Source organism: Natator depressus, chromosome 23 (assembly GCF_965152275.1).
Source record: "Natator depressus isolate rNatDep1 chromosome 23, rNatDep2.hap1, whole genome shotgun sequence".
Lineage (NCBI taxonomy): Eukaryota > Metazoa > Chordata > Testudines > Cheloniidae > Natator > Natator depressus.
In genome coordinates this window covers 22,915,398-22,982,047 of record NC_134256.1, presented here as the reverse complement: position 1 = coordinate 22,982,047, position 66,650 = coordinate 22,915,398, and the positions used below count along the sequence as shown (strand labels likewise).

Below are 66,650 nucleotides of genomic sequence, written 5' to 3'. Positions count from 1 at the left end.
AGGGACCACCCCACTGGGGGCTGCAGCCTGGAGGAATGGGGGGGCAGGAGAAGACACAGCAGAGGAGGGGGCTTCACCCCCCGAATGCTGCCCCCCCATTGGCCGAGGCAGGCTCCTGCCATAGGGGTGGTTCTTCCAGAAGCCCCGCCCCCTTTTCTGAAGCCATGCCCCCACCCAATGGGGTGCCCCCCCAGCGTCTGGGGGGGGGCAGAGGTAGGACAGTCCAATAAAGTCTCTTTGAAAGAAGTGAGGTCTGGGGTCTCTTGTGGGGGGATGTGGGGGGGGGCTCAGGCAGGGAGAAGCTGGGGGGGGCGTCGCAGGGAGACCCCCCCCCAGCACAGGATGTTTTGGTGGGGGATTCGCCTGTGGCTGCATCCACCCCAATGGGAGCCCCCCACCCCCAGGGAGAGAACCCAGGAGTCTGGGTTCCCCCCCGCCCCGCCCTATGGACCCAGCCAGCCCAGTAGCCACTCCCAGAACAGACCCCGGGCCGAGCTGCAGTGTCGTCCCCCCATTCCAGTGTGGGGGGGCGGGGGGGGCCGCCAATGCAGACAGATGGACAATTGGGTCAGACGGGTTATCTCGTCCCTGTGCTCTGGGGGGGGAGGATTAGAGGGGGGCTCTCCCTGGCCCTAGTTAACCCTCTGTAAATACCCACAATTCCTCTCTGATCCAACCCCCACCCCACATCAGCCAGGAATGGGGGGGGGGGTCCCGGAGCGACCCCGAGGGCCAGGAGTCCATCCAAACGCACACGCCCTGCAGGGTTCACACAGGGATCATAGAATCATAGAATATCAGGGTTGGAAGGGACCCCAGAAGGTCATCTAGTCCAACCCCCTGCTCGAAGCAGGACCAATTCCCAGTTAAATCATCCCAGCCAGGGCTTTGTCAAGCCTGACCTTAAAAACCTCTAAGGAAGGAGATTCCACCACCTCACTAGGTAACGCATTCCAGTGTTTCACCACCCTCTTAGTGAAAAAGTTTTTCCTAATATCCAACCTAAACCTCCCCCACTGCAACTTGAGACCATTACTCCTTGTCCTGTCATCTGCTATCGCTGAGAATAGTCCAGATCCATCCTCTTTGGATACACCTTTCAGGTAGTTAAAAGCAGCTATCGGATCCCCCCTCATTCTTCTCTTCCGTAGACTAAACAATCCCAGTTCCCTCAGCCTCTCCTCATAAGTCATGTGTTCCAGACCCCTAATCATTTTTGTTGCCCTTCGCTGGACTCTCTCCAATTTCTCCACATCCTTCTTGTAGTGTGGGGCCCAAAACTGGACACAGTACTCCAGATGAGGCCTCACCAGTGTCGAATAGAGGGGAACGATCACGTCCCTCGATCTGCTGGCAATGCCCCTACTTATACACCCCAAAATGCCATCGGCCTTCTTGGCAACAAGGGCACACTGCTGACTCATATCCAGCTTCTCGTCCACTGTCACCCCTAGGTCCTTTTCTGCAGAACTGCTGCCTAGCCATTCGGTCCCTAGTCTGTAGCGGTGCATTGGATTCTTCCATCCTAAGTGCAGGACCCTGCACTTATCCTTATTGAACCTCATCAGATTTCTTTTGGCCCAATCCTCCAATTTGTCCAGGTCCCTCTGTATCCTATCCCTCCCCTCCAGCGTATCTACCTCTCCTCCCAGTTTAGTATCATCTGCAAATTTGCTGAGAGTGCAATCCACACCATCCTCCAGATCATTTATGAAGATATTGAACAAAACCGGCCCCAGGACCGACCCCTGGGGCACTCCACTTGACACCGGCTGCCAACTAGACATGGAGCCATTGATCACTACCCGTTGAGCCCGACAATCTAGCCAGCTTTCTACCCACTTTATAGTGCATTCATCCAGCCCATACTTCTTTAACTTGCTGACAAGAATACTGTGGGAGACCGTGTCAAAAGCTTTGCTAAAGTCAAGAACCAATATATCCACTGCTTTCCCTTCATCCACAGAACCAGTAATCTCATCATAAAAGGCGATTAGATTAGTCAGGCATGACCTACCCTTGGTGAATCCATGCTGACTGTTCCTGATCACTTTCCTCTCATGTAAGTGCTTCAGGATTGATTCCTTGAGGACCTGCTCCATGATTTTTCCGGGGACTAAGGTGAGGCTGACCGGCCTGTAGTTCCCAGGATCCTCCTCCTTCCCTTTTTTAAAGATGGGCACTACATTAGCCTTTTTCCAGTCATCCGGGACCTCCCCCGTTCGCCACGAGTTTTCAAAGATAATGGCCAAGGGCTCTGCAATCTCAGCCGCCAATTCCTTCAGCACTCTCGGATGCAGCGCATCCGGCCCCATGGACTTGTGCACGTCCAGCTTTTCTAAATAGTCCCGAACCACCTCTTTCTCCACAGAGGGCTGGCCATCTCTTCCCCATTCTGTGATGCCCAGCGCAGCAGTCTGGGAGCTGACCTTGTTAGTGAAAACAGAGGCAAAAAAAGCATTGAGCACATTAGCTTTTTCCACATCCTCTGTCACTAGGTTGCCTCCCTCATTCAGTAAGGGGCCCACACTTTCCTTGACTTTCTTCTTGTTGCCAACATACCTGAAGAAACCCTTCTTGTTACTCTTGACATCTCTTGCTAGCTGCAGCTCCAGGTGTGATTTGGCCCTCCTGATATCTTTCCTACATGCCCGAGCAATATTTTTATACTCTTCCCTGGTCATATGTCCAACCTTCCACTTCTTGTAAGCCTTTTTTTTATGTTTAAGATCCGCTAGGATTTCACCATTAAGCCAAGCTGGTCGCCTGCCATGTTTACTATTCTTTCGACTCATCGGGATGGTTTGTCCCTGTAACCTCAACAGGGATTCCTTGAAATACAGCCAGCTCTCCTGGACTCCCTTCCCCTTCATGTTAGTCCCCCAGGGGATCCTGGCCATCCGCTCCCTGAGGGAGTCGAAGTCTGCTTTCCTGAAGTCCAGGGTCCGTATCCTGCTGCTTACCTTTCTTCCCTGCGTCAGGATCCTGAACTCGACCATCTCATGGTCACTGCCTCCCAGATTCCCATCCACTTTTGCTTCCCCCACTAATTCTACCCGGTTTGTGAGCAGCAGGTCAAGAAAAGCGCCCCCCCTAGTTGGCTCCCCTAGCACTTGCGCCAGGAAATTGTCCCCTACGCTTTCCAAAAACTTCCTGGATTGTCTATGCACCGCTGTATTGCTCTCCCAGCAGATATCAGGAAAATTAAAGTCACCCATGAGAACCAGGGCGTGCGATCTAGTAGCTTCCGTGAGTTGCCGGAAGAAAGCCTCATCCACCTCATCCCCCTGGTCCGGTGGTCTATAGCAGACTCCCACCACGACATCACTCTTGTTGCTCACACTTCTAAACCTAATCCATAGACACTCAGGTTTTTCTGCAGTTTCGTACCGGAGCTCTGAGCAGTCATACTGCTCCCTTACATACAGTGCTACTCCCCCACCTTTTCTGCCCTGCCTGTCCTTCCTGAACAGTTTATAACCATCCATGACTGTACTCCAGTCATGTGAGTTATCCCACCAAGTCTGTTATTCCAATCACGTCATAATTCCCTGACATCACCAGGACTTCCAGTTCTCCCTGCTTGTTTCCAAGGCTTTGTGCATTCGTATATAAGCACTTGAGATAACCTGTTGATCGCCCCTCATTCCCAGTATGAGGCAGGAGCCCTTCCCTCACAGACATTCCTGCCTGTGCTTCCTCCCGGTATCCCGCTTGCCCACTTACCTCAGGGCTTTGGTCTCCTTCCCCCGGTGAACCTAGTTTAAAGCCCTCCTCACTAGGTTAGCCAGCCTGCTGGCAAAGATGCTCTTCCCTCTCTTCGTAAGATGGAGCCCGTCTCTGCCCAGCACTCCTCCTTCATGGAACACCATCCCATGGTCAAAGAATCCAAAGCCTTCTCTCCGACACCACCTGCGTAGCCATTCATTGACTTCCACGATTCGACGGTCCCTACCCAGGCCTTTTCCTTCCACGGGGAGGATGGACGAGAACACCACTTGCGCCTCCAACTCCTTTATCCTTCTTCCCAGAGCCACGTAGTCCGCAGTGATCCGCTCAAGGTCATTCTTGGCAGTATCATTGGTACCCACGTGGAGAAGCAGGAAGGGGTAGCGATCCGAGGGCTTGATGAGTCTCGGCAGTCTCTCCGTCACATCGCGAATCTTAGCCCCTGGCAAGCAGCAGACTTCTCGGTTTTCCCGGTCAGGGCGGCAGATAGATGACTCAGTCCCCCGGAGGAGAGAGTCCCCGACCACCACCACCCGCCTTCTCCTCTTGGGAGTGGTGGTCGTGGAACCCCCAACCTCAGGACATCGCATCTCATGCCTTCCAACCAGCGGAGTCTCCTTCTGCTTTCTCCCCCCAGACATATCATCTGGTCCACTCTCCGCAATGGTACCTGTGGAGAGAACATGAAAGCGGTTAGTTACCTGTGTCTGTGTGTCACGGAGTGTGGGGGAGTCCAGGCCCTGCACCCCTCTTCCTGGGATTCACTGAGACTCTCAGCCAGCCAGTAAAACAGAAGGTTTATTGGACAACAGGAACACAGTCCAAAGCAGAGCTTGTGGGTACACCCAGGACCCCTCAGTGAAGTCCTTCTGGGGGAGCAGGGAGCTTAGACCCCAGCCCTGGGGTTCCCTGTGTTCCTCCACCCAGCCCCAAACTGAAACTCAGGTTTCAGTAACTGAAAAGCAGGTTCCCTGCTGCAGCCTCCGTCCACATTCCTGGGCAGAGGTGTCACCTCCCCCTCCCCCTCCTGGCTCAGGTGACAGGCTCTCAGGTCTCCCGTCCCCAGGGCACATTCCCAGGTCAACGCTCCCCCCTCCCTGCTGCGTCACATCGTCACATCTCTCCCCCCTTCGAGACTGAACTGAGCGGGGTCACTGTGACCAGTGACCTGGGGAAGTTCGGGGCCCCCTCTCCGGGACAGCGCATCCGCTATCAGGTTGGCACTTCCCTTCACGTGGACCACGTCCATGTCGTAATCCTGCAGGAGCAGGCTCCACCTCAGGAGCTTGGCGTTGGCTCCTTTCATCTGGTGCAGCCAGGTCAGGGGAGAGTGGTCGGTGTACACGGTGAAGTGTCGCCCGAAGAGATAGGGCTCTAGTTTCTTGAGGGCCCACACCATGGCCAGGCACTCCTTCTCGATGGCCGCGTAGTGTTGCTCCCGGGGTAGCAACTTCTTGCTCAGGTACACGATGGGGTGTCTCTCCCCCTTTTCATCCTCCTGCATTAACACCGCCCCCAGTCCCGTGTCGGAGGCGTCGGTGAACACCACAAAGGGCTTGTCAAAGTCTGGGTTTGCTAGAACTGGGCCACTGACCAGAGCCTCCTTCAGCGCCCGGAAAGCCTCCTGGCACTGCTCGGTCCAGACCACCTTGTCTGGCTTCCCCTTCTTGCATAGCTCAGTGATGGGGGTGGCTATGGCGCTAAAGTGGGGCACAAATCTTCGGTAGTATCCTGCCAACCCAATAAAGGCTTGGACCTGCTTTTTGGTGTGGGGAGCGGGCCAGTCTCTGATCACCTCCACCTTGGCCAGTTCCGGCTTTAGGCGGCCGCTCCCCACCCGATGGCCCAGGTAAGATACTTCAGCCATCCCCACCTTGCACTTCTCCGCTTTGACAGTCAGCCCAGCCCCCTGGAGTCGGTTCAGCACTTGTCTAACCTGGGACACGTGGTCCTCCCAGGTCTGGCTAAAGACACAGATGTCGTCAATATACGCCACGGCAAAACTCTCCATCCCCCTCAGGAGCTGGTCCACCAGGCGCTGGAAGGTGGCCGGCGCTCCCTTGAGGCCGAAAGGCAGGGTCAGAAACTCATAGAGCCCCAGAGGGGTGATAAAGGCCGATTTCAGCCGGGCATCTGCATCCAGCGGCACTTGCCAGTAGCCCTTTGTAAGGTCCATGGTGGTAAGGTACCGAGCTCCTCCCAGCTTGTCTAGGAGCTCGTCCGGCCTGGGCATGGGGTAGGCATCCGATACAGTGATGGCATTGAGCTTCCGATAGTCCACACAGAACCGGACTGACCCGCCCTTTTTGGGGACCAGCACCACCGGCGAGGCCCAAGGGCTGGCCGATGGCTGGATCACCCCCAAAGCCAGCATGTCCCGGACCTCTCTTTCCAGGTCCTGAGCAGTTTTCCCTGTGACTCGGAAGGGGGAGCATCTTATCGGCGGGTGCGACCCTGTCTGCACCCGGTGGACAGTCAGATTAGTGCGTCCAGGCTGGTTGGAAAACAGCTGTCGGTACGGATGCAGCACCCCCCTGACCTCAGCTTGCTGGGCAGGGGTGAGCTGATCCGAGAGGGGGATTGTTTCCAGGGGGGAACCAGCTCTGGTCCCAGGGAATAGATCTACTAAAGGGTCATCTCCCTGCTCCTCCCACTGTCCACACACGGCCAACACCACATTCCCCCTGGCATAATATGGCTTCATCATATTCACATGGTACACCCGGCGGTGGTGGGCCCGGTTCGACAGCTCCACCACATAGTTTACCTCATTGAGCTGCTTGACGACCTTGAACGGGCCCTCCCAGGCGGCCTGTAGTTTGTTCTTTCTCACGGGGATGAGAACCATCACCTGATCCCCGGTGGCGTAGGCACGGGCCCGAACCGTGCGGTCATACCAGACCTTCTGCTTCCTCTGGGCTCTGGCCAGATTCTCCCTGGCCAGGCCCATGAGTTCAGCCAGTCTCTCTCGGAAGGTCAGGACATACTCCACCACTGACTCTCCATCGGGAGTGGCCTTCCCCTCCCACTCGTCTCTCATCAGGTCCAGGGGGCCCCTCACCCTCCTTCCATATAACAGTTCGAAAGGCGAAAATCCGGTAGACTCCTGGGGCACCTCCCTGTACGCGAACAGCAGGTGAGGTAAGTACTTGTCCCAATCCTGCGGGTGCTGGTTCATAAAGGTTTTCAGCATCATCTTTAGCGTCCCGTTAAACCTCTCCACCAGCCCATTGGACTGGGGGTGATACGCTGAGGCCCAGTCATGCCGGACCCCACATTTCTCCCACAAGCACCGGAGCAGGGCCGACATGAAGTTGGAGCCTTGGTCTGTCAAGACTTCCCTGGGGAACCCCACTCGGCTGAAAATGGTCAGGAGCGCATCTGCCACGGTGTCTGCTTCAATGGAAGCTAAGGGCACTGCCTCGGGGTAGCGGGTGGCGAAATCTACCACCCCCAGAATGTATTTCTTCCCCGACCGGGTCGTCTTGCTGAGAGGCCCCACGATGTCCATGGCCACCTTCTGGAAAGGCTCCTCTATGATGGGCAAAGGTCTCAACGCCGCCTTCCCCTTGTCCCGGGCCTTCCCCACCCTCTGACAGGGGTCACAGGATCGGCAATACTGCCGGACGGTGGTGAAGACCCCGGGCCAGTAAAAGTTCTGTAGCAACCTCTGCCGGGTGCGCCGGATTCCCTGGTGCCCTGCGAGGGGGATGTCATGGGCCAGGGACAGGAGCTTGCGGCGGTACTTCTGGGGGACCACCAGCTGCCTCCTGATCCCACAGGACTCCCCTTCCCCTGGGGGAGCCCATTCTCGGTACAGGAACCCCTTCTCCCACAGGAACCTCTCCTGGCAGCCTCTCCTCATGGTCCGTCCCTCACTGAGGTTGGCCAGGTCCCTGAGCTTCTGCAAGGAGGGATCTTTCCTCAACTCGGCCTGGAACTCAGCGGCTGGGGAAGGGATGGGGCCCGGTTCCCCCTCCGTGGCCAGGTCTGAGGCCGCAGCCTTTCTGAGCCGTGCCCCTCGGCGCTCCCTCCCCACCCGAGTAGGGTCTCGCGCCTCCAGTGTGGTACCCTCCCCAGGGTCAGGTCGCAGTGCCCCTCGCCGGCTCTGGCTACGGGTCACAACCAGGGCGGTCTGGGGGTCGCTTGGCCAGTCCTCTAGGTCTCCCCCCATCAAAACTTCAGTGGGCAAATGGTGGTGTACCCCCACATCCTTGGGGCCCTCCTTGGTCCCCCATTTCAGGTGTACCCTTGCCACGGGCACCTTAAATGGGGTCCCGCCCACCCCCGTCAGGGTCAGGTAGGTGTTGGGCACCACCCGATCTGGGGCCACCACCTCGGGCCGGGCCAGCGTCACCTCCGCGCCCGTATCCCAGTATCCATTGACCTTCCTCCCATCCACCTCCAGGGGAACAAGGCACTCTCTCCGGAGGGACAGCCCCGCACCCACCCTGTAAACCGAGCACCCTGAGTCCAGAGCCTCCAGCCCTCTGGCGGGGCTGGCTGGGGGTACTCTTCCCTCCTGAGCAGGTGGCAAACTGGTAGCCCCCCTTTCCTGGGTCGCCTGCCCCTCGTCCAGCTGAGTCCCTACCCAGTTAACCCTGGGTAGGTTGGGTCTGCTCAGTTTGTCCCTGAGCCCGGGGCACTGGGCCCGTACGTGGCCTCTCTGGCCACAGTGATAGCAGCTCAGGTCACGTTGGTCCCCTCGAACGGGTCGGAGGGGCCCGACACCAGGCGTTCCCCTTTGGAGGGGGTTCTCCCTATTTCCCCGCTGGGAGGCCCCATGGTGACTCTCTCTCTGCATCGGGGGGGCCTGTTCTTTTGGGACTCCTCCTGGCTACCCCCTGACCGACTGTTCACAAACTCGTCGGCCAGCTGCCCTGCATGCTGGGGGTTCGCGAGTTTTTTGTCCACCAGCCACAGCCTCAGGTCGGAAGGGCACTGTTCATACAGGTGCTCCAGTACGAACAGGTCAAGCAGGTCTTCTTTAGTTTGGGCCCCCGCTGTCCACTTGCGGGCATATCCCTGCGTCCGGTTGACCAGTTGTAGGTAGGTGACCTCAGGCGTTTTACGCTGACTCCGGAACCTTCTCCGGTACATCTCGGGGGTCAGCCCAAACTCACGGAGCAGGGCCTGTTTGAACAGTTCATAGTCCCCTGCCTCTGCCCCTGTCATCCGGCTGTAGACCTCCACGGCTTTGGGGTCCAGTAAGGGGGTGAGGAACTGGAGCCTGTCGGCAGGGTCAACCCTGTGCAGCTCGCAGGCATTCTCAAAGGCCGTCAGGAAGCTATCTATGTCCTCCCCCTCCTTCCGCTGGGCCAGGAAGCACTTATCAAAGCTCCTTGCAGTCTTGGGTCCCCCCTCACTCACCGCAGCCGGGGCCCCACTGCTCCTCAGCCTGGCCAGCTCCAGTTCATGCTGTCTCTGTTTCTCCTTCTCCTGCTGCTCATGTTGACGTTCCCTCTCCTTCTCCTGACGCTCCCTCTCCTCCTCCTCCTGCTCATGTTGACGTTGTTTCTCCTCATGTTGACGTTGTTTTTCATGATCCTCCAGCTCCCTCATTTTCCTCTCCCTCTCCCATTCCAGCCGCATCCGCTCCAGGGATGGGGAGCTCCGCTGGGAGGATCCCCTGCTGGCTGCTGGGGTCAGGGGGCCCTCGGTATTCGCTGGGCTTCCCACAACCCCTCCCCCAGGCATAGGTAGGAAGGGTCTCGGGGTGTCCTGGGCAGCAGTCTGACCCCTCCCAGCCTGGTCAGGCCCCAGGGCCCACGCTGCGTCCGCCGGGCGGCTTCCCTCAGGGACAGGGATCGGGTCATCCAAGCGATCCCTCTCCTCCAGCTGGGCAATCAGCTGTTCCTTGGTGGACCTCCCGACGCGCAGCCCCCTCTGCCTGCACAGCTCCACCAGGTCGCTCTTAAGGCGTTTAGCGTACATCTCCCGGCTGGCCACTCGCAGGCCGGCAGCTGTCCACGGTTTCCAGGAAAAGCCCCTAGTGTGCCAGTCCTTCTTGAGGTCACCACCTCTTTGCCAGGGTCGAGCTGCAGACTCCTCCGCCCCTGGGACCGCTCGCTGCAATCCCCTGGAGGACCCTGTTACTGCAAAAGTCCTTCTCTCTGGTCACACACTCCCAGGGGTTAACCGCCCCCTGAAACCGTCTCTCTCTGAATCTTCAGCACACCTGGTCCCCGTCAATCCCCCTTCGTTTTACTGTTCCCCAGTCACTTACTGCAGGAAGCGCCGTTCACGGGGTGCAGTAGATCCCACTTCTGACACCAGTTGTCACGGAGTGTGGGGGAGTCCAGGCCCTGCACCCCTCTTCCTGGGATTCACTGAGACTCTCAGCCAGCCAGTAAAACAGAAGGTTTATTGGACAACAGGAACACAGTCCAAAACAGAGCTTGTGGGTACACCCAGGACCCCTCAGTGAAGTCCTTCTGGGGGAGCAGGGAGCTTAGACCCCAGCCCTGGGGTTCCCTGTGTTCCTCCACCCAGCCCCAAACTGAAACTCAGGTTTCAGTAACTGAAAAGCAGGTTCCCTGCTGCAGCCTCCATCCACATTCCTGGGCAGAGGTGTCACCTCCCCCTCCCCCTCCTGGCTCAGGTGACAGGCTCTCAGGTCTCCCGTCCCCAGGGCACATTCCCAGGTCAACACTCCCCCCTCCCTGCTGCGTCACATCGTCACATCGTGTTACTGGAACCCGGGCATTCTGCTTACCTCTTCTGGAGGTCACATGTTGCCAAGCTTCTTCACTGGCCTCTTGGCTCCTCTGTGCAACCTGCTCTATATCTTTAGAGCTTTGTGCCCCTAGAAGCCTATCCTGAGTTTTGTCCAGAAAATCCTCAGTTTCTCGTATACAACGCAGGGTTTGCCCAGTGCGGAGATGCAGCCAGCTCTGGGGCGGGGGGCTGGGAAACAGCCGTGTATAACGCCCCATGAGAATGGCTCCCCTGGCGCGGAGATGTGGCCAGCTCTGGGGCGGGGGGGCTGGGAAACAGCCGTGTATAACGCCCCATGAGAATGGCTCCCCTGGCGCGGAGATGCGGCCAGCTCTGGGGCGGGGGGGCTGGGAAACAGCCGTGTATAACGCCCCATGAGAATGGCTCCCCTGGCGCGGAGATGCAGCCAGCTCTGGGGCGGAGCAACCCAGGAACAGCCGCCCATAACGCCGCACGGCTGATTCGTCGTGGAAATCAGCGTTTCGCCGGCGCCCGGAGGCCGGGTTAAGCGGGGCGGAGGCTGGAGCCGTGCGGGAGGCTCGCGGGCACGTGGCCAGGGCCGAGCCCAAAGCCCCTCGGCCGGGAAGCCCACGGGCTGTTGAGGCCGCGGGCCAGGCCCGATTCCCCAGCTTCCAGCGGGGACCCCGTCGGCGGGGCAGCCCCAGCCCCCGGGGGCCCGGCCCCAGCGCCCCGGCCAGTCCGCCGGAGCCAGGAGGCCCCGCGAGGCCCGGGCCCCCGCAGAGGGGAACCGAGGCAAGGCCGGGCCTCGAACCCGCGTCCCCCGCGCCCGGCTCGTCCGTTGCCGCCAGGCTGGACGGGCAGCCCGGGCCGGCGGCTCCTCAGGGCCGCAGCCCCGGTCGTTAGCCTGGGGCTAATTGGGAGACGGGTCCGTAACTGGCCCTGGGCCTCGGCGGTGACCCCGGGGCTCGTTAACCGGGGTCACGGGCTAATTGGGGCTGGCTAATCAGCACGGGACCGAGGAATTGGGTGGGTGTAAAGGGGCAGCCCAGCAGCCACTAATTATTAGTTAATTAACCCTAATTAATGGTTGGCACGAACTGGGCTGGGGGAGGGGGCGCTGGAGGACCAAGGAGGGCAACGGTAACGTTCCCTGCCTGCGTCTCTATGGTCGCCAGGCTCAGCAGGGGACGCTCTGCCCACGGGTGGCGCCTTAATCTCTATCATAGCCCCTGCCGGTTTTTCAGCGAGCGACGCTCTGTCCCTCGCCACTCTATGGTCGCTACTTCCGGTTTCGCGCGCGCCGGCCATCTCTATGGTCCTCGCACCCTTTCGGTGGGCGGCGCTCTGTCATTCACGCCTCTATGATCTCTCCTTCCGGCTTGAGCTCTTAAGTCTCTATGGTCCCAACTTCTGGTTCCGGGGGCGAAGGGTGCGACTCTATGATCCTGCAGCCTCTGAGAGCGACTCTCTCTCTCCCCCCCCGTCCTGGCGGCGCCCGGCACCTCTCTATGGTCTCCACTTCCTGCTTCCGTGCGACGCTCTCGCCGGCCGCCCCCGGCAACTCTATGCTCCACCCTTAAAGTCACCCGCACCGTTGCAGCCACCTCTGGGGGGGGCGGGGGGTTTTTTGTCCTCCGACGGGCGGGGGCCGGAAGATGGCGCAGGCTCTGTCGGCGGAGGAGTTCCAGCGGCTGCAGGTGCCGGGGGGACCCAGGTGTCCGGGTCGTCCCACCCCCGCTCTGACCCCCTCCTCCTGGAGCTGGGGGGGAGAACCCAGGCGTCCGGGGCCCCCCTCTGACCCCCCCCTCCTCCCCGTGCTGGGGGGGGGGAGAACCCAGGCGTCCGGCCCCCCCCCAAGATCCTCCTCCTCCCCGAGCTGGGGGGGGAGAACCCAGGCGTCCGGCCCCCCCCCCCCAAGATCCTCCTCCTCCCCGAGCTGGGGGGAGAGAACCCAGGCGTCCGGCCCCCCCCCAAGATCCTCCTCCTCCCCGAGCTGGGGGGAGAGAACCCAGGCGTCCGGCCCCCCCCACCAAGATCCTCCTCCTCCCCGAGCTGGGGGGGGAGAACCCAGGCGTCCGGCCCCCCCCCAAGATCCTCCTCCTCCTCCTCCCCGAGCTGGGGGGGAGAACCCAGGCGTCCGGCCCCCCCCCCCAAGATCCTTCTCCTCCTCCCCGAGCTGGGGGGGGAGAACCCAGGCGTCCGCCCCCCCCCCCAAGATCCTCCTCCTCCCCGAGCTGGGGGGGAGAACCCAGGCGTCCGCCCCCCCCCCCAAGATCCTCCTCCTCCCCGAGCTGGGGGGGGAGAACCCAGGCGTCCGCCCCCCCCCCCAAGATCCTCCTCCTCCCCGAGCTGGGGGGGGAGAACCCAGGCGTCCGCCCCCCCCCCAAGATCCTCCTCCTCCCCGAGCTGGGGGGGGAGAACCCAGGCGTCCAGCCCGCCCCCCAAGATCCTCCTCCTCCCTGAGCGGGGGGGGAGAACCCAGGCGTCCGCCCCCCCGCTCTGACCCCCTCTCTTCCCCAAGCTGGGGGGGGAGAACCGAGGCGTCCAGCCCCCCCCAAGATCCCCCTCCTCCCCGAGCTGGGGGGGAGAACCCAGGCGTCCGGGCCCCCCTCTGACCCCCGTGTGTTTGTGCCCAGGCGCAGCTGCTGGAGCTCCGCACCCACAACTACCAGCTGTCGGACGAGCTGCGGAAAACCGGCGCCGGTAACGGGGGGCTGGGCTGGGGGGTGTCACTGAGTCTGACTCTCACCCTTGGGGGGGGGGGGCCTTGGCCTCTGCCCCAGCGTCTCCCATTCCCACCCCTGAGTCGGCCAGACCCTGCCCTGGGGCCGGATGGGGCTGCCAAGCCCCAGAGGGACACACCCCCTTGCCGTGGCGTTTGACCTGGTCTCTCTCCCCACAGAGCTCACCGGGCTCCGGCAGCGTGTCACTTTTCTGGATAAGGAGCTCGCCAAGGCTCAGAAGGTACCTGCCCTCCCCGACCTGGGGGGCATTCGGGCGTGTGACGGAGCGTCCCCACAGGGAGAGGGCTCGCCTGGCACTGAGATGCAGCCACCTCTGGGGCAGGGCAGCTGGGGAACAGCCGCACATAACGCTGCCTGGGGAAGACTCGCCTGGCGCTGTGATGCAGCTGCCTCTGGGGTGGGTGGGAGGGTAGCTGTGGGTCCCCAGTGTTTTTAGTTACAGACTTTTCCCTTCTCTCTCTCCAGGCTTTGGGGAAAAGCAAGAAGGCTCAGGTGAGGCCGTCCCATCGGTGGGGCGGGAAAGCTTCGGGTGGGCAGGGTGGTTGTCTGTCACCGGGACCAGCCTGAGGCCTGTCACTGTGGCATCTGGGCGTCTTGGCTCCCCCCACCCCAACCACCAGCCCCCACTCCCCTCCAGGAGCCAGGGAGAGAACCCAGGAGTCCTGAGCCCCAGGCTGGCACCCTACCCACTCAGCCGCTCGACCGCTGTTGGGGTGCCCAGCTCTGGGACTCTGTGGGAGGAGGGAATGGAATGAGTGGGGGGGTGGAATTGGGGGCTGTTGGGCGGGGTGGGGGTGGCCTGGGGATCCAGGTGGGGGTGGGGCTGAGCGCCCTGGGGGGCGTCAGAGCCGGGGGCTGGGCTGGGGGTGGGGCTCTGTGGCCTGGAGAGGGTCAGAGCTCGGGGTGGGGGGGCTCGGTGCCCCGGAGGGGGGGCAGAGCTGGCGTTCTGGGCCCTACCCCTGTCGCCCCCCAGGAGGTGGAGGCCCTGCTGAGCGAGAACGAGATGCTCCAGAGCAAACTGCACAGCCAGGAGGAGGATTTCCGGCTGCAGAACAGCGCGCTGGTGCGGGAGCTGTCCAAGGTACCGCGCCGGGGGGCTGGGCTCTCTGAGCCGGGGGGCTCATGGGGGAGACGGCGAGGTTAGTTAACCTTTGACCCCTGCCTCTGCCGCCCTCGCTCCAGCTGTGCTCCCAGATCGAGCAGCTGGAGACCGACAATAAGAGGATGCAGGGGGGGGGCCCAGTGCCGGACGAGCCTCCGCCCCCTGGGCCCCCGCCCGGCGAGTTCCTGCGGCTCCAGGCCGAGAACAAGGCGCTGCAAAAGAATGTGGCAGGTAACCTGGGGGCGGGGGGGCGCTGTCCCCTGGCAGGAAGGGCCGGGCGCCGTGGGGCGCTGTGGGTGGGGAGAGGGGCGGGGGAGCGCTGTCCCCTGGCAGGAAGGGCCGGGCGCTGTGGGTGGGGAGAGAGGCGGGGGAGCGCTGTCCCCTGGCAGGAAGGGCCGGGCGCTGTGGGTGGGGAGAGAGGCGGGGGGGCGCTGTCCCCTGGCAGGAAGGGCCGGGCGCTGTGGGTGGGGAGAGGGGCGGGGGGCGCTCTCCCCTGGCAGGAAGGGCCGGGCGCCGTGGGGCGCTGTGGGTGGGCAGAGGGGCGGGGGTGCGCTGTCCCCTGGCAGGAAGGGCCGGGTGCCATGGGGCACTGTGGGTGGGGAGAAGGGCGGGGGGCGCTGTTCCCTGGCAGGAAGGGCCGGGTGCCATGGGGCACTGTGGGTGGGCAGAGGGGCGGGGGTGCGCTGTCCCCTGGCAGGAAGGGCTGGGCGCTGTGGGTGGGGAGAGGGGCGGGGGGGCGCTGTCCCCTGGCAGGAAGGGCCGGGCGCGGTGGGGCGCGGTGGGTGGGGAGAAGGGCGGGGGGCGCTGTCCCCAGCAGGCGGGGCTGGGTGGGGGGCGCTCTCCCCGGCAATGGGGGGCGGCGGCCGGGCACCGTGGGGCGGGAGCGGGGCAGTAACCGGGTCCCCACAGCCCTGCAGGAGCGCTTCGAGAAGGAGGTGGCCCGGCAGGCCGAGGGGCAGGGGGACGCCCCCCAAGCTCAGGGCCCCGCCGGAGAGGCCATGGCCGGGCCCACGCCGGGCGCCAGCCCCTGCCCCCCCTGCCCTCGGAGCTGGCGCTGAAGTGGGAGACGGCGCGGGAGGAGAAGAGGCTGCTGCGGGAGCAGCTGCAGAGCCTGGAGGTCAGCGGGGGGCGCGGCCCCAGGGGCGGGGGGGGTCCCGGGCTAGGGGCTCCCCTGGGTCTGACCCCCCCTGCTCTCTCCCCAGGTGGCCAAGCAGGTGGAGATCTCCCGGCTTCAGGAGGAGCTCAATAAGGTGAGTGGGACCCCGGATCCCTGGGCAGGGGGGGCTGGGCTGTGGGGTGGGGGGTCCGTGGTGACCCCTTCCTGACGGCGTCCCCCTTCTCTCTGCCTCGCTGCAGCTCGCTGAGAAACTGAAGAAAAAGCAAGAGAGGTAGGGGCCAGGACGCCTGGGTTCTCTCCCTGGCTCTGGGGGTCTGGTGGTTAGAGCGGGGGAGCCGGGGCCCCCTAGAGGGGACAGGCCCCGCACCCCATACCTAACCCGGCCCCCCGCTGCGTGGTGGGTGACTGTCGGCGTTTGTCTCCTAGTTTCCGGCGGCTGCAGGCGGAGAAGGAAGCCCTGTACAATGACAGCAGGTGAGACGCGGCTGCACCGGCCGGGCAAACCCCGTCCGCGCCCCCGAGCCGCGGGCAAGACGCCCCCGCGCCCGCCGGGGCCTGGGGCCGGGCACCCGCGTGGTCCCTGGCTGCCTCCGGCCGGCCCCCTGCGGGTGCGCAGAGCCCAGCCCCCCAGCGGGGAGGGACACGGCGCAGGGCCCGGCTCCTCCAGCAGGGGGCGCAGGGGGACACGGACCCCCCCCCCCCCGGGAGCGCAGGGCCCACCACCTCCAGCAGGGGGCGCAGGGACCGGGACACACGGACCCGCCCCCCCCCAGGAGCGCAGGGCCCACCACCTCCAGCAGGGGGCGCAGGGGGACACGGGACCCCCGCCCCCCAGGGGCACAGGGCCCACCACCTCCTCCAGCAGGGGGCGCAGGGACGGGGACACACGGAGTTCTTATTCTCTCTGCTCCAAACTGTCTCTGGCCCCGCAGGGCGTCAAGTAAATGGTTAAAAGTTCATCGTCTTCTCCCACCCTGTTGTGCTGGACTCGGGACTCCTGGGTTCTCTCCCCAGCTCTGGGAGGGGAGTGGGATCTAGTGGTTAGAGCAGGGGGCTGGGAGCCCGGACTCCTGGGTCCTGGTGAGGCCTCACTCGGTTTGCGGTTGGCACAGCCTGGCACCGTATTGTAATGGCCCGAGATCCCAGCGGGGGGTAGGAGGGTCAATAGGGTGGAATAAGCCACATCTCACGCATGGGTGGGCGGCAGCAGCTGGTGTCCGCAGGGGCCTGTGTCGGCAGCCACCCGCCCGGGGCCTGCGGCTGGGGGGCAGGCTGTGCCCAGCCCTGACTGGCCATGGGATCAGCCAGGGCGGTGCAGACTGGGCGCCTGGACTCCTGGGTTCTCCCCCGCGGCTCTGGCAGGGGAGTGGGGTCTAGTGGTTAGAGCAGGGGGCTGGGAGCCAGGGCTCCTGGGTTCTCTCCCTGGCTCCGGGAGGGGAGCTGGGTCTGGTGGTTGCGGGGGGGCTGGGAGCCCGGTCTCCTGGGTTCTCTCCCCTTCCCTGAGCGTGAGGGGCTCCTCCCCCAGGACCAAGCTGGCGGAGGTCCAGCAGAGGAGAGACGAGGAGCTGAAATCGCTGCAGCTTCGCAACCAGAAACTGCACCAGGAGCTGCAGGTAGCCGCGCAGGTGAGCCCCCGGCCGGCCGGCTCTGGGTTCGGGGAGGAGCTGGGCTGGGTGGGGAGGGGCTCCGTTCGTGGGGGTTCAGGGGTGTGCAGGAGGCGGGGGCTGGTTTGTGGGAGGGATCCTGGGGGGCTCTGTCCCACCCCCTCCCCCTCTCCCCGGCAGAGCGCTGCCGAGGTGCAGGAGCAGCTGCAGAGCCGGCAGAGGGAGCATGCGGACGCCCTTCACGCGCTGCAGGACCAGGTGAGCCCCCGGGGCGCTCCTCCCGCCCGGGGCCACTCGGTCCCCAGGGTGGAGGCAGTGGAATTAGCTGGATGGAGAGGGGGCTGGGAGCCCGGACTCCTGGGTTCTCTGGGTGGGGGCTGGGATCTGGTCCCTTCCAGGGCTGTGTCGAGGATAGCAGCCGTTCTCGCTTCCCTGCAGCCTCTGTGGGAGCAACATGTGGGGAACCAGCCCCCTCGCCCCCACATTTATCTAACCTCCCCAGGGCCGGGGGGCAGGACCCAGCCCAGCTTTGGTTCTTCCCCTCTCCTCCCTCTGCTTCGCCTGCTGGGTTCCTGTTTCCTCGCAAATGAGCAGCCCCTTCCCGTGGGTTCCCGCGGGCGGCCGCTTCGCCCCCCGGGGGCTTTCCCTCGTTGTCTGTGTTTCGTTAACCCCGTTTCACGGCCACGGTCCGGCGCCCCCTTTCCCTGCTGGTCTGGGTGTCACGGGGGGCCTGGCCTTTCGGCCCTTTGTTTCCCCGTGGGGCTGGGGTGTGTTCTGCGTTTCACGTCGGGGTTTGGGCTCTTCGTTTCTTGGGGGTTTGAAGTTGATCTTGTTTCACGCCGACCCCAGGTCCCATGTTGAATTTTGCAGTTCACGGATATTTTCTTAGTGGTTTTTTGTTAACCCTGATTGCTGCATCTTTACTTGAACGTACAAATAGCGCCATCTCCCGGCTGCGGTGGCCCTGTCCTGCCCTGGCCGTAGCAGAGCAGTGGTGTTACACGTGAGGTACAGCTGGGGAAACTGAGGACCAGATGGGGAATTGGCAGGGATGCGTTGCCGCCGTTCATCTCCTCCTCCTCCTCCTCCTCGGCTGTTCTCTGTGTTAACCTGCGTCTCTTCTCTTTCTACCTCTGTCTCTGGGGCGTCTCCCCCTCCCCGCTCCGTGCCCCCTGGGGCAGGTGGCCTGCCAGAGCGCAGAGAGCCAGGAGCAAGTAGAGACGATTCTCTCTGAGAACGATGCCCTGAGAACCAATCTAGCCGCACTAGAGCAGGTACCCGCTGGGGCAGGGGGCTCTCTCCCCTGGCAGTCAGGGCCGGGCGCTGGGAGGGGGTGCCGTGGGGCGGGGAGCGGGGTGGGGGGCTCGGCAGGGGGCTCTCTCCCCTGGCAGTCAGGGCCGGGCGCTGGGGGGGTGCCGGGGGCGGGGAGCAGGGTGGGGGGCTCGGCAGGGGGCTCTCTCCCCTGGCAGTCAGGGCCGGGCGTCGGGGGGAGTCATTAATTCCCCCAGGCAGTAGTTCTAAGTCCTTCGGGGGCGCGAGCTCGGGGTCTTGGTCCAAATCCCAGTTTGCGGGACTTGCAGCTGGGGCGCCTCTGACCCTGTCCCGCACCCAGCTGGGGTTTGATTTGTGGCCGGGATTCTCCTTCGCTGCCTGCCCGAAACCCCAGCGGCGGCTGCGTCTCCGCGCCAGGGAGCTGTCCCCACGCAGCGTTCTAGGCGGCTGTTCCCTACCCCAGAGGCGGCTGCGTCTCCGCGCCAGGGAGCTGTCCCCACGCAGCGTTCTAGGCGGCTGTTCCCTGCCCCAGAGGCGGCTGCGTCTCCGTGCCAGGGAGCTGTCCCCACGCAGCGTTCTAGGCGGCTGTTCCCTGCCCCAGAGGCGGCTGCGTCTCCGCGCCAGGGAGCTGTCCCCACGCAGCGTTCTAGGCGGCTGTTCCCTGCCCCAGAGGCGGCTGCGTCTCCGTGCCAGGGAGCTGTCCCCACGCAGCGTTCTAGGCGGCTGTTCCCTGCCCCAGAGGCGGCTGCGTCTCCGTGCCAGGGAGCTGTCCCCACGCAGCGTTCTAGGCGGCTGTTCCCTACCCCAGAGGCGGCTGCGTCTCCGCGCCAGGGAGCTGTCCCCACGCAGCGTTCTAGGCGGCTGTTCCCAACCCCAGAGGCGGCTGCGTCTCCGTGCCAGGGAGCTGTCCCCACGCAGCGTTCTAGGCGGCTGTTCCCTGCCCCAGAGGCGGCTGCGTCTCCGTGCCAGGGAGCTGTCCCCACGCAGCGTTCTAGGCGGCTGTTCCCTGCCCCAGAGGCGGCTGCGTCTCCGCGCCAGGGAGCTGTCCCCACGCAGCGTTCTAGGCGGCTGTTCCCTGCCCCAGAGGCGGCTGCGTCTCCGTGCCAGGGAGCTGTCCCCACGCAGCGTTCTAGGCGGCTGTTCCCTGCCCCAGAGGCGGCTGCGTCTCCGTGCCAGGGAGCTGTCCCCACGCAGCGTTCTAGGCGGCTGTTCCCTACCCCAGAGGCGGCTGCGTCTCCGCGCCAGGGAGCTGTCCCCACGCAGCGTTCTAGGCGGCTGTTCCCAACCCCAGAGGCGGCTGCGTCTCCGTGCCAGGGAGCTGTCCCCACGCAGCGTTCTAGGCGGCTGTTCCCAACCCCAGAGGCGGCTGCGTCTCCGTGCCAGGGAGCTGTCCCCACGCAGCGTTCTAGGCGGCTGTTCCCTACCCCAGAGGCGGCTGCGTCTCCGTGCCAGGGAGCTGTCCCCACGCAGCGTTCTAGGCGGCTGTTCCCTGCCCCAGAGGCGGCTGCGTCTCCGTGCCAGGGAGCTGTCCCCACGCAGCGTTCTAGGCGGCTGTTCCCTGCCCCAGAGGCGGCTGCGTCTCCGCGCCAGGGAGCTGTCCCCACGCAGCGTTCTAGGCGGCTGTTCCCTGCCCCAGAGGCGGCTGCGTCTCCGTGCCAGGGAGCTGTCCCCACGCAGTGTTCTAGGCGGCTGTTCCCAACCCCAGAGGCGGCTGCGTCTCCGCGCCAGGGAGCTGTCCCCACGCAGTGTTCTAGGCGGCTGTTCCCTACCCCAGAGGCGGCTGCGTCTCCGTGCCAGGGAGCTGTCCCCATGCAGCGTTCTAGGCGGCTGTTCCCAACCCCAGGGGCGGCTGCGTCTCCGTGGCAGGGAGCTGTCCCCATGCAGCGTTCTAGGCGGCTGTTCCCTACCCCAGAGGCGGCTGCGTCTCCGCGCCAGGGAGCTGTCCCCACGCAGCGTTCTAGGCGGCTGTTCCCTGCCCCAGAGGCGGCTGCGTCTCCGTGCCAGGGAGCTGTCCCCACGCAGCGTTCTAGGCGGCTGTTCCCTGCCCCAGAGGCGGCTGCGTCTCCGTGCCAGGGAGCTGTCCCCACGCAGCGTTCTAGGCGGCTGTTCCCTGCCCCAGAGGCGGCTGCGTCTCCGTGCCAGGGAGCTGTCCCCACGCAGCGTTCTAGGCGGCTGTTCCCTGCCCCAGAGGCGGCTGCGTCTCCGCGCCAGGGAGCTGTCCCCACGCAGCGTTCTAGGCGGCTGTTCCCTGCCCCAGAGGCGGCTGCGTCTCCGTGCCAGGGAGCTGTCCCCATGCAGCGTTCTAGGCGGCTGTTCCCTACCCCAGAGGCGGCTGCGTCTCCGTGCCAGGGAGCTGTCCCCACGCAGCGTTCTAGGCGGCTGTTCCCAACCCCAGGGGCGGCTGCGTCTCCGTGCCAGGGAGCTGTCCCCACGCAGCGTTCTAGGCGGCTGTTCCCTGCCCCAGAGGCGGCTGCGTCTCCGTGCCAGGGAGCTGTCCCCACGCAGCGTTCTAGGCGGCTGTTCCCTGCCCCAGAGGCGGCTGCGTCTCCGTGCCAGGGAGCTGTCCCCACGCAGCGTTCTAGGCGGCTGTTCCCTGCCCCAGAGGCGGCTGCGTCTCCGCGCCAGGGAGCTGTCCCCACGCAGCGTTCTAGGCGGCTGTTCCCTGCCCCAGAGGCGGCTGCGTCTCCGTGCCAGGGAGCTGTCCCCACGCAGCGTTCTAGGCGGCTGTTCCCTACCCCAGAGGCGGCTGCGTCTCCGTGCCAGGGAGCTGTCCCCACGCAGTGTTCTAGGCGGCTGTTCCCAACCCCAGAGGCGGCTGCGTCTCCGCGCCAGGGAGCTGTCCCCACGCAGTGTTCTAGGCGGCTGTTCCCTACCCCAGAGGCGGCTGCGTCTCCGTGCCAGGGAGCTGTCCCCATGCAGCGTTCTAGGCGGCTGTTCCCTACCCCAGAGGCGGCTGCGTCTCCGTGCCAGGGAGCTGTCCCCACGCAGCGTTCTAGGCGGCTGTTCCCTACCCCAGAGGCGGCTGCGTCTCCGTGCCAGGGAGCTGTCCCCATGCAGCGTTCTAGGCGGCTGTTCCCAACCCCAGGGGCGGCTGCGTCTCCGTGGCAGGGAGCTGTCCCCATGCAGCGTTCTAGGCGGCTGTTCCCTACCCCAGAGGCGGCTGCGTCTCCACGCCGGGCAAGCCCTCCCGTGTCGGCCGCGCTCCGAGGAAAGGCGTGTGATGCTCTTGTGCTGAATGCCCCGGTTCTCCTGCTTGCTGGATTCTTTCCTCTGTCAGCGCCTGGCCTGGGAAATCCGCGTTTCTCCCTGCGTCTGGAGTCCGAGTCCCCTCTGGTCTATTCTCTGCCCTTATCCCCGGGGTGGAGGGGGGGCAATCTCCCCCCGCCACCCCCGGTCTGTGTCCCCCGGGCTCTGGCATGCTCAGCCCTCCCCTTATCCCAGCCACTGGGGACTCCCCCGTTAGCTGGCGCCCGCACCCCTCACTTGCTGTCTGGGCGTTCCCGACCCTTTCCAGTGCTGTTGGTTGCGCCGTAGCTGAGGGCGGGTTCCCAGTGTCAGTGCGACTTGCGTTCCTTCCCTGTCCTCGGAGATGCCGGAGTTAACTAGCCCCGGCCAAGTGCAGCAGGGTGGGGGCTGGTCCGCGGTCCGGTGGTGGGTAGTTCCCCAGACCGAGCGTCTTTCCTCTCCCGCTGTTCAGATCCAGACGTCGAAGACCCAGGAGCTGAATCTGCTGCGGGAGCAGAGCGCGGCGCTCGGCCTGGAGCTGCAGGAGAGGGAGAGAGAGAAGGAGGTGCTGGCTGGGCAGCGGGACGACCTAAACACCCAGCTACAGGTGGGGGGAGACGGGACGCCTGGGGAGGGCTCATCCCGCCCGTGGGGCCTGCAGGGCCCTGCTCTGCCCCCGGAGGGCGCCAGTTTGAGTTATCAATGGGGGGTGGGCGCCAGGTTCCCGATCAAGGAGCAGCCCACTCCGCCCTTTGCCAGGATCCCCAAACCAGGGGGTCACCCCATGGAAGGGTCAGGCCGCCAGTTTAATGCCCCGGGGAAGCCACGCTCTTGCGTTCACCTGCGGAACTCCTCGTCCCAGGGCGTCAGACAGGCCAGAGAAGCAGCTGGAGGTCAGGCCCAGCGATTAGCACGAGTGGCTCAGGGCAACCCAGAAACCTCTGTCAGCCGGGGTTTCCCCAGACTCGCCCTGCTCCGTTCCTTGGCCCTGAACTGTTCCTTGGCTGCTCTGGGAGACAGGGCCCCGGGCTAGCCGGAGTGTTGCTGTCCCCGGGCCCGGCCGCTCGTGGCCCTGTCTGAGCTGTGGGGGGCAGCAGATTTATCGGGGCCTGGTTTGTGTCGTTCCCCCCCCCTCCCCACACACACACTCCAGGAATCCGTCAGAGCCAACAGCCGCCTCCTAGAGCAACTGCAGGAGCTGGGCCAGGAGAAGGAGAAGCTGCTGCTGGAGCTAGAAGAGGCCAGGAAGGTGAGAGGTGGGGCGGGGGGCTCAGCGGGGGGCGCTCTCCACTGGCTGCGGGGGGCCTCAGTGGGGCCAGTCCCTTGGGTGGGCCAGTCCCTGGGGGGCTGGCCGTGGGGGCGCTCTCCCCTGGCCGCCGGGGGGGCTCTCTCCCCTGGCCGCGAGAGGGGGCTCAGCGGGGTCTCTCCCCACAGAGCGCAGACAAGCGGAAGTCCATGTTGGACGCGATGGCGGTGGAGACGCAGCAGGAGAAGGGGCGGCACCAGGAGGCGCTGGGGGCGCTGCGGGTGCAGCAGGAGAAGGAGGTGCTGGGCGTCCGGGCGCGCTACGAGCGGGAGCTGCGCGAGCTGCACGAGGAGAAGAAACGCCACGAGGAGGAGCTGCGGGGGCAGCTCAAGGAGGAGAAGGTGCTGCGGGGGGAGCCCTGTGGGGACCAGAGTTTTTATGCACAGCTGTTCCAGCTGCTCCACCCCAGAGCTGGCTGCATCTCAGCCCCATGGGCTCCACCCCAGCTGGGTGGGGTCACATGAGCCCTGCTCCTTTGAAGCCCCCTTTGTTGTACTTGAAGTACCCCGCAGGATCTTTTCAGGGGGAATAAGGCCAAACGCCACGTTTATTCGTAATACAGGTATCAATTAACACTGTATCGCACGCGTATGATAGATATTATACCCCTCGCACACGCACGCACACACCCCGTCTTGTTGTTGTTACCACCTAGTTGCTCCCCTTATGAGACCCAGGGTCCCCTGCAAGACACCCCACGTTTCTCACCGCGTCCCTCTCATGCGAATCTGTCCCAGAGTCAAAGTCTGGGTCCCTTGGCCCCCTGTGGCGCCTCCTTCTGGGGGTCGTCCCAATGCTGCAAAGAGGGCGTCCCCAGAGAAGGGGCCGGCTCTTCGCCCCCAAGGCCGCCCGTGTGTCCGCTCTTCTTCAGTGAGCCCACTTGACACGGCTCATTGCCCGGGGTCCCGCTCCCAGGGCCGGAGCTGCTGCCTTCCAGCCGCAGTCATTCAACAGGGCCATTGATTAAAGGGGCGGGGGGGGGATCTTATTCTACTCCCAGAGAAAAGACATTAGACCAGGGCTCAATTCAACGTTTTCTGCATAAGGATCTGATACAAAGGTGTGTGAAAATAGAGACATAACACAAAGTCATGAAAGTTACGGGAAGCTGCTTAATGCAGAGATTATCTCCACCTTGCCCCTCCGCCTGCGGGCGGGCGGTGATGGTGCCTCTCTCCGCAGGCCCGGAGCCGGGAGCTGGAGAGCTCGCGGCAGACGGTGGAGGAGCTGCGCCTGCAAATCCAGTCCATGGATGGGGCCAAAGGCTGGTTCGAGCGGCGGCTCAAGGAAGCGGAGGTGGGAGAGGCCCTGGGTCCCATTCCTGTCGCCTGCCCTGGGGCCGGGTGGGAGCCAGCGCCCCTGGAGGGGACCGGCCCCAGGTCCGTCCCCGCCCCCCCCATCCCTGGCCGTTCTCACTCCCGGTGTCTCTATCTTGCATTGCAGGAGCTGATTGAAAAGCACCAGCGGGACCACGAAGAGGCGCTTCGAGTGTGCAAGGAGCAGCACGGAGCCGAGTTGAAGGTACGACTGGCAGCTGCCCTGCCCCAAAGGTGGCCGCATCTCCGAGCCAAGGAGCTCGCCCTGTGTGGTGGTAGACACAGCTGTTCCGCCCCAGAGGCGGCTGCATCGTCTGTGGGAGAGGCAGCCCTTTGTTAACCCCTGGCTGCTTCTCCCTCCCCTCAGCTGAAGGCCCAAGAGGTGGAAGCTGCCAGGGAGCAGCTGCGGGTGGCCGAGAGCTCCCGGGACGAGCACATGGCCACGATCAGCCAGCTCAGACAGGTGAGGGGCTGCCCCGGTTCCCTTCCGACCCCGGAGCCCCCCGGGGCTGGGCTGGGCTGGGGCTGACACTGACGCTGCCCCGTCTCTGGCAGGAGGTGAAGGACACGGTGGACGGACAGCGCATCCTGGAGAAGAAAGGCAGCGCCACTGTGAGTGGGCCCCCTCCGGCCCCGCCCATGGAACCCAGGAGTCCTGATCCCCACGCCCTCCGAGCCGGGACAGAGCCTGGGCACTCCTCTGATGCACTGCTATCGGGGGGGGGACTGGCAGGTCATGGAGCCCCCCAGGCCCCCTCCAGCTGCTGCCATGCAGAGGGGAGATGGGGTTAAACAGCAGTGCGCTCCCCTATTAATGTCCCTGCTTCCTGCCCCATCCCCCCGCCCCCCTCAGCACAGGGCTGCGCCCCCTGGCCACCGGGACCGCCAGCCCTTTCAATTCGGTGCCCCCCTTCTCCGTAGCTCAAAGACTTGAAGCGGCAGCTGCAGCTGGAGAGGAAGCGGGCGGATAAGCTGCAGGAGCGGCTGCAGGAGATCCTGACCAACAGCAAGACCCGGACGGGTGAGCGCGGAAGGACACTGGCCCCAGGGCTGGGGACTGGCTGGCCCTGGGGGGCAGGGAACGGGACACGGGACCTTCCCCTCAACCTCCTGCTTCTGAAGGATTCCAAGTCCCTTCCCACGCTCCTTTGCATGAACGTGGTTCATCTGGCCCTGAGATGCAGCCACTTCTGGGGCGGGGCAGCTGGGGAACAGCCACACACAACGTCCAACGGGGATGGCTGCTCTGGTGCTGAGATGCAGCCACCTCTGGGGCGAGGCAGCTGGAGGGGACAGGCGCACGGCGAATCTGCGGGGGTCTTGGGCTGTAGGGGGCGGTGGGAGCGCAGCCTGTGCACGGTTCCCTCTTCCACCACTGGGAGCAGCCCCGCCATTCTCCAGTCTGCCAAGGCTTCGCAGAAGGGGGCAGTTTCAAAGGTGGAGCCTGCAGAACTGCTCGCCACATGATGTCCCTGAAGGCCAAGAGCTCAGCAGGCTCTAGAGCAGGGAGGGACGTGGGGATCACCCCAGAGGAGGGTGTGTTTGACTCAGTGGCTTTTAGGGCGGGGTCCATCGCTTGTGGGGCTGTTCCTTGAATCCGTGGAGCTCCCCCCCGCCACGGTCAAGTGAAAAGCGGAAAACGGGAGATCAAGTATTGGACGCGGCCTGGCTGCCGGCTGGGCCTGACCCGTTCATTCCTCTTTCCCCGGAGCTCAGAGCCTTCATCGCGTCCCCCTGTCACCTGGCCGAACGAGCCCCGGGTGCGGCCGCTTAGAGCCCGGACTCCTGGGTTCTCTCCCTGGTTCTGGGGGGGGGGGGGGGGAGCCCGGACTCCTGGGTTCCACGCCCTGTCTCTGCAGGGATCGAGGAGCTGGTTCTGGCCGAGATGAGCTCCCCCAGCCGGGTGCAGACGGGCGACAGCAGCAGCATCTCGTCCTTCAGCTACCGGGAGATCATGAAGGAGGGGTCGGGGCCCGGCAGCACCAAGGTGAGGGGCGGGGCTTCCTGCTTGGGGGTGGGGCCTCTATTGTACCAAGCCCCGCCCCCATGCTCTGCTCCCCCTCCCTCCTAAAAGGGTGGGGCTTCTTGTGCGGGCTCCCAACAGCCCTCTGCTCCTTCCTCCCCTCCCTCCCTGCTTGGGGGGCGTGGCCTCTGCTGCTAGCCCCGCCCCTGATGCTAGGGCTCCTCCCCTCCCCACTCCCTATCCCCCACTTCCCTCAGACTATGCCCAGGCCCCACCCCCTTTGCAAACCCCGCCCCTCACACCCTGTTACCCCCCTCCCTGGGGGTCCCATCAGCACTCAGGGCAGCCCCTCCCCCCTCTCTCTGCCCCCCAGTCCAACACGGGGAGCCCCCAGTCCCAGCGCCCCGCGGACCTGTCGGACGAGGAGATCTCGGAGCTCTTCCAGCGCCTGGCGGAGATGCAGCAGGAGAAGTGGATGCTGGAGGAAAAGGTACCGGCCCCACCCCACGGGGGCGCTGAGGAGTGGGGGGGGCCAGGGCTGGGGGCTGCGGGTCGGGAGTGAGGGGTGATGTCTCCGGCTCTGACCTGCCCCACAGGTGAAGCACCTGGAGGTGAGCAGCGCCTCGATGGCAGAGGATCTGTGCCGGAAAAGCGCCATTATTGAGACCTACGTCATGGACAGTCGCATCGGTGAGGACCCCGGTGTCCGGGAGGGGGCGGAGTCTGGTGGTTAGAGCCGGGGGGGGCGGGGGCTGGGTTCCCTCTGGCTCTGGGAGGGGAGTGGGGTCCAGTGGATTAGAGTGGGGGCTGGGGGTTTCTCCCTGTCCCAGTGGGTTGGATTCATCGCCAGCCGTCCCAGACTTTGCGAGGCCGGGAGCCGTGGGGGTGTCCCATCTCAGCCAGGCCAGGGGGGAGGCCTTCTGCTGCACAGCATGCTGGGAAACCCCTGCCCCACTCTCCTCTTCCCCCCCCCCCACCCCACCCCCCGGTGAGTTCGGGTGCAGTGGGGGCGGCTGGTCGGGGCATGGCCAGCGGGATTGTGCTGGTGTCGGCTGCCCTGGATGTCTGCTGGGGGCCTCCGTGGGGCTCTGGGGAAGGCTGGTCACCCCCTCCAGCCCTGAGGCCGGAGGGATGGGCCCTGCATACCCCCAACCCTTCCTGAGTGAGCCACCCCCGTGCGGCATTGTGTGTGGCTGTTCCCCAGCTGCCCTGCCCCAGAGGTGGCTGCATTTTGGCACTGAATGAGCCATCCTTATGTGGTGTTTATATGTGGCCATTCCTAGGGCCCCACCCCAGAGGTGGCTGCGGCCCGATCAGGTTTTCTTCAAGTCACTTCTGTTGATATGGAAGGAAAGCAAAGCGCTCTGATGCCCTGTGTCCTGTTCCCTGGCCCCCTGCGCCAGCTGCCACCCCCGCTGGGGGGCAGTTCGGAGTCGGCGCCCCCTACAGGGGAAAGGCTCCGTGTCCCGTTCCCCACCCTTGGGCCGGGTCCCTGCGCCCTGGAGTTCTCCCCGGCTCCTCAAGGGCTGCTGGGCGAGTCCCCTTCCGCTCCCTCCAGCCTGGGTCACCTTGGGCCAGAGGCGGCTCCGGGAATCGATCCCACCTGGCTCAGGCCTGGCGCTGCGTCCCCCGGCCCCCGCGGCTGGGTGCCTCCCGCACTGAGCGGGGTGGGAGCCGCTCCCCGGGACACAGGGCAGCCCAGGGGGTGCTGCAGGGGGCCCTCTCTCGCAGGGCAGGGCTGGGTGCTGTGCTGCGGGGAGGGCGGCTTGGCTGGCCCAGCGTTTGCCCAGGGCCCCCCATTAGATCACCTCTGTCTGCCCTCCCGGGCTGGAAGTGGGCAGGGCTGCACCCTCCGGTCTGTTGCCCCAGGGGGAGATGCAGCCCCCTCTAGGGCGGGGCAGTGAGCCGGGAGCGGTAGCTTGGCGGGCGGCTCTGGCCCGCAGCCCCGGGTATAAATAGCTGCAGTGGGGTCGTGTTCCCCTCGGCTTGGCAGCGGGCGGCTCCGGCCCTGAATGTTTAATGACGGCTAAAAATACCTTCCCTGCTCCTTCCCTTCCTCTGTCATTGTCCTGCCCTGCGTGGGGGGGACCCAGGCGTCCTGGCTCCCAGCCCCCGCAAGCCACTAAACATCACTGTGCAAGAACGGTTAGAGCCGGGGGCTGGGAGCCAGGACTCCTGGGTTCTCTGCCCGGCTCTGGGAGGGGAGGGGGGGCTGGTGGTCAGAGGGGGGGCGCCAGGACACCTGGGTCCTATCTTTCTGGCTCCCCCCCGATCCCAGCTGGTTGTCCGGCGCCGGGAGAGCCCCCGCTGCGGTGTTGTGGGGCTCGGTGGGGGGCTGGCTCACCCCTCCCCCGTCTGCCCCCCAGACGTGTCGGCGGCCCACGGGCCCCTGGACCGCAGCACCCTGGGCAGCGTCCTGCGGGACCTGGTGAAGCCGGGCGACGAGAACCTGCGGGAGATGAACAAGAAGCTGCAGAACCTCCTGGAGGAGCAGCTCACCAAGAACATGCACCTGCAGAAGGTGAGGGGGCGGAGTCCCGGGGAGGGGCGGAGCCTGTGGGGGTGGAGGGGCATGGGGCAAGCACCCTCTTGTGCCTGTCCCTACCTGCTGGGGGAGAGGCCCCCCACCCCCACCCCCCCAAGACCTTCTCCCCCTGGGGCGCTCTCCCCTGGGGGGCAGGGGCTCTCGGACTCCTGGGTTCTTTGCCCCTCACCCCCCCTCCCCCCTCTCATCTCTTCCAGCACCTGGAGGTCCTGTCCCAGGAGATCGTGCGGCTCAGCAAGGAGTGCGTCCCCCTCCCCCCGCCCGCCCCCAACGGTGCTGACCCTGGCGGGGCTTGCTGACCCCCCACTGCACCAGGGGGTGGGGCCAGGGGCACCCCCTGCCCTTGCTTCAAGTGCTGCCCCCTACCTGGCCAGCAGCTTCCTGCCCCCCCCCCGTACATTATGTGGGGGCAGGACCTTTAACCCTTCGCCTCCTCCCTCGCCCTCCCAGCTCCATTGATGGTTCATTATCCTCTGCCCCATCTGCCTCTAGCCCCTCCCAGCCGGCGGGGGGGCCCTGCCCCCACCTGAGCTCCCTCCCCCCCATCTCACAGCCCATCTTCCCCTCCCCTCCGTGCTCTGGGTACCGGAACCCCTTCTCCCCCAGCCCAGATCCTGCCCCTTCGAGCTGCACGCCGCCCCCCCACCGCCACCCCCAGACTTTATCCCTGGACTGGGGGGCTTGGGGTGGGTGGGTCACCAGCCCTCTAAGAAGCAGGGGAAAGAGGCGAGGTTTCGTGGTGCAACCTCCGCTGGCAGGAGGGGGAACCGCGGCCTCGTTCCCCCGGACCCCCAGCAGGGGAAAGCAGGGGGCACCGGCGGGGCTGGGGGGTGGGGCTGAGCTAGCAGGGGCTCTGGGTCGGGAGTGAGGGGCACCGGCGGGGCGGGCGCTGGGCTCGGGGGGGCTGCGAGGCGGGAGTGAGGGGCACCGGTGGGGTGGGGGCTGGGCTCGGGGGGCTGCGGGGTGGGAGTGAGGGGCCCCTATTCATCTTTTGGCGGTTCCCCCTTCTCCCCGTGGGGTAGCGGCTCCTTTACCCACCTGCTCTGCCCCAGACTTGCTCTAACCCCCATTTCCTGCCCCTCAGCCCTTCCCACGTGCATGTGTCCCAATGCAAGTCCCCCCCCAGCCCGCTCACCTCGGGGCGACGGGGGAGGTGCTGTGTATATTTGGCTCGTGTGGGGGGCCTGGCCGATCCTCTGACTGCACTTTCCCTGCCCCCCGGCCCGGGGGGGTTAACGTGTCGGTGACGTGAGCCGTGACTCGCTACGGCGACAATAAAGACGTGGACTCGGCCGCTTGGCTCCCGGTGTCAGTGGTGGGGGCCGGGGAGGGGCTGCTGTCCTCTGGCAGTGCTGGGGGGCGCCTTGGGCCAGGGGCCTGGGTGGGGGGATCAGCGGGGGCCCGGTGGGGCAGGCGCTCTCGTGGGGTGGGAAATGCCCTAATCTTGTTCGTCCTTAAATTCCTCCACCCTGTGCCCCGAAGCCCCAGTCAGGGCAGGAACCCAGGCGTCCGGGGTTAATTCCCCCTGGGGCGATTCTAGGTAACTTCACCATCCAGAAGGGCCCGGGCGGCTGTTCCCGGCCCCCGCCCCAGAGCAGCCCACGTCTCAGTGCCAGGCAGGCCCTCCCCACATGGTGTTATAGGGGGCTGGCCCCAATCCCACCCCCACCCCAGAGCTGGCCGCATCTCTGCGTTGGCAGCCTGGGGGACGGACTCAGGCTGGCATCAACGTGCTGCCCGGAAAGGATCCTGCCCCCGCCCGTCTCGCCAACGCTCCTGGGGGCTTCGATTCGGGGGAAGGAAAACAATGAAACATTAATGTCTGGGCTGGTGATGTCACCAATGCCCCCCGCCCCAGCTGTGTGGGGTAGGGCCCTGCCTTCCCCCGCCCCAAACTGGGCCGGTGCCCCTCACTCCCGACCCGCAGCCCCTGCCAGCCCAGCCCTGCCCCCCAGCTCTGCCAGTGCCCCTCACTCCCGACCCGCAGCCCCTGCCAGCCCAGACCTGGCCCCCCCCCCAGCCCTGCCGGTGCCCCTCACTCCCGACCCGCAGCCCCTGCCAGCCCAGCCCTGGCCCCCCCCCCGCTCTACCGCGCCCCCCCCCCCGTCTTATTTATAGACTATTTTTCCTCGGCACAATCCAATGGCCTGGGGGGAAGGGGGCGGGACAGAGAACCCTCCTGACCAATGGGAGGCCAGCTTTTCATCAGCCAGTCACGTGGCAGCTTAAATTCTGTCCAAAAAGTTACAAAGCGCAATAAAGAGGCGAGTTCTGGCAACAAGTGAATGTCTGTTATTTGGAAGGGGGAGGGGTGGGAGACAGGACTGGGGGGGGGGTGGGCACAGGGCGGGGACCCCCGCCTGGGTCCTCAGCCCCGATAGAGCTCTACCACTCTGCCAGCAGGGGGCGCTGGAAGGAGACCAAACAGCTGATAAGTTTGGAAACTCCCTGGGGGGGGGGGGCCTGCGGAACTACCGGCCGCTGGATTTCATCCCAGAGCCGGGCTGGTATCGAACTTGGATCCCACTGCAGCAGGGTGAGCAGGAGGCAGGATATTTGGTGTCTGGCTGGGGGTGCAGCGCCCGGGGGAAAATCAACCTTAGCCAGGACACCAGGGTAAATGGGATCAACACGGTACAGACACTTTTACCTCTTTCCCTGAGCAAAGTCGACCATCAATGAGCCCCCAGGCCTTTGTACCCAGGGCCGGCAGACCTTGTGCGAGGATGCAGCCACCTCTGGGGTGGGGCAGCTGCCGGACACTTGGGACATCCGGCACTGAAGATGCAGGTGTGAGGATGGAGGGCGGGGTGGGAATCAGGGCAGCTGAGATTTCACCCGCCTGGGGTCATGGCAGAATGAACAGCAAGTCACAGGCTCAGAACATCTTGCCCTGCAGTGGGGTCTGGTGGTTAGAGCAGGGGCGGGAAGGCTGGGAGCCCGGATGCCTGGGTTCTCTCCCTGGCTCGGGGAGGGGGCTGTTGGCTGGAGTGGGGGCTGGATTCTCTGGCAGCAGGTTGTTTTTCTGGGGCGCGTCTCGCTGGGGTGACGTATTGGGGGCACCACCACCCGCCTGTCACCCAGGAGCCTTTGAAGGGCCCTGACGCTGGAGCTGTCGTGAGATTCCTGCTTCACGCTCGTGGCTGGCACCGGGCTCAGCCGCAAGCGGGGAAAGGGGGAGGGGTGGCTGCTTTGGGGGAGCAGAGAAGGGCACATGGGGCCTGTCCCCTCTAAGGGGCACCCGCCCTGATCCTACCCCAGGGCAGGGGGCTGGTCCAACGGCCCTGAGCTCCCAACCCCCAATCTCTGCCGGCGCCCCTCACTCCCGACCCGCAGCCCCTGCCAGCCTGGCCCTGCACCCCCCAGCCCTGCCGGTGCCCCTCACTCCCGACCCACAGCCCCTGCCAGCCCGGCCCTGCGCCCCACAGCCCCGCCGGTGCTCCTCACTCCCGACCCGCAGCCCCTGCCAGCCCGGCCCTGCGCCCCACAGCCCCGCCGGTGCTCCTCACTCCCGACCCGCAGCCCCTGCCAGCCCGGCCCTGCGCCCCACAGCCCCGCCGGTGCTCCTCACTCCCGACCCGCAGCCCCTGCCAGCCTGGCCCTGCACCCCCCAGCCCTGCCGGTGCCCCTCACTCCCGACCCACAGCCCCTGCCAGCCCGGCCCTGCGCCCCCCAGCCCCACCGGTGCCCCTCACTCCTGACCCGCAGCCCCCTGCCAGCCCGGCCCTGCGCCCCCCAGCTCTGCCGGTGCCCCTCACTCCCAACCTGCAGCCCCTGCTAGCCCGGCCCTGCCCCCCCAGCCCCGCCGGTGCCCCCACACCCAGGCCGCAAACCTGGCTCTGAGCCCATTTACTGAGCAGCTCTCAGCCGCTCTGGGTATCGATTTGCTCTAAGTGCTGCGTGTTTCCCATGTGCTGATTAAGGGTTTGTTCTGACACTGGCAACTCGGGGCACGCGGGGGTGGGGAGTCTGGTAAGTCGCAGAGAGCTGGGGGAGCCCAGGGCCGGGCTAGCGGGGGCTGCGGGTCGGGAGTGAGGGGCACCGGCAGGGCTGGGGGGCGCAGGGCTGGGCTGGCAGGGGGCTGCGGGTCAGGAGTGAGGGGCACCGGCAGGGCTGGGGGGGGCAGGGCCGGGCTGGCAGGGGCTGCGGGTCGGGAGTGAGGGGCACCGGCAGGGCTGGGGGGGGGCAGGGCTGGGCTGGCAGGGGGCTGCGGGTCGGGAGTGAGGGGCACCGGCAGGGCTGGGGGAGCCCCGGGCTGGGCTGGCAGGGGGCTGCAGGTCGGGAGTGAGGGGCACTAACCCCATGTGCTGATCCTGCTGGGACCCCCAGCTATGTCAGGTGTGGACGGGGGCTGGGAGCCAGAACTCCTGGGTTCTCTCCCTGTCCCTGAGTCTGTGGACCCCTCCTCAGCTGCCTGGAGTTGTTGTGGGGGAGGGGTCCAGTGACTCCACCCCCCTCCGGGCTCAGTCCCCCAAATGCTCCCTCTGCTCTGGGTCATCTGGGCCCCCCTGTCCCCGCCCTGGTGGTGCCCCTCCTCCAACCTCATCTCTGCCCCTTCAATCCCCCGGCTCCCCCCTTCCCCTTCTGCCCCCCACAATCCCCCACCCTGATAGATCCCTCCCTCCCCCACCCCCATAGATCCATCCCCACCCCTACAGATCCCTCCCTCCCCCACCCCATAGAACCATCCCACCCCTATAGATCCCTCCTCCCCACCGACTATAGATCCTTCCCCACCCCCATAGAACCATCCCTCCCCCACCCCATGATCCAACTCTCCCCCACATAGATCCATCTCTTTTCCCCATCCCCTATGGATCTATCTCCCCCCCACAGATCCCTCCCTCCCCCTCCCTCTCCTCCCCCCACCCGGCAGCCGCCGCTGCGCTATAAAAGCCGGTACATCCCCCCCCCCCCCCGCCTGATGCAGGCGGGACCCGCTTCACCCACACCCGGCCGGAGCCCGCGGAGCGATGCGCCTGGGGGGGGGCGGGGCAGGGACCCCCCCAGCCCCGAGCCCGGATCGCCGCCCCCGGCCGCCGGGGAGAGGTGAGAGCTGCCGGGCCGGGCAGGTCTGTCCGCCCCCCCCCGATCCGCCCCTCCCGAGCCCCCAGATCTGCCCCCTTAGCGGATCCGCCCCCCCGAGCCCCCGGACCTGCCCCCCACCCCCTGCATGTGCCCCCCGCCCTGGCCCCATACCTACCCCAGGGCTGGGGTGTCCCTGAGTCAGGTGGCCCCTCCTGACACCCCCCCTAATCCCACATGGAGCAGTTACTGTCCCCTGCAATGGAGGGGAGGGGGCTGGGCCCGGGAAAAGGGGTTTGAGTAAGAATCAAAAACACCCCTCCCCCGCTGCTGGGCTAGGACTGACCCCCTCCCTCCCCCGGGGGTCCTCCGCTCCAACCCACCAGCCCCCACAGCTGGGGAGAGAACCCAGGCATCCTGGCTCCCAGCCCCCCATCCCCGCTCTACCCACCAGCCCCCACTCCCCTCCCACAGCCGGGGAGAGAACACAGGAGTCCTGGCTCCAAGCCCCCCCACCCCATCCTCTAACCACTAGACCCCCCTCCCCTCCCAGAGCCGGGGAGAGAACCCAGGCGTCCGGGCTGAGGTGTCCAATCTGCAGTTCTTGATTTTCTTTCTCACGTCTCTTCTCTCCTGCCCGCAGCGCCCTGAGACGCCCCCCCGCTGGGCTGCCGAGCCTTCGGCCCCCTTTGCCAAGAGCCAGCAGCGCGGAGGGGCCCGAACCCCCCCCCCCCGATGCCTCGAGAGACCAGGCCTCACCTGGGACAGCAGCACCCCCTCCGGGGCAGCCGAGACCGGGGGGGTACCTGAGACCGTGACCAGGAGCGACTCGTCTCTCCCTCTAGACCCTGGCTCTGTGCCCCACAGCAACACGCCGGCTGGGGGCTCGTGTTTCGGAGACAGCTGAGCCCCAGGCAGGCGGGGTGGGGAGGTTCCCACGGGGGACCCACAGCTAGCGGAGCCCTGGGTCCTGAGACCTGTCCTGAGACTTTCTTCCCCCACCTCCTGGGTCCTGAGGACTGCCCCGATTTCCCTTGGACACATCCAAGTTTGGAGACGGCCCCCCCTCCTGCCGGCGCCCCAATCTCCTGGGTCCCAAGGCCGCTCCCCGGGCACCTCCAGCTTTGGCGCCCTCCCCGTTCCGAGCTGACGCCTCTGCCCTGCCCCGGCGACCCCCGCGCCTGGCCACCATGGCGGCCGGCGTGGCCACCTGGCTGCCCTTCGCCCGCGCGGCCGCCGTGGGCTGGCTGCCCTTGGCCAAGAAGCCGATACCCAAACCACCCAGCGTCAAGCGACCCCGGGGGGACGAGATCCTGGTGGTGAACGTGAGCGGCCGGCGGTTCCAGACCTGGCAGAACACGCTGGACCGGTACCCGGACACGCTGCTCGGCAGCTCGGAGAAGGAGTTCTTCTACAACGAGGACAGCCAGGAGTATTTCTTCGACCGCGACCCCGAGATCTTCCGCCACGTCCTGAACTTCTACCGCACCGGCCACCTGCACTACCCCCGGCACGAGTGCATCCAGGCCTTCGACGAGGAGCTGAGCTTCTACGGCATCATCCCGGAGCTGATCGGCGACTGCTGCCTGGAGGAATACCGCGACCGCAAGAAGGAGAACGCCGAGCGGCTGGCCGAGGACGAAGAAGCGGAGAGCGCCACCGACCTCTCCTTGCCGCCGGACAGCACCGTCCGGCAGCGGCTCTGGCGGGCCTTCGAGAACCCCCACACCAGCACGGTGGCCTTGGTCTTCTACTACGTCACCGGCTTCTTCATCGCCGTCTCGGTGATCGCCAACGTGGTGGAGACCATCCCCTGCCAGCCGCCGCCCGGCCGGAAGCGCCCGCAGCCCTGCGGCGACCGCTTCCCCTTGGCCTTCTCCTGCATGGACACGGCCTGCGTCCTCATCTTCACCGGCGAGTACCTGCTCCGGCTCTTCGCCGCCCCCAGCCGCTGCCAGTTTCTACGCAGCGTCATGAGCATCATCGACGTGGTGGCCATCCTGCCCTACTACATCGGGCTGGTGATGCCGGAGAACGAGGACGTGAGCGGGGCCTTTGTCACCCTGCGGGTCTTCCGGGTCTTCCGCATCTTCAAGTTCTCCCGGCACTCGCAGGGCCTGCGGATCCTGGGCTACACCCTCAAGAGCTGCGCCTCCGAGCTGGGCTTCCTCCTCTTCTCCCTGACCATGGCCATCATCATCTTCGCCACCGTCATGTTCTACGCCGAGAAAGGGACCCGCAGCACCAACTTCACCAGCATCCCGGCCGCCTTCTGGTACACCATCGTCACCATGACCACGCTGGGGTGAGTCTCGCCCTGCGACCCCACCGCTCAGCCCTGGGCCCCCGGCTCCGCTTTCTTACTGTAGGGTCTCCCGGGATCCCGTCTGGGCCCTGTCAGGCGGGGGGATCCGAGAGCCGGACGCTTCGGAACCGACCCCGCCATCCATTGAGGGCTTTATTCTCGGGTTTTTGAGTTACTGTCCCTGGAGTCCGGGCCCGGACTCTACCGTGGCCAGGAAATTTGGGCAAATGACTGGGGCACCAGCAGGGCTGTTCTTGGGGCTCCTGGCAGCAGAGTGGGAATCCAACCCGGGGAATTCCCACATGCATCCGATTCAGAACAGGCTGGGAAAGGGCGGAAGAGCATGAGGTGCGGGGGCGGGGCTGGGACCCCGGACGCCTGGGTTCTCTACCCGGCTCTTGGAGGGGAGTGGGGGCTGGTGGTTAGAGCAGGGGGGCTGGGAGCCCGGACGCCTGGGTTCTCTCCTGGCTCGGGAAGGACAGTGGAGGGCAAAGCGCTGGAGCGGGGGAACTTGTGGGCAGGAGGCCGGGCCTGGCGCGGCTGGTGCCATCTGCAGTGGGCTGGATAGCCCAGAATGCAAACATTTGTTCAGGTCGTAATTCTTCCTAAGAGCCCGCGGGGCAGCAGCACGGGGAGGGGAGAGCGAAAGAGAGGAGCTGGGGGCTGCAGGTCGGGGGTGAGGGGCACCGGCAGAGCTTGGGGCCCAGGGCTGGGCTGGCAGGGGGCTGCGGGTCGGGAGTGAGGGGCACCGGCAGGGCTGGGGGGGCCCAGGGCCGGGCTGGCAGGGGCTGCGGGTCGGGAGTGAGGGGCACCGGCAGGGCGGGCGGGGGCAGGGCTGGGCTAGTGGGGGGCTGCGGGTCGGGAGTGAGGGGTCCTGCATGTCTCTTTAACAGCCCCCAGGATTCCTGGGCACTGCTGCTTCTTACTGCATCATTGCTGGGGCAAACCACAGAGCCGGGGAGGGAACCCAGGAGTCCTGGCTCCCAGCTCCCACCACCCAGTGCTCATTACTAGAGGTGTAATTAGCGGCTGTGTTTTGAGCTCCTAAATGAATCTTGACCACCCCCGGTGCCTGAGCCGGAGCAGTGGATCGGGGGCGGGCGGGGGTGGTGTGCGGGGGTTTGGGTGTGGAGAGGACGGGGCGAGGGGCCCATGCCAGGATCCTCTCCCCTGTCCTCTGGCAGGAGCGGAGTTGCCCGGATAATCTACCCACACTGGGCCTTCAGCGGGGCCTCCCAGTGGGCTGCACGGGGACAGATCGCCCGGCGCTGAGATGCAGCCACCTCTGGGGTGGGGCAGCAGGGAACAGCCTCACATAACACCACAAAGGGTTGGCTGGCCCCGCGCTGAGATGCAGCCACCTCTGGGGCAGAGCGGCTGGGACCAGCCGTTTGGGACAGGCCCTGAGGGGGGACCATCCAGTCTCTTCCTCTGCAGAGGCTGCTCGGGAGGCAGGAGAGACTCATGGGAGATGGGGCTTGGCCCGGACGCTGGGATTCACACCCTGCTCTGGGGGGGGCTGTAATACCCTAGCAGGAGTCTGTGTCCCCCCCCCATGCACAGCACAGGGCTCAGCCCCCCAGCAGGGGGCAGCAGGGACACACGCACAATCCCCAGGTCACCACACAAACTGTCCTTCCCTTACTTCCCAGCAGGGGGCACCATGGGGTTTTCGCGCTCCGCAGGGGGTCGCTATTACACCAGGGCGTGCGGAAGAGATGCACTGTGGGTAAGGCGGAGGGCAGGAGCAGGAGGGGGTTGGGCTCTGGGGTAGGCAGGATGGCTGGAGGTTCACGCTGCAATGATGAGGGGAGGAAAGCGTCACTCTCCCCAGTCACTAGGTTCAAGTGTTAACAGCCCGGATTGAGTGACGGGTCCCATCACGTTGAATGGGGGCTTGGAGGAGATGTGCCTTCATGGTGAAGGGAATAGAGAGGCGCCAGAACTCCTGGGTCCTCTCCCCAGCTCTGGGAGGGGAGGGGGGTCTGGTGGGTTAGAGCAGGGGGATTGGGAGCCCGGACGCCTGGGTTCCATTCACGGCTCTGTAATGGTAAAGCCCACACAGGTTGAGTCCGTTCTGCTCCATGACTGTTCCCGGCAGTTCCCAAACCATCCTGCGGCGTTCTGTGCGGCTGTTCCCCGGCTGCTCCGCCCCAGAGGCAGCTGCATCTCAGCGCCAGGCGCGTCAGCCCCGTGCGGCGTTAAGTGCAGCTGTTCCCCGGCTGCCCCACCCCAGAAGTGGCTGCATCAAACGCCCATCTGTGTGTGGGGACACGAAAGCGCCGAGCTTTCTCCCTCCACCCCCACCCCCCCGCCGTGCCCCACGGGTGTTTTGCTCTGCACCAGCCTGTAACCGAGGCAGGGGCCTGCTGCAGCTCCACGGGGGAGGAATTATTTATCCACAGAGTGCGGGAGGCAGAGACAGCCGCTTTCCGCAGCTCGCCTGTGCTGGGGGGCGCGGGGGGCTGGCAGGGGCTGTGGGTCGGGAGTGAGGGGCATCGGCAGAGCCCGGGGCTGGGATCAGATCCAGGTGACCTGCCTTTGGCTCGTCCTCAGGCCGGGGCAGATTCTGCTGAATCGCCAACTTGCGCGGTGATCGCTGAGCTGGCAGGTGGGCAGCCGGGGACGGGGGGCTGAGTCGGGGGGCTGGGAGCCAGGACTCCTGGGTTTTTTGGCTCTTTGTGCGTGTCTGCCATGGGGTCGTGATCTCATCTGCTCCAGGGCGAATTGGGGCCTAACCCAGCCCCCCAACTTTGTTTCATGGCAGGTTCCCCCCCACCCCAGGCACCTTCCAGGCCCCGCTGCTGCCCCCTAGGTGAAGCAGGGTGGGGCCCCCTTCCTGCTCTCCCATTTCGGTGCATCTCCGGCCCTGGGCAGCTCACATCCCCCCCCACCCCCCCAGTGGAGTTACAGGGAGGTCGGGGCTGTCAGATCCCCCCCAACCTTCCCCTCCCCCCAGGTTCAAGGAGCATCCTTCAGTACCCTGGTCAGCCCCATGCCCCCCCACCCTGGTATCCTGCCCCCCCACCCCCAGATGAGCCCCAGGTACCCCCCCAGACCCTGCTATTCTGCCCTCCCTGGATCAGCCCCAGGTCCCCCCCCAGACTGGTATCCTGCCCCCCCCTCAGATCAGTTCCAAGGCCCCCGCAGTGTGGTATCTCCCCCCCACCCCCGGTTCAGCCCCAGGGCCCCCGCACACGCCGCAGTGCAAGGTTACAGCAACCTCTCGCCAGCCAAGCGGACCCGCTCCGCGCTGGGACGTGTGAATATTTCATGTTCTCTGGAGCCAGCCCAGAGCCACACGAGGGGGGAGGGGGGCTCCTGATTCCTCCCCCACTTTAGAATCCCTCCCCCGCACAGAACACAGAATCCCCTTCCTGCCCCCCATACATTGCCCTTGTCTGGGGGTCTGCGCTGAGCCACTAGGGGGTGCCGTGCTGCGGGGAGTGGGCGGGGGCTGGGCAGGGGGCGCTCTCCCCTGGCAGTGGGGCCGGGCGCTGGGGGGTGCCATGCTGCGGGGCAGGGATCTCAGCAGGGGGATCCCAGTGTCCTGGCCAGTTATAACAAGCCACCTCCCAGCTAAAATTCCCTGGAATTCCCACTGACTATCAAATTCTTCTTTAGCTGCCCCGCCCCAGAGGTGGCCGCATCTCCACGCTGGGCGAGCCGTCCCTGTGACGATGTGACGCAGCAGGGAGGGGGGAGTGTTGACCTGGGAATGTGCCCTGGGGAGGGGAGACCTGAGAGCCTGTCACCTGAGCCAGGAGGGGGAGGGGGAGGTGACACCTCTGCCCAGGAATGTGGATGGAGGCGGCAGCAGGGAACCTGCTCGGTGGGTTTAGTTTCGGTTTGGGGCTGGGGGGAGGAACACAGGGAACCCCAGGGCTGGGGTCTAAGCTCCCTGCTCCCCCAGAAGGACTTCACTGAGGGGTCCTGGGTGTACCCACAAGCTCTGCTTTGGACTGTGTTCCTGTTGTCCAATAAACCTTCTGTTTTACTGGCTGGCTGAGAGTCTCAGTGAATCCCAGGAAGAGGGGTGCAGGGCCTGGACTCCCCCACACTCCGTGACAGTCCCCTTGCGGCATTGTGTGCGGCTGGTCCCCAGCTGCCCCGCCCCAGAGGTGGCCGCATCTCCGCGCCGGGCGAGCCGTCCCCTTGCGGCATTGTGTGCGGCTGGTCCCCAGCTGCCCCGCCCCAGAGGTGGCCGCATCTCCGCGCCCTGTGTTGCCCGTAACGGGGACGCTGTCGCCGGTCTCTGGGGTGTGCTGGGTGCTCGGAGCCGCACGCCGAGCCGTTGATTGATTCTCAGCCCGTTAAATAAGTCATGGTGTTGTGGCCTGTGTTTTATTATATAATCGCCGCTCGCTTGACGTGGATTAACAGCGTTTCTCCAGAAGCAATTTCGCTTTCCCAACCGGTCCATTACGAGTTGGAAGACTTCTGCCGCCTGTTATCCTCATGCGGCGTTACGGGTGGCTGGTCCCCAACCGCCCTGCCCCAGAGGCAGCTGCATCTCAGTGTGGGGCGAGCCATCCCGGCGTGGTGTTATACGTGGCTGTCCCCGTGCTGCCCCCCCCCCCGAGGTGGCTGCATCTCGGCATCTTCCCCACCCTGCCGGGGAGGGGCCCGAGAGCAGCGGGGCCGTGAGATGCACGGGGCAGTTCACACCTCTTCGAGTGACCGGCTCAGGCTCTCGGCAGACTCCAGCAGGGCCACATTTTGGGGGTTTTCTCCCTGACCGCAGGGGCTGGGAACGTACTTTTTTCACCCCCCCGAAAGCTGAGCGTCTGCCCCATTCCTGCTTCCCCCGCCCTTTCCCCCGGCAGGTACGGGGACATGGTTCCCAGCACGATCGCCGGAAAGATCTTCGGCTCCATCTGCTCGCTGAGCGGGGTGCTGGTCATCGCGCTACCGGTGCCCGTCATCGTCTCCAACTTCAGCCGCATCTACCACCAGAATCAGCGGGCGGACAAACGCCGGGCGCAGCAGGTCCGGGGGGGCCGCGGGGGGGCACGGGGGCAGGGGGAGAGGGGGCGGGCCTGTGCAAAGGAGGGGGATGCGGGGAGGGGAGAGTGAGCCAGGGTGGAGGGGGGTGTGGGGCTGAGGTGCGGAGCGGGGCTGGGGGGCCAGAAGGGGGGCTGGGGGGGAGGTTTGTGTCTGTGTGTCTGACCCTGTCCCCCCCCTGCAGAAGGTTCGCCTGGCCCGGATCCGGCTGGCTAAGAGCACCACGACCAACGCCTTCCTGCAGTACAAGCGGGATGGGGGCCTCGAGGTACCTGCTCCCGGCCCCTGCACGCTCGCCCCTCGCACGCTCGCCCTGTTGCACTCGCTAACGCCCGTGCACAGTGACAGCACACGCTTGCTGAGTGGCAGGAAAGCACTCGCCGCCCCCTCGCCCTGCACACTCGCCCCCCGGTGCAGACACCCTCGTGCACACTCGCGTGGCACACTCACCATGACATCAGCATGCACACACCCCAGTGCCTCACTTGCACGGACGGGACCGCGCACACTCAGCAGGCCCCCGCGGCATGTTCACCGCTCGCACTGTTGCACTAGCTCACTCACGCACAAACCCAGTGCACGCTGGCTGCACATTCACCCCTCACACACTCACAATTGCAGTAACACTCCCATGCACAACCACAGTGCACACTCACCCTTCACACATGCACACCATTGCACTAACACACATGCACAATCCCAAAGCACACTGGCTACACGTTTGCACTAACACAGTCACAACTCACACTCACCCCTCACCTGCTTGCACAAAACCCATCATTGTGCAAGTGCAATGCACACTCACCTCACACTTTGCACACATGCAATTGCATTAATGCCGGCACACACCCCCACCGTTCCCTGGGCACCCCCCCACATCTCCACACACTGCCCCAGTTGCACTGACACACCCATGCACAACCAGCCCCAACACACACCCATGCACTGACACACCCATGCACAATCCCAGTGCACAATCATCACTCCCACATGCCCAGCATTGCACTAGCACCACTGTGCACAATCCCAGTGCCCACTCACCACAACTTGCACGCTTCCCCAGTTGCACTGACACACCCATGCCCAGTCGCACGCCCTCCTGGCCTTACCCTCGCACAGGACTGCAGAACTGAGCTGTGTTCACTCTTTGCACGCTCCCCCCCGCCAACCCTCCTTCTTCTACCCCTCCCACTCACCCCCGCTCCCAGCGCCCCCAGGGTACCCCCCCCTGGAAAGGGGGGGGTACCCTGTCTAGCTCTGATCTCCCCCCCCGCAAAACAGGACCCGGGCAGCGCCGCTCACGCCCTGGCTGTGAGGAATCGTTCGACCTTCGAGCAGCAACATCACCACCTGCTGCGCTGCCTGGAGAAGACCACGGTGAGTGGGGGGCGGCTGGGGGGCGGGGTGGGGGGCGGCGGGTGCCATGGGCCAGGCTGAATCTCCCCCCCGCCCCCCCCGCAGAGCCACGACTTCATGGACGAACGCTCGTGCAGCGAGGCCGGCCTGGGGGGCTCGGTGGGCGGCCGGACCAGCCGCAGCACCTCCGTCTCCTCCCAGCAGGGCGGCGCCAGCTCCTGCTGCCCCCGCCGGGGCCCCCCGCGCCGAGCCCTGCGCCCCGCCCCCTCCACCGCCTCCGTCAGCCGCGCCAGCGCCCAGGAGCTCCGCATGCTGCACGGTCAGACGGGGCCCGCCGCCCCCCAGAGGTGACAGCGCCCCCCGCACTGGGGGGGGCCCTGGGGGGCTGGGCGGCGGGGGGAGGCCTGAGGGGGTGGAGGAATGGGGGGTGCGGGGGGTGCTGAGCTGGGAAGGGTCCTGGGGGGTCTGACCAAGAGGGGATGGGGCATGGGGGCTCCCTGAAGCACCAACTAGGGGGAGCTGGCACCTTCACTGGGGGGTCCTTGTGCTGAACCATAGGGGGGAATGCTGGTATCTGCTGCCACCTAGTGGGCAAAGGAGGAAGAGCGGGGGCTGCTGGGAGCCAGGACGCCTGGGTTCTCTCTTGGGCTCTGGGAGGGGAGTGGGGCCTAGTGGTTAGAGCAAGAGGGTTGGGAGCCAGGACTCCTGGGTTCTCTCTCTGGCTCTGGGAGGGGAATGGGGTTTAGTGGTTAGAGCTGGGGGAGTGGGGTTGGGAGCCAGGACGCCTGGGTTCATTCTCTCTCTCTCTTCTCTCCCCCCGCACAGCCGCTCCAGCTTGAACGCCAAGGCCCACGAGAACATGACGCTGGACTATGACGGGGTGGACCTGGCGGCCGCTCTCACCAGCATCCCCACGCCCCCCGCCAACACCCCCGAGAGCCGTCCCCCCTCACCCTGCGCCCTGCCCAACTCCAGCCTGCCTGCCCCCTACCTGCCCCACCGCATGGTCAAGATCTCCTCCTTGTAAGGGCAGAGCATGGAGCGGCTGTGTGTGTGTGGGGGGGACTCCTGGGTTCCACATGCCGAGGGGCATTGTCTTCCGCAAACGCTGGGGTGCCAGCTGCCTAAGGGCCTGGATTGCCCCAGATGCCTGGGTCCCCCTGCTTCGGTGCATGTCCTCGCCCAGCGGCCTCGGTCCCAGGGACATCGTCTTCCACAAACACTGGGGTGGTGGCATCTGCCTGAGGGTCTGGATTTGTCCCGGACGCCTGAGTTCCACAGGACCAAGGCCTATCCCGAACACCTAGCCCCCCCCAGCCTCCGCCCCCCGCGCTTAGGTGCATGACTTTGCCCGGATGCCTGGGTCCCGCCACTGTAGACACACAAACGCTGAGGTGCCACCCGCCGAGGGACATGGCCTTGCCCGGACGCCCAGGTCCTGCCCCCCAGCCCATTCCCCTCTAACACCCCCTCAGCTCCCTGCTCGAATCAAAGCCCTGTCTCGGGGACAGCTATGCAAGAAGGGCAAACGGGACGACTTCCAGGGCCGGCCCGAGGGGGGCGGAAGGTTACGGCATCTGGCTAAAGCCTTCCCCCCCAACCCCATGCCCCCACCGCAGGGGAATGTGGGCAAGAAACCTCGTCAACCCAGAGCCCTTGTATGTCCTGTGCTGGGAGGGGAGTGGGGTCCATATAGCCCAGTGCCCACCCCCAACCCGCACTGCAGTAGATCAGAACCAAGGACCTGCGGGGCTGGACTCCTAGGTCCCTTCCCCACTGCCTTGGACCTGTCCCAATGGACCCATCTACTCCCCACCCCACAGCTCCCAAGGGGGCCGCACCCAGATCTCACTGCAGTCCCCCCCATCCCCCGAAATCTATGCATGTGTCTCTTCCACCACCAGGGGGCACTGTCCATGCCTGCATGCATGTCTGGTCTAGACTCAGTGGGAAGGCGCCTGTGTGGGGGAGCAGAAAGAGGGGTACCCGACCCCCCCAAATTCCACCTCCCCGCCCTCCTTCCCAGAACCTTGCCTAGGCACAAAGATCGACGGGGAGCGGACGCCGAATCCAAGGACACGCTCTGCTAATGCCGCACCTTTGCCCGGACGCCGGCCACCTCGCGATCCGCCTCACGGGTGCCGTTCTAGGCATTCGGGGGTGGGCTGGACACCTGGGTTCTCAGTTTGGGGAGGGCAGTGGGGTCTAGTGATTAGAGCGGAGGGCCTGGGAGCCAGGACTCCTGGCTTCTCTCCCCAGCTCTGGGAGGGGAGTGGGGGGTCTCAGACCCCCACCCCCGCCAGCAGCCTGTAGGTCCGTTGTGCCCCTGATAAGAATGGCAGCGGTATTCCTCCCCCTGCCCCCCAGCAGTAACAGCTGGGGGGGCGAGGTCCCAATCAATGCATGCACCCCCTAGCATGGCAAGCGGGGGGACAGACAGCCCAGAGGAATGGCCAGCAGGGGGTGCAAGAGGAGACACTGAAGCCACAGGAACCGGGGAGGGGGTAAGTGCCCCCTAGCCCCACCACGGGCTCTGGGGGAGCAGGCACCCCATTGGTTGCATAGCACAACGCCCAATTCCTTGCATGGCCACAGGGGGGCGACATGGAATCTGCTGCACCCCCCCCCCCATACAAAGCAATATACCCCGTCCCCGAGAGGGCATCGCTATAGGGGGGGTGCCTCGGCTGGGGGGGGGGTAACCCACCCCACACCTCCCCCTTCAATTTACCTCCTAGTTTACATGAAGATGAATGGAAAAGTTAGAGTGGGGGCGGCTGGGAGCCAGGACTCCTGGGTTCTGTCCCCGGCTCTGGGAGGGGAGTGGGTACTAATGGTTGGTGGGGAGGGTGGGGAGGCTGGGAGCCAGGACTCCTGGGTCCTCTCCCTGACTCAGTGTGTGACTGATCAAATCACTTCAACTCAGGTTCCCCTTTGTGTCCACAGGGGGAGAATAAAAGTGACCAGATTTGGGGCGGGGAGCTCGGCAGTTTAACCCCTCCGAGGCCAGAGGCGACTTTGAAGCACCTTGCATGTGGGGTGCGGTGGGGGGAGTCGGACAGAGGCTGGGAGGGGGCAGAGAAGCTGGGGGGTGAGGGGCTGCCCTGAGCCCGGACCGGCACCACTGTCGTTGGAGCAAATACAATGAGACGTGTTGAAACTCAGACCCCCGACTCCTGGCTTTCCTTGGGGGGCGGGGCGGGGGGCCCTGGCGGGGGCGCCAGCTCCAACATACCCAGGGCAGGGGGGTGACTAGCAGGCGCCGGCCCCAGGACAGGCCCTGGCTGGCTCGGGGTGGGGTGTAAGGGAGCCTGGACTCCTGGGTTCTCTCCCCAGCTCTGGGATGGGGGCAGGGGCTGCAAGCCCGGACTCCTGGGTTCTCTCCCCAGCTCTGGGATGGGGGCTGGGGCTGCGAGCCAAGACTCCTGGGTTCTCTCCCCAGATCTGGGATGGGGGCGGGGGCTGTGAGCCCGGACTCCTGGGTTCTCTCCCCAGATCTGGGATGGGGGCGGGGGCTGCGAGCCCGGACTCCTGGGTTCTCTCCCCAGCTCTGGGATGGGGGCGGGGGCTGGGGCTGCGAGCCCGGACTCCTGGGTTCTCTCCCCAGATCTGGGATGGGGGCGGGGGCTGCGAGCCCGGACTCCTGGGTTCTCTCCCCAGCTCTGGGATGGGGGCGGGGGCTGGGGCTGCAAGCCCGGACTCCTGGGTTCTCTCCCCAGCTCTGGGATGGGGGCTGGGGCTGCGAGCCTGGACTCCTGGGTTCTCTACCGCCCCTTGGGGCTGGCTGGATGGGTGCGTCGAGCGGGTTAATAGGTGAGAAAAAGGGGTGGGACTATATATGAGTGGCAGCCACCTCAGCCAATCAGAGCGGCTACTGTGCCGGCTCCTCCAGGCAGGGCGGGGCAAGAGGGGAAGGGGGCCTTTGACTGGATGACGCCTTCCACCCAATCAGAACGGAGGCCTTTCTTCTTGGCCAATCAGAGAGCTGCCCTCTGATGTCCAACCAATCAGAAGTGAGCGTCCTCCAATTGGCGACGTGGAGCCTGTCCAACAGCCAATCAGAAGGGAGGGTAGGTCCTTCGTAGCCAATGAGAGACGTCGTCTCCGTCTCCCAGCCAATCAGAGATGGCTCCTTTGCCTTGCAGCTCTTTGGAAATTGGTTCCTTGTCTCTCAGCCAGTCAGAAATTAGTCCTCCACCTTTGAGCCAATCAGAAATCGGTTCCGTGCTGTTCGGCCAATCAGAAATGAGACCTTCACCTCTGAGCCAATCAGACAATTCCCTGTTACTAAGGGCGGCCCAGGTCCCGCATTCCGCTGTGTCGTTGCTATGGGCTGTGGGAGAGGGTATTGGAGTGAGAAAACGGGGGTGGGCGGGACCTCTCTTGATTTGCCGCTGAGCTGTGGCCAATCAGATAGTTGGGCCCGTCAACCTCTGGCCAATGAGCGTGAGGCCGCGCGCGGCAGCGAGTGAAAACTGGGCCGTTGCCGAGGCGTGCCTAGTCCCCGCCCCCGGCGTTGCTAAGGGGCGTGACGGCGGAAGTGAGCGCGCGGGGTCAGGGGCCGGCTGTGTTGATGTTGACACTAGGCCGGGGCCGAGCGCGAGGGGCTGTCGCGGAAGCCGGGAAGGGTCAAAAAGTCGCAACGGGGCGGGGGAGGGGGAAGGAGCGGGCGAGCGAGGGGTTGATTCGTCTGCGTCCGGCCGCCCGAGGCAGCTGCCCCCCCCCTCCCCCCGGGGTCCTTTCGCCGCCCGACCCCTCCCCATGGGGGGGCAGTGAGTTTGTGGGGGAGAGGGAGCCCCCCCGGGTCCCCCCCCTTAGCCCCTCCATCCGGGTCCCCCGCCTCCCCGGGACCCCCCCCCTTAGCCCCTCCATCCGGGTCCCCACCATCCCCTTAGCCCCTCCATCCGGGTCCCCCGCCTCCCCGGGACCCCCCCCTTAGCCCCTCCATCCGGGTCCCCACCATCCCCTTAGCCCCCCCCTCCGGGTCCCCCGCCTCCCCGGGACCCCCCCTTAGCCCCCCCTCCGGGTCCCCCGCCTCCCCGGGACCCCCCCTTAGCCCCTCCCTCCGGGTCCCCCAACCCCCTCGAGACCCCCCCGTAGCCCCTCCCTCCGGGTCCCCCGCCCCCCCGGAACCCCCCCTTAGCCCCCCCCGGGGCCCGCCCCGCCGCGGCCCCGCTCCCGGCCGGCCATGACGATCCTGCCCAAGAAGAAGCCCTGCCCGGCGGCGGGGGACGGGGAGCGGGACCCGCCGGGCCCCCCCCGCGCCGCGGCCCCGGGCGGGGGGGGCGGCGCGGACCCCCACCCCCACCCGCACCCCCACCCGCGCGGCGGGCCCGGCCCGGACTCGCACCCGCGGGGGGGGCCCGGCGGCGGGGGCGGCCCCCCCGCCGGCCCCGATCCGCGCGGCGGCGGGGCCCGATCCCGGGCCTCGCCCCCCCCGGCCCGCTGGGGGGCGCCCCCGGCCGGCTCGCCGCCGCCGCCGGGCCCGGGCGGGGCGGGGGGCGGCGGGGACCCGCTGGCGGGGCTGGACGGGGCCCCGCTGCTGGGGCCGGGCGAGGCCCGGGGCGGCGGCTGCTGCTCGGGGCCCGGCCACAGCAAGCGGCGGCGCCAGGGCGGCCCCGGGCCCGGCTCCAGCCCCGAGCGCGACGAGGCCGGCGGCGGCGCCGGCTGCAACAGCGAGGACGAGTACGAGACGGCGGCCGCCCGCGGGGAGAGCCTGGACCCGGCCTCGGCGGAGCAGGTAGCGGGGGGCCCTGCGGCGGGGCGGGGCCGGTCTCCGCCTGCTGGGGGGCCCTGGCGTCCGGCCTCCGGGGGGCGCTGGTCTCCCCCTTCTGGGGGGAGAGGGATCCCCCTTCTGGGGGGGGCATGGGGGGAGAGGGATCCTCTTTCTGGGTGGGTTTGGGGACCCCTTTCTGGGGGGGCATGGGAGGCCCTGATCTCCTCCTTCTGGGGGAGAATGGGGGCGGGATCCCCTTCTGGTGAGTATGGGGAGGACCCCAGGTATGGGGGGAGGATTGAGGGGGACCCTGACCCCCCTCTTCTGTGCTCTGGGAGAGTGGGACCTGTCTCTGGGGGTCTGTGGGGACTCCATGGCTATCGGGGGACCCCCCTTCCTCTGGGCTATTGGAGGGATTCCCCTCCTCTGAGCTGTGCTGGGGAATGAGGGATTTCTCCTCCGTTGGGGGCTGTGGGGGCACAGGGGGACCCACCCTTTCTGTAACAGGTGCCCTGGGTGGGGCAGGCACACTGGGCTGTGGGGGGGAGGACCCCCCCCCCCGGCAGGGCCCCTGCCCCGAGGTATAGCGGGCTCTCGTCTGAGCTGTGGGCAGGACGGGGATCCCCTCTGAGGTATAGGGGAACCACCCACTGTAGAGCGGGTATCCTGGGGGGATTCTCTCCTTGGGAATGGGGGGACCCCCTCCCCCATGGCCTGGGCTGGAGGGGAGCAATGCCCCCTCATTTGGGGGGGAGGGAAGAGCCTCCACTCTCTGATCTGTGGGAGGCACCCCCCTTTCAGATGTGTGCTGAGCCCCCTTCTTTTGATATGGGGGCAGGGGCAGTCCTGACTGGGGAGATGTTGCTGGGGGATCCTGCTCCCCTTTATGGGGCGGGCTGTGATCTTGAGGTGGGGAATGTGGAGAGGGGGAGACACCCCCCAATATGATGGAGGAGAGGGATGTAACAATCGGGTGGTGACCCTTACATTTCCCCATGGCCCCCTTCTATGTGATAGGGGAATGGGGGGGCCTGTTCACTGGAGGGGAGGGAACGGGGGGCCCCTCTGGCACTTACTGGGGATGCTCTGAGCTGTAGGGGTATGCTGGTTTTCCAGCTCTACCCCCACCCTGTGCAGTGGGCTCTGAGGGGGCCCCTGTATTGTCACCCTATTAGTCTGCTATTTAGCCCCCCTTATTGCTGTTGGGGTGCAAGGTACCCCTGAGGCCCCCCCCCAGCACTCATTCTTACTCATGAGAGGGCACTTGACCTGTGAACTCCACTCCACCCCACCGAGATCCAGGGGCTGGGATACTGGGACCCAGGCATCCGGGCCTGTATTCCCCTTGGAGGCGGGATGCTGGGACCCAGGCATCTGGAGGCTCTCCTCCCCTGAGCACACTGGGAACCCAGGCGTCCGGGGCTTCGCTCCTAGCCCCCCCCAGAGTGGGGCAGGGGAGGGGGGTCAGTGGCGCTGATGGTGCAGACCAGGTGCCTAAAGATAAGGCGGGACCAGGCTGGTGCCAGGTGGGTCCTGTTTCACACGGGACTCGGGGCTGGTCCCGTGGGGTTTCTGCCACGTAGTAGCCGGTTCTACCAGATCGTCTGCGAAACAGCGTTGACTGGGAGCGTGCTGTGTCCCCCCTTGCCGGGGTCCTGTCCGTCCCTCCCTTGGGAACCCCTTAGTCTGTCCCGTCCCCGGGTCTCTTTCTCCTGCTTCCCAGACCACCGTGCTCTCTCCCCATCCCCAGCCAAACTCCTCTAGCGATCATCCGCTCACCTGCTCTCCCTCCTCAGAGCAGGGTTTGAGCCTCTAATGGATCTCTCTCTCTCTCGCTCACCCACACTCACACACACCCACACGCACACCCCCCTCGCGTCCTGATCCGGTGCCCTGAGAGACTGCACCATCCTTTCTCCCAACGTGGCTTCCCAGGGGGCTGGAAGGACAGTGTGTGCAGAGATAAATCGGAGGTGGAGGGAGGGGTGGTGGGGCTGGGACGGGTACCTGCTGCCCCCTCCTGGAGGGGATGAGCCCTGCTTGGGGGGGATTTAGTCAGTCTCGTAATGTGCTCGTTGCATGAGGGGAAAATCTAGCCCCCTCAAAAGTGAGTAAATAGAATCATAGAATAACAGAGTTGGAAGGGACCTCTGGAGGCCATCTAGTCCAACATCCTGCCCAGAGCAGGACCAATCCCAACTAAATCATCCCAGCCAGGGCTTTGTCAAGCCTGACCTTAAAAACTTCTAAGGAAGGGGATTCCACCACCTCCCTAGGTAACCCATTCCAGTGTTTCACCACTCTCCTAGTGAAAAAGTTTTTCCTAATATCCAACCTAAACCTCCCCCACTGCAACTTGAGACCATTACTCCTTGTCCTGTCATCTGCTATCGCTGAGAATAGTCCAGATCCATCCTCTTTGGATCCACCTTTCAGGTAGTTAAAAGCAGCTATCGGATCCCCCCTCATTCTTCTCTTCCGTAGACTAAACAATCCCAGTTCCCTCAGCCTCTCCTCATAAGTCATGTGTTCCAGACCCCTAATCATTTTTGTTGCCCTTCGCTGGACTCTCTCCAATTTCTCCACATCCTTCTTGTAGTGTGGGGCCCAAAACTGGACGCAGTACTCCAAATGAGGCCTCACCCGTGTCGAATAGGGGGGAACAATCATGTCCCTCGATCTGCTGGCAATGCCCCTACTTATACACCCCAAAATGCCATTGGCCTTCTTGGCAACAAGGGCACACTGCTGACTCATATCCAGCTTCTCGTCCACTGTCACCCCTAGGTCCTTCTCTGCAGAACTGCTGCCGAGCCATTCGGTCCCTAGTCTGTAGCGGTGCATGGGATTCTTCCGTCCTAAGTGCAGGACTCTGCACTTGTCCTTGTTGAATCTCATCAGATTTCTTTTCGCCCAATCCTCCAATTTGCCTAGGTCCCTCTGTATCCTATCCCTACCCTCCAGCGTATCTACCACTCCTCCCAGTTTAGTGTCATCCGCAAACTTGCTGAGGGTGCAATCCACACCATCCTCCAGATCATTAATGAAGATATTGAACAAAACCGGCCCTTGGGGCACTCCGCTAGATACCGACTGCCAACTAGACATGGCTAACACTGACATGGGCTTTCATGTTGACACCCAGTTAGAGGAAAAGGGTCCCCCCTCTGGGAGCGATTGGCTCAGGTGGATCGCGCTCCGGGCGGTTCACACCTCTGCGAGCGAGCAGTTGAGCCTGCTGACCTACCAACCCGCTCTCTTGCCCCCTCAGTTCTCGTACGTTCGGGTATTGAAACTGAAGACATTCACCCTCTTTATCCTGGAGGGCAAATACTGCTTCCTCCGGGCCCCTGGGCAGCTTGGGAGAGCACAGCCCTGCTGCTTTAAGATCTCGTAGTCATGCCGGGCCGGCGTCTAATCGTGGGTGGGTGCCCCGGGCTGCAGCGCCAGCTTTTGGGGCCAGCCATTGAGCACCGGGCTGGTGTTGGTGGGGAGGGTTTGTCCTAGGTGGCAGCGTGCGTGTGCGTCCCTGCTGTGGGGGATGAGTCCCGCTCTCTGCGTGTGAGCGCGCGCTCACTAGGTTGGGCTGGAGCGTGAGAGAGACACGATTCACCAGGTGAGCAGGTGGAACTAACGAGCCTCATCATGGGATCCTGGCAGTGGTGAGAAGTGAACTGCAGGGGGGCAGGAGACTGTGTTACTGTAGCAGCTAGGAGCCCGGTCCTGCCCCAGGACCTCAGTGTGCTGGGTGCTCGACAGGGTACAGTAGGTGAATTTTGGTAGTATGCAGGACCTCCATCCTGGACCAGGGCCCCTCTCTGCCAGGCACTGTGTGTTATCTATTAGGTGTATTACGGTACGGGGGGGGGGTGAATTGTGCCAGGCCCTGTATGTTATCTATTAGATGTATTATGGTAGCACCCAGGACATGCCCCCCTTGTGCCAGGCGCTGTATGTTATCTATTAGGTGTATTACAGTAGTGCCAGGGGGAGGGGGAGCTCTTGCGCCAGGCGCTGTACAGACGCAGATCAGAGCCTCCCCGATCCCGCAGCCAGAACCCAGCCCTGCCCTGGCTGCAGTGGGGTGGATGTACCATCAGCCCTGCCCCCAGCGATGCGGGGCTCTGGGTCACGCAGGGCACTGGGGGAGGTGTGGGTGAATTGTGCTGCCTGCCTATTGGTTCGGGGCGAGACCCGCTCCAGGCGGGGCTGGTGCTGAAGGCCGGGAATAAGCTGGGCCGGGAAGAGAGGCCAGTGTGTCACACATGGCAGCGCGGGGTATTGCTGGGGTAACTGGCCGAGTGACGGACCCGTCACCCATCCCTACAATCCAGGCGCCAGGGTGCCCAGACGTAGGCCGACTGTCTCGGTTGTTGGCAGCTTGCCTAACTGCCTGTTGAGTTGGGCTGTTGCAGGGGATTGTGGGATGTCGCTTGGCCTAAGCGAACAGGACTTTGGGAAAACCCTGGGCCAGGGCTGCCCCTAGACCCGCCAGGCATTCCTGTATTGGGGTCTGGTTTGTCTAGCCCTGGGGTGGGGGGGAATCCCCAATCTGGGCTGGCTTGCAAGGCCTGGCATTCAGGGGAAACCCCACCCCAGCTGGGCTATTGGTCCCGTGGGATCTCTTCCCCACGGGGCTGGGATCAGGACAAAGCCCAGGGCCGTGGGGGATCCTTCCAGCTGAGATCAGCGAAGGGGGGGGGGGCGTGGCGTGTCTGGTGCTGTACACGTTTGTAATAGACGTCTCCTACCTCAGGTCCATTAATGCTTAATATGGCAAGATGGGGGGCCTGGTTCCACAGCTGAAGTTGGGGGGAGGCTTTTCCAGGGCAGCGTGGCGGGGGGGTTGTGTGCCGCTGGCCGACCCCCTTTCCCACTCGAGGGCCAGACAGAATCTGATCTGTAACCCAATCTGTCCTGATGTCGCTGCTGCGAGCGCCCGGGCCATGGGGTGATACCCCATACGCAGCTGGGGGGGCCGCAGCTGGGAGACTGAGCTTAGACCTTCCAGGGTCCTGAGCTTGGATCCTGGCTCCCAGCCCCCCGCCCCGAGCTGGGGAGAGAACCCAGGTGCGCTGCGCCCCAGTGCTCTGTAACACACCATGTTCGTGCTGTGCCCAATTCTGGGGGCCTTAGGAGATGGGAGACGAGGGGGCTGGGCAGGGGATGATCTCCCCTGGCAGTCAGGGCTGGGCGCTAGGGGGCGCCGTGCTGGGGGGACGGGCTGCAGGGCTCGGCTGGAGGCTCTCTCCCCTGGCAGTCAGGGCCGGGTGCCGGGGGGCTCGGCGAGCAGCACTGTGGGGCGGGGGGGCTCAGCAGTGGGGCGGGGGGTGCAGTGGAGGGTGGAGGTGCGGTGGAGGGTACCGGAGGGCTCGGCAAGCAGAGCCAGGGGGCTTGGTGGGGGACACTGGGGGGCTCGGCAGGGGGCGCAGTGGGGCGGGGGGCGCCAGGGGGCTTGGCAAGCAGTGCTGTTGGGCGGGGGGCACTGGGGGGCTCGGCAGGGGGCGCGGTAGGGTGGGGCGGGGGGAGCCGGGGGGGGCTCGGCAGGGGGCACAGTAGGGCGGGGGGCGCTGGGGGGTTCGGCAGGGGCGCCGTGGTAACTTGCTGACCCACTGCTCTCTTGTGTCCAGCAGGAGAACAGGTTTGAGAAGTCGCTGCGGGAGAAGAAAGGTTTCATCATCAAGCAGATGAAGGAGGATGGGGCTTGTTTATTCCGGGCTGTGGGTAAGTTGGGGCCTGGGGGGGGGGGGACCTTCGTCTGGGAGGGGCAGACGGATCTCCTTCCCAGCCCTTCTGGGATAAGTTGGGGGAGCAGGTCAGAGTTGGAGGGGCCGTGGTGGGGATAGGGGTCAGTGCTGGGGGGTCGGGGTGGGGACCTGCTGGGAAGCAGGTCAGAGTGGGGGGTCATGAGTGATGGATGGGGGGATTTGGGGCAGGGTTGGGGGTGTCGTAAGAATGGGGTTTGGGGGTTGGAGGTTGGAGTTGGGGGGGGCATGAGAGAGGATTGGGGGGTCAGGGGTGGTGTCCTGTGGGAGAGCTGTAAGGATGGGGTGTTGTAGGGTCAGGTTTGAGGGGGCTGGGGTCCCTGTGGCGAGACTGGGTGGTTCCGCTGGGCCCTGACCTCCTGTTCCTGGAAAGGGGGGGCGGAGGGATGTTCTCTGCTTCCTGCCAGCTGGTTTCAGGGTGATCTCTGGTGAGTTGTGGGGCCTTGGCTCTGGGTTGGACAAAGCGCGGGACCGGGGGGCGGCTTTCAGGTGAGATTATATGATGGACGATCAGGGTCAGGCAGATCCCTCGAGGAGGGTCCCCCCGGCCAGGATTGGGGCCCCCGTGGCGCCGGCACCTCACGAGAGACGGGCCCTGTCCAGATGAGCTTCCTGTGGGTGCTGACAAGAGGAAATCGAGGCACGAGGTCAAGGCAAGGGGCAGAGCTGGGAATAGAAGGCAGGAGTCCTGAGTCCCAGCCCTTCCCCATGAGCCCCAAGGAGAAACAGGGAGCCCCGGCGGTGGGGGGCTGAGCTGGGGGGGCTCTCCCCTGGCAGGCAGGACTGTGCTGTGGGGGGTGGGGCAGGGGGCGCTCTCCATGTCAATCATTGGCCTTATATTGATTGACATCTCTAATCCCTAAATCCATCTTTGTCTGTCCCGCCCGCCCCAAGCCCCATGATCAGCGGCTCATTTGACCCATAGGTATGTATAACTCCCCACATATGGAGGGGTGGGGAATCAGTGACCCTGCCCCTTTCCCAGAACTCTGTTGTCTCCCCACCCCCCAAGAGGTGGGGGATTCCTTGACTGGGGGGCCCCCGAAGGGCTGGGTGCTGCAGGTGCCAGTCACCAAGATTTGGGGAGCACCCTGAATGAGGTCCGGACCCCACCCCATAGGGACTGAACATAAGAACCGGGGGTAGCACACGGGCTGCATTTCCATGCCAGGTGACCCATCCCTGTGGGGCGTTATGTGCAGCTGTTTGCCAGCTGCCCCTCCCCAGAGGTGGCTGCCTCACAGGCATGAAGTCTGTTACCCTGTCGGTGCCTTTTCCTGTCTGACCAGCAGGGGGTAGCACAACCCTGGCATTGCCTTCCCCTCGGCCGGTCTCCTGTGGAGCCCACACACCCGCTTCCTTCTGCCGAGATAAACAGCTTCCCTTGCCCAGGGCCCGCACCCGCTCCCCCCTCCTTTATCGCCCCTGACGCAGCAAAGCGGGGTGCAGACTGTCCCATGACGCTGGAGGTGGGGGGAGCAAGGTGCTGGGGGGGCAGGAGAATGAGCCAGGCCAGCGTGATCTGTGTTTTGGGGGGGGCAGTAGTTTGAGGTAGGTGCAGAGAGAACCCAGGCGTCCTGGCTCCCAGCCCCCCTCTTCCCCCCCCCCCCCCCCCCACTCTAACCCACCAGCCCCTACTCCCCTCCCAGAGCTGGGGAGAGAACCCAGGAGTCTTGGCTCCCAGTGCCGGCAGAGAACCCAGGCGTCCTGGCTCCCATCGCTGGCCAGGGTTGGCAGGGGGCCGGCCTGGCTGCTGAGTTGGGGCAGGGTTTTGCTGACTCAGAGGAGGTTTTGCAGCGTCATGTTTTGCTCCTGCTCTGCCCAGGCCTGGCAAGGCCTTGTCAGTGGTCGCTGCTCCCCAGACGCAGCCGCCCGGAGGGCCCCGCCCGGCCTCCGAACTAGAGCGAGGCGCCTTCCCACACCACAGCTCGTCTCTCTGCCAGCAGTGGTGCGGCCATGGGGACAGAACCCAGGAGTCCTGGCTCCCAGCCCCCCCTGCTCTAACCTCTGCGCAGATTAAAGACAGTCCTTGCCTCTCGTCAATTACACGTATTTTTCCCAGCTGCGCGTCAGTTTCCTTCCTCTTTTGATGGGTTTTCCACCTGCCCCCCCCCGTGGAACGTTCCCTGCCCCGAGCATCAGCACCCGTCCCACACATCCTCCCTGGGTCAGAGGGGGGCTGGGAGCCAGGACGCCTGGGTTCTGTCCTTGGCCGGGGGAGGGAGGGGGTCTCGTGAGCACCGAGAAGTGACTGAAACCCCGGTATTAGAAAGCTTTTGTGATGTGAGGGGTGGGGGAATTTCAGCCACCCTGTTTTGATAGAAACTGAAACTCGCAGGCCGATAAGGGGGAGGCAGGTGACTGCTGCTCTAGCTCTGTTCTCATAACACCCCACCCCCAGCGGCCCTTCGCCCCTAGCGTCCAGCTGCCCCCAGGGGAAAACCTTCCCCCCCTGCGTTAGCTTCAGTCTTTCCCTGGCTCACTTAACCCTGCCTGGGACTCACTTAGCACTGTTCCTATGGCCACAGCGCCACTGGGGAACCAGGGAGAGAACCCAGGCGTCCTGGCTCCCAGCCCCCCGTGCTCTAACCACCAGTCCCCACTCCCTTCCCAGCACCAGTGAGAGAACCCAGGCGTCCTGGCTCCCAGCCCCCCGTGCTCTAACCACCAGTCCCCACTCCCTTCCCAGCACCAGTGAGAGAACCCAGGCATCCTGGCTCCCAGCCCCCCTGCTCTAACCCACTGGACCCATAGGACCTTCCCTCCCGTTTCTACTGCTTCGTCTTCCATTCCAAAGGATCCCAGGCTGGCTTCCTGGGCGCTGAGATGCAGCCATGTCTGGGGCGGGGGAGCCAGGGAACAGCCGCGCAGCAGCAGGGGTGCGCTCAGGGAGGAGGGCTCGTCCCTGCGTGCTGGGGGCGCCCCTGGTTGGCCTGCCTTCGCGGTTACTGACTTCCTCTTCCTCCAGCCACGGTGGGGAATTTGGCTGCTAAGAATAGCCGGCACTTTACATACACTGGGCCCCTCCCGCCCTTGGGGGGCAGCTGCTTTCCCCCACCACCGCAGAGGGTGAGGAGCAGGTAATGACCGGAGCAGGGATAGGACTCTGAAGTCCTGACACCCCCACGCTCTAACCACTAGAGCACAGTCTCTCCCAGAGCTGGGGAGAGAACCCAGGAGTCCTGGCTCCCGTTACATTCGTAGCTCTAGTAGTGAGTGTTGACTTGGAGCTAGAACTGTTCCCAGCTGCCCCACCCCAGAGGTGGCTGCACCTCAGCGCCATGCGAGCCATTCCCCTGTGGTGTTATGTGTGGCTGTTCCCAAGCTGCCCCACCCCAGAGGTGGCTGCATCTTGGCAGGCGATCTCTGAATCCCTTTAAGCTCTGCAATCCTTTTGGGTGTCCCCACCCTGTGTACTGTTAACCCTGCGTTGCCAGGCGCTGGGCCCGGGTCCATTTGTAGATTTCACACTCGCCTGCGTGGGTTGAACCCCCAAAGAGCGGTTAATTTGTTTGGATGGAAACCCGGACAGAGGTCTGAGAGGGCTGCGGCGAGGTGGTCAAAATAAATCTGACTGATCGCTGCTGAGGTAGCCGGGGAGCCATCCGCGTGTTACAGGAAGGAGCCATCACTCAGTTCCTCGCTATGTCTATTAGTCAGGAGGGGAGACTGTCAATCCGGGGGGGAGACCGCTTTGTGACTGGCGCAGCGTGATCTGGTGATGTGGTGACAGCGTCGGGCCTCGGACATCTGGGTTCTATTCCCAGACCGGCTGGGTGAACTTGGGCAGACCGCTGCCCTGCTGTCGGTGCCTCTGTTTCTCCTCCTGGCATTTGTCTGTGCCAACTGGAAACTCTCCAGGGCCAGGACTGTTTCTCTCTGTGTGTCTACGCAGCACCCACCCGGTGCCTGGTGGAACAGGAACCCCCATCTCGGTTTGGGTGGGGGGTCTGGGTACGGCCCCATGCGATGGGTCCTGATCTTGGTCAGTGGGGCCTGTCCAGCACCGAGGCACTGATCTCACTTGGGTGGGAGATGGGGAGCGGTATGTGTGGTACCTAGCCCCAAGGGGGCTCTGATTTCTCTCCGGGGGGGCGGGGGGAGAATCTAGGCAGCGCCTGGCATAGTGGGAGCCCCCCCCATCTCAGCTGGCACTTGTAGGAGCCCGTGTTATACAAGGAACCCGTTGTGCCAGGCACTGTACATTATCTATTAGGTGTTTTAGGGTAGAGTCTAAGCGTGCTGGGGACCCGTTGTGCCAGGCGCTGTACGTGTATATTAGGTGTATTATGGTAGGGTCTAGGCGTGCTGGGGACCCGTTGTGCCAGGCGCTGTACGTGGTATATTAGGTGTATTACGGTAGGGTCTAGGCCCGCTGGGGACCCGTTGTGTCAGGCACTGTACGTTATTCAACGTATTTCAGTAGCGTCTGGAAAAGGTGAGCTCCAGGCAGCGGAGGGAAAGCAGACGGGAGCCAGGAGCCTGTGCCTGCCAGCTGGGTGCCGGACCGGCGCAGTGAACCCATGCCCAGCCCTTGGTCGAAAACCCTCCCTCCCTGGGTCTCACGGGCCGAGACCAGCGTCAGTTCGGGGCCATCAAAACTCCTTGACCCCTTTCAAAGTGGCTCAGGGAGATTTGCTCCCGGCTCGGTTCCTCCCGGTTCTTCTCACTCTGTTCAGAACAGCAGCTCCCCCGAACCTTCCTCCGAACGGGAGCCTCCTCCACCCAGATCCCTTTTCCCGGGGACGGGAACTAATCCTGGAACAATTCACCGCCGGGCACGGTGGGTTCCCCAACTTTCCAGTCCAGCTGGGATCGTGTTCAAAGAGCTCCACGTCGCTCCCTGGCCTGTTATGCAGGAGGGCGTACGACACAGAATGCTCCCTTCTGGCCTTGGAATCCATGAATTTCTGGGGTTGACGAGTCTCCGTAATCAGCCTAAACGAGCCACGCTTGTCCGGTCTCCTCGGCTGAGCTCAGCTCCCCGTTCCCAGACCGTGGCTCCGGGCAGCTCCCCTGAGGCGGGAGGGAGAAGTGCCAGGGGCCTGGGGTGGAGGCGTTGTGGTCGGAGGGGAGATGATGGCAAAGAACTGGGGGGCTTGGCCGCGAGGAGCTGCCGAAGGGACGACAAGCGGCTGCCACTGGAGGGGCTAGAAAAGGGGATTGTTGGTTTGGCCTCGTTTGGGGCGAATCACATTCCCCCTCTGGTCTGTGGGGGTCTGTCAGCGGGGAAGGGATTGAAACCAGACCCTTACGGACCTGGCGGGGGGGGGACACGGGCCCGGGGGAGGAGTTTCCTGGCTTCTCTTGCGCCCCTGGGCATTTCCAAAGCCAGCTGAACTCCGATGGCCAATGCACAGCGGGCAGACCGGTGCCCTGAGCAGGCCGAGCAATCTCGTGCGGGGACCTCCTTACTCCAGGCACCATCAGTGAGGAAGAGAACCCAGGAGTCCTGGCTCCCAGCCCCCCTGCTCTAACCCACTAGACTCCACTCCCCTCCCAGAGCCAGAGATGGGACCCAGGAGTCCTGGCTCCCAGACCCACGCCCTGCTCTTCTGCAGTTCTGGAGGGCAGTGGGGGATGCTGGAACCAGGACTCCTGGGTTCTATTCTTTGTTTCCCTCTCAAGTCTCGCTGTTGTTTGCCTCAGTTGCCCTTAGGTCTGTCCCCGCCTCCTAGTAACGGCGGGGGGGGGGTGGGAATAGTGGGGGGGGGGGACAAACAGCTGTGGTCTTTCGCTTCCTGTTTTCTTGTGCACCTTCGCAGCCCGCAGCGTGTGGTTTTTGCCGAGCGTGGGTATAAATAACGTATGGGCCGACCGCAGCGCGGGCTTCTGGGAAACCCAGCGGGTCCCCATGTGACTGACGGGAGCTGCTGGCCAAGGCCCCCCCCTCCACTCCCCGCCCCCAAAAACCCACATCCTTGTTTACATTGCAATGTGGGGTAGGGGGTGAGTCACTTGCTCCCATGATGCGGCACTTGGCAAGTCAAGGTGCTAGGCCTCATGGTGTACCGTGTACACCAGCCGGACCCAGGACAGGCGGGGAACCCAGGAGTCCTGGGCCCTAATCCGCTCTGCTCTAACCCACTAGACCCCCCCCTCCCTTCCCAAGGCCGGGAGAGAACCCAGGAGTCCTGGCGCCCAACCCCCCTGCTCTAATGCGAAGATGCCTTGGAGGGGAGCAGTGTCTAGTGGTTAGAGCCGGGGGCTGGCAGTCTAATTAGGAGTTTACCTATTTTATTTCCCAGCACTCCAGGTGGCATGGGATCAGGGGGAAGGTCTCATGGATCAGTACCAGGGTAAAAGACAGGAGGCAGGGTAGGAATGAATGAGACTGGGGAGCGGTAAATAGCGGGGTCCCCCTGGGGGCTGTGCTGGGACTGGGCCTGGGCCTGTTCAACACATTCATAAAGGAGCTGGGAAAAGGGGTGAACAGGGAGGTGGCAACCTTTGCAGCCGTTACAAAACTACTCAAGCAAGATTGCTACCAAGGGACCTCCCCGAAAAACTCAGCCTTGATACGTGCAGAGCCCTGCCCCTTGGAAACAGGATCCCAGCCCAGTCCTGTCCTGCCCTGCCCCCAGGCCGCTCCAGGAGCAGAGCTCGGAGTCACAGTGGATGGTTGTGTGAAAACGTCGCTCAATGTGCACCGGGAAATAAAGCCCCAGGCGTGCTAGGGACTGTGAGGAGAGGGACAGACAATCAGACAGGAAATATCCTAGTGCTGCTCTGTGAATTCACAGGACTCCCACACCTTCAATACTGCGTGCAGACGGGGTCGCTCCATCTCACAAAAGATCTATTGGAATTGGAAAAGGTGCAGAAAAGGGCAAAAATGATCAGGGGGTGGAACAGCTGCCGTGTGGGGCGAGACTGAAGAGAGGGGGACGGTTCGCCTAGGGAAAGAGACGACGAAAGGGGGATATGACAAGTCTATAAAATCATGCCGGGGGGGAACAGTGAACAGGGAAATGTTATTTACCCCTTGGCGTGACACACGAACTAGTGATCAGCTGAGGAAATGAATGGGCAGCAAGTTTAGAACAGACAAAACGAAGTATTTCTTCACCCAACGCACAGTCAACCTGTGGAACTCCTTGCCAGGGGATGTTGCATAGGCTGGAACTGGAACTGGGTTCAAAAAAGAGCTAGCTAAGTTCCTGGAGGATGGGTCCATCAGCGGCCGTTAGCCAGTACAGGCAGGGACGCAGCCCCCTGCTCCGAGTGGCCCTAGCCTCTGGCTGCCAGATGCGGGGACTGGACGCCAGAGGATGGATCACGCGATAATTGCCCTGTTCGGTTCATTCCCTCTGGAGCGCCTGGCACCAGGGTGGACGCTGGGCTGGATGGGCCCTGGGTCCATCCCACTGTGGCTGGTCGTGTGTTGTCCCCCCCGCCAGCGTCTCCGCATCACCTGTTCTATCTCCCGACACCCCGCTCCTCTCTTCCAGCTGACCAGGTGTACGGAGACCAGGACATGCACGAAGTGGTCCGGAAGCACTGTATGGACTACCTGGTGAGTGGGGGAGGGGGACAGAGCTCGGGGGATCCCCAGGGTGGCCACCTTAGCATCTTCCCCTGTGGCAGGCCCCGTGGACCCCATGCCCCATTCCCAACCCTCGAGGCAGCCAGTCCCCGCCCTGGGGCCGGATGGGAGCCGGCGCCCCATACAGGGGACAGGCCCCAGGCCCCAGTCCCTGCCCCGCTGAGCCAACCCGTCCCTGCCCCAGGGCCAGATGGGAGCCAGCCCCCTCAGCCGGGACAGGCCCCGTGCCCCATTCCCTGCCCGCCAGCTGGCCAGTCCCCGCCCTGTATCACAGTCCTTCTCTGGCCCTGGGGCCGCCCCCTGCAGATGAAGAACGCCGATTACTTCTCCAACTACGTGACGGAAGATTTCACCACTTACATCAACCGGAAGCGGAAAAACAATTGCCATGGCAACCACATTGAGATGCAGGCCATGGCGGAGATGTACAACCGGCCCGTGGAGGTGTACCAGTACGGCACAGGTACCGGGGGCCCCGGCTTCTCGCTCCGGCTCAGACCCCAACTCCGCCTCGCGGGGTAACGAGAGGAGCCCCCCCCCGCCCCCTCTGTGACATCCAGCCCCCGGCGCCAGCTGATCACCGAAACCCCAGCTCCAGAGGAACAGTCTCTTGTCTCCATTCAGAGGCCAGGTCCACGCCGCGCAGAAAACCCCCCAGCGGGCCTGGCCCGGCTGGCTCGGGCTCGCGGGGCTGTTTCACGGCTCCCGCCTTGCAGGGGCGGGGGGGACACCGGGCACAATCCCCGGCTGTTTGACACACGCCCCGAGCCGGATTCTTCCCCAGGGACTCGCTTGTACTCCCAGGCCACAGATGGTACCTTCTGGCTCGTAGCATTAGCCAGAACTCCTGGGTTCTCTCCCTGGCTCTGAGGGCTGGGAGGGCGCTGGGGGCGGGGCTGGAAGCCCGGACGCCGGGGTTCTCCCTGCTAACGAGGCTGCACCCGCCCCTCGCAGAGCCCATCAACACCTTCCACGGCATCCAGCAGAACGAGGACGAGCCCATCCGGGTCTCCTACCACCGCAGCATCCACTACAACTCCGTGGTGAACCCCAACAAGGCCACCATCGGCGTGGGGCTGGGGCTGCCCTCCTTCAAGCCAGGGGTGAGTGGGAGCTGCCTTTCAGCCAATGGGCTCTCTGCTTCTGGGGGGGCGGGGCGGGGCGGGGCTGGGGATAGGGTGTCTGACAGGCTGGGTGGGGGCCTGTCCCAGCTGGGGGGCGGGGCTGGGCATGTCATTGCAGGGGGATTGGGGGCAGGGCTGGGCGTGTCACAGCTGGGGGGTTGGGGGCGGGGCTGGGTGTGTCACAGCTGGGGGGCGGGGGGGTCGCAGCAGGGGGATTGGGGGCGGGGCTGGGCGTGTCACAGCTGGGGGGCGGGACGGGTCGCAGCTGGGGGGATTGGGGGCGGGGCGGGTCGCAGCTGGGGGGCGGGGTGGGTCGCAGCTGGGGGATTGGGGGCGGGGCTGGGCGTGTCACAGCTGGGGGGCGGGACGGGTTGCAGCTGGGGGGATTGGGGGCGGGGCGGGTCGCAGCTGGGGGGCGGGGCGGGTCGCAGCTGGGGGATTGGGGGCGGGGCTGGGCGTGTCACAGCTGGGGGGCGGGGCGGGTCCCAGCTGGGGGATTGGGGGGGCGGGGCGGGTCCCAGCTGGGGGGTTGGGGGCGGGGCTGGGCGGGTCGCAGCTGGGGGCGGGGCTGGCTGTGTCATTGCTTTGACCGGGGGCGGGGCTGGGGACAGGGCCAGGCATGCGAGGGGCGGGGCTGGAGGCGGGGCGGGGCACGCTATGGGCGGGGCTCCCTGACCCCGCCCCCCCGCAGTACGCGGAGCAGTCGCTGATGAAAAGCGCCATCAAGACGTCGGAGGAGTCGTGGATCGAGCAGCAGATGCTGGAGGACAAGAAGCGAGCGACCGACTGGGAGGCCACGAACGAGGCCATCGAGGAGCAGGTGGCCCGAGAGTCCTACCTGCAGTGGCTGCGGGACCAGGAGAAACAAGCCAGACAGGTGAGCCCCGCGCCCCGCCCGGCCCCGCCCCCTCTGGGGACTGCCTGGCTCCGGGGGGCGGGGGATTGGCGGGGGGCTCCTTCGCAGCTCACCCCTTGCCTCCCTCCCCCAGCCCCGGAAAGCCAGCGCGACCTGCAGCTCGGCCACGGCGGCCGCCACCAGCGGCCTGGAGGACTGGAGCAGCCGCTCCCCGCGTCACCGCAGCTCGGCCCCGTCCCCCGAGCACCCCGACCTGCACGGCGAGATCACCGCCATGAAACCGCCCTCCCCGGGCGCCGCCGCCGCCCTGGCGCTGCCGAAACCCCCCTCGCCCTGCGCGCCAGGTCAGTGCCGGGGGGCGGGCAAGGGGGCTCTCCGCTCTCTCGCCCAGGAGCTCGGAGTGGATGAGCCAGCAACTGCCCCAGTGCAGCCATTCCCCACCCGCCCCGCTCCGCCCCAGAGGTGGCTGCATCTTGGCGCTGGGTCCCCATGTGGCGTTATGTGCGGCTGTTCCCCAGCTGCCCCGCCCCAGAACTGGCTGCATCCTGGCACCAGACAGGTCATCCCCATGTGGCGTTATGTGCGGCCGTTCCCCAGCTGCCCCGCCCCAGAGGTGATAAATATACATTCAGCGTGTTTAGCCCCCCTCCCCCCATCTCTGCGTCCCCAGGCACGAGCAGTCAGTTATCGGCAGGAGGCGGCCGAGCGACCCCACCCTTAGTGTCCTTGTACCCGGCCCTGGAGTGCCGGGCCATCATGCAGCAGATGTCTCCTACCGCGTTCGGTGAGTGTCAGCCCTCACTGCCCCCCAGAGCCGGGGAGAAAACCCATGTGTCCTGGCTCCCAGCCACCCCTGCTCTAACCACTAGACCCCACGCCCCTCCCAGAGCCGGGGAGAGAACCCAGGCGTCCTTTGCAGATGATGAATAGGAGGGCTCTGAATGAGGCCACGCCCCTGAAGCCAATAGACTTGTCACCCAATTTCCCAGAGGGGCTGGGAGGTGTTCTCCGTCTCCCAGTGCGCTGGGGGGACTGCGGGGGAGGGGTTGTGCAATGGGGTGGTCCTGGGGGCGAGAAGGGAAGGGAGGGGTGGGGGATGTGGCAGAGAGGAGGGAGGAGCGCTGGGGTGGGCGCAGAGTAGAGGGGTCTGTTTCCCCCCCCCCAGCTCCCAGTGGGAGAACTGGGGTGGGTGCGGGGTGCTCTGTCCCCTAACCCTGCCCCCCCCGGCAGGTCTGACCGACTGGGACGAGGACGAGATCCTGGCCTCGGTGCTGGCGGTCTCGCAGCAGGAATACCTGGAGAGCATGAAGGGATCCCTGCACAGAGACAGCCCCGCCGACAAGAGTTGATAATGAATTGAGACTGTCAGCCCCCCCCCGGCCCCGCTCCCCCCCAGCACCCCCCCACCCCGCCACACCCCCCGCGCCCGGACCTGAGGCCAGGGACCCTCCTCGGTGCATGGCTGGAAGGAAACGGAAACAAAGAACCTGGGGAAAAAACCCAACCGGCAGCGTGTGGTGTCATCCCTTCTGTCGCCAGCTGGGGACGCTGCCTACCCCCCCCCGGCCTGGGGGGCTGCCGGACCCCCAGCAGCGCTGGAGAGGAGGGAGGGAGCCCCGGAGCAGCCTCGGAAAATACCCACCATCCTTTGCTGCAGGCCCTCCCGGCTGGCGGGAAATGTGGGGGACGCATCGTCTCCCCGCCCCCAACGCTCTGGGTCTGGGGGGGCGGATGCTGCAGATGGAGCCAGTTTCAGGGTGGATTTGGGGGGGGTCTGCAAAGGGGGATCAGGCGGGGGCTGCCCCCTCCCACTGGTGTTGGGGGTCACCAAGATGGGACCCCTGCACCTCTCACCCTGGGAGGCAGCGGCTCAGAGCGCCCAGCTGGGGCCTGCTAGCGTGTATTGAAAGGGGGAGCATGCCCCGGCCCCCCATACACACCCCAATCTTTCCCCAGAGTCCTGCCCCTGACCCCCCCACCGGCCCCCCAGCTGCACGACCCCTAGGGGTCCAGGCTCCCCGGGGACACCAATCTACCCCTCTCCCTGTGGGAGCTACAGGTGCAGCCAGGCCCCAATCTTTCTGGGGGGCCGTGAGCTCATGGGGCTGGTGCCCCTCGTGCGTGACCCCCTGAGCTGCCCCTGCACTAGAGCCGGTTCGACCAGCTGTGAAAAGACCCTCTGGGGCTCCCCCCTGATCCATCCAGTGACCCCCCCGGCAGCATCCACCTGCCCCCCAAAGGGCCGGGCGCAGGGGGCGAATTCCCGCAGCGGGTTACGCTGGCACCTGGCCCTGGCCGCTGCCTCCGGGAAGGCGAAGCCGGGGGGGCCGAGCGGCTGGCTGGGAATTGAGAGGCCCCCAAGTGACGCCCCACGCCGGGGTCTGATAAAAACCGGGGGGGCTAAGACCCTTCAGAACAGCGAGAGCCGTGGGAGGGGCAAGCGGGGGGAGGCCCTGCGGACTGGGGGGGCCCAGAGCTGCTACGGGGGGGTCATGGTTTCTCCCCGACCCCCCTGCCTGAGATGGGGGCCCCGACCGGCCAGGACCTGCCCAGATCCACTCCCCCACCACGAGCGAGGCCCCCCCAGCCCAGGTGCTGCTCACACCACCACACGGGATCGGGGCCCTGTCGAGCCTGGCATGGCCCCCCCTCCCCACCTCCCGGGGCACAGATGCCGTGAGAGACGGTCCCAGCCCCCCCAAAACAGCTTCCGACTTAAAGAAATTGAATTGATTGTTTTCCATTTTGCAGTGAATTTTCTTCACGGGGGGGGGGGGGGGGTGTCTGGTGGGATAGAAAAGGGGATCTGGGAGCCAGGACTCCTGGGTTCCCTCCATGGCTCTGGGGCTGAGAGCAGGGGTGGACTGCCATTAGGGTTAGATCAAAGCACTGAAGCCCCCCCAGCACCCGGCTGTGACCCTTCATCGTGCCCCCGCCCGGCCCAGGTCTCTCCCTGGGGGGTGTTTTGGTAGGACCTACGCAAACGCCCTCAAAAAACTGCGGGTGGGGGAGGGGAAATGGGGATTTGTGAACAGGGAGCCCCAGTTCCTGCCTCCAGGGGCCGCCCAGGACGGGGGTGGGGGGGGTCCCTGCTCCAGGGTCTCCAGCATTGGGGGGGGGGGTCTGCTTGTTGCCTTAGGGCAGCAGGGGCCCTGCAGGGGTGACACCCCCTTCACGGCCATGCCACATGCCTCCCAGAGCCAGGAGAGAACCCAGGCATCCGGGCTCCCAACCTGCACTCCAGCCACTAGATCAGAGCTGGGGGGGCCAGGGCCGGGCTAGCGGGGGCTGCAGGGCCGGGAGTGAGGGGCACCGGCGGGGCTGGGGGCTGCGGGTCGGGAGTGAGGGGCAC

At 65.1% G+C, this 66,650-nt stretch overlaps 4 protein-coding genes across 5 annotated transcripts in view; all 4 read left to right on the top strand.

Moving 5' to 3' along the window:
* LOC141976471 (voltage-dependent L-type calcium channel subunit alpha-1F-like) overlaps window positions 1-54 on the top strand; it is a 23,785-nt gene extending 23,731 nt beyond the window's left edge. The window contains 1 exon segment of the mRNA XM_074937462.1: window positions 1-54. This exon segment is cut by the window's left edge and continues 401 nt beyond it. The gene's annotated coding sequence lies outside the window, so the exon portion shown is untranslated.
* Window positions 55-12,042: 11,988 nt separating this feature from the next.
* GRIPAP1 (GRIP1 associated protein 1) lies at window positions 12,043-29,169 on the top strand. The gene is given in 27 exon segments (XM_074937216.1): window positions 12,043-12,104; window positions 13,044-13,110; window positions 13,310-13,371; window positions 13,617-13,643; window positions 14,125-14,232; window positions 14,334-14,484; window positions 15,163-15,287; window positions 15,290-15,370; window positions 15,456-15,503; window positions 15,610-15,641; window positions 15,797-15,844; window positions 16,896-16,995; window positions 17,155-17,232; window positions 18,156-18,248; window positions 21,944-22,078; window positions 22,625-22,720; window positions 22,906-23,118; window positions 23,960-24,073; window positions 24,221-24,298; window positions 24,461-24,556; window positions 24,649-24,705; window positions 25,015-25,114; window positions 25,953-26,080; window positions 26,430-26,546; window positions 26,653-26,746; window positions 28,423-28,577; window positions 28,799-29,169. Coding segments are annotated over 27 exon segments (2,547 nt in total). The 5' UTR covers window positions 12,043-12,062; the 3' UTR covers window positions 28,901-29,169.
* A 3,318-nt stretch (window positions 29,170-32,487) lies between these two features.
* KCND1 (potassium voltage-gated channel subfamily D member 1) lies at window positions 32,488-45,044 on the top strand. Its single transcript, XM_074937025.1, has 7 exons — window positions 32,488-32,573; window positions 34,270-35,931; window positions 40,758-40,920; window positions 41,120-41,203; window positions 42,217-42,312; window positions 42,397-42,638; window positions 43,117-45,044. The coding sequence occupies exons 2-7, from the start codon at window positions 34,817-34,819 to the stop codon at window positions 43,316-43,318; spliced, it is 1,902 nt and encodes a 633-aa protein (XP_074793126.1). The 5' UTR covers window positions 32,488-32,573; window positions 34,270-34,816; the 3' UTR covers window positions 43,319-45,044.
* A 2,435-nt stretch (window positions 45,045-47,479) lies between these two features.
* On the top strand, window positions 47,480-64,686 carry OTUD5 (OTU deubiquitinase 5). 2 transcript variants are annotated; one of them, XM_074938068.1, is made up of 9 exons: window positions 47,480-48,031; window positions 53,638-53,731; window positions 61,224-61,288; window positions 61,625-61,781; window positions 62,273-62,421; window positions 63,134-63,319; window positions 63,432-63,642; window positions 63,969-64,082; window positions 64,529-64,686. In XM_074938068.1, the coding sequence occupies exons 1-9, from the start codon at window positions 47,480-47,482 to the stop codon at window positions 64,645-64,647; spliced, it is 1,647 nt and encodes a 548-aa protein (XP_074794169.1). In that variant the 3' UTR covers window positions 64,648-64,686. The 2 variants fall into 2 exon arrangements, with proteins under 2 accessions (XP_074794169.1, XP_074794170.1); XM_074938069.1 differs by having other exon boundaries at window positions 47,908-48,031; window positions 53,641-53,731.
* The last annotated feature ends 1,964 nt before the right edge of the window (window positions 64,687-66,650 follow it).

Coding starts and splice junctions, on each gene's coding strand:
- KCND1 (XM_074937025.1), top strand. CDS start 34,817: ATGGCGGCCGGCGTGGCCACCTGGCTGCCCTTCGCCCGCGCGGCCGCC. Junction 35,932..40,757: donor GTCACCATGACCACGCTGGG/GTGAGTCTCGCC, acceptor TTCCCCCGGCAG/GTACGGGGACATGGTTCCCA. Junction 42,313..42,396: donor GCTGCCTGGAGAAGACCACG/GTGAGTGGGGGG, acceptor CCCCCCCCGCAG/AGCCACGACTTCATGGACGA.
- OTUD5 (XM_074938068.1), top strand. CDS start 47,480: ATGACGATCCTGCCCAAGAAGAAGCCCTGCCCGGCGGCGGGGGACGGG. Junction 61,782..62,272: donor GGTGTACCAGTACGGCACAG/GTACCGGGGGCC, acceptor CGCCCCTCGCAG/AGCCCATCAACACCTTCCAC. Junction 63,643..63,968: donor CCCCTCGCCCTGCGCGCCAG/GTCAGTGCCGGG, acceptor CTGCGTCCCCAG/GCACGAGCAGTCAGTTATCG.